The 60948-nt window shown below is 38.0% G+C and overlaps 5 protein-coding genes across 6 annotated transcripts; 2 read left to right on the forward strand and 3 right to left on the reverse strand.

Annotated features, from left to right (window-relative positions):
• Positions 1-8542: 8542 nt before the first annotated feature.
• Positions 8543-11961, reverse strand: LOC133850993 (uncharacterized). The gene is made up of 4 exons (XM_062287280.1): positions 10929-11961; positions 9245-9452; positions 9030-9159; positions 8543-8906 (listed from the first exon to the last, which is right to left on the reverse strand). Exons 1-4 carry the CDS (start codon positions 11831-11833, stop codon positions 8623-8625), a joined length of 1527 nt encoding a protein of 508 aa, XP_062143264.1. The 5' UTR covers positions 11834-11961; the 3' UTR covers positions 8543-8622.
• Positions 11962-17635: 5674 nt separating this feature from the next.
• On the forward strand, positions 17636-19955 carry LOC133851538 (methyl-CpG-binding domain-containing protein 4-like). Its single transcript, XM_062287979.1, has 2 exons — positions 17636-17732; positions 19158-19955. Exons 1-2 carry the CDS (start codon positions 17691-17693, stop codon positions 19656-19658), a joined length of 543 nt encoding a protein of 180 aa, XP_062143963.1. The 5' UTR covers positions 17636-17690; the 3' UTR covers positions 19659-19955.
• Positions 19956-20281: 326 nt separating this feature from the next.
• On the reverse strand, positions 20282-50418 carry LOC133851537 (piezo-type mechanosensitive ion channel homolog). The gene is made up of 21 exons (XM_062287977.1): positions 49951-50418; positions 49202-49282; positions 48520-48679; positions 48271-48428; positions 45055-45211; positions 44750-44936; positions 41437-41552; positions 39304-39388; positions 38173-38388; positions 37906-38083; positions 35701-35826; positions 35316-35489; positions 34916-35146; positions 32880-34430; positions 29927-32418; positions 28924-29319; positions 27431-27589; positions 22378-22887; positions 21418-21562; positions 21174-21318; positions 20282-20870 (listed from the first exon to the last, which is right to left on the reverse strand). Exons 1-21 carry the CDS (start codon positions 49997-49999, stop codon positions 20735-20737), a joined length of 7452 nt encoding a protein of 2483 aa, XP_062143961.1. The 5' UTR covers positions 50000-50418; the 3' UTR covers positions 20282-20734.
• Positions 50419-51435: 1017 nt separating this feature from the next.
• LOC133851725 (protein RESISTANCE TO PHYTOPHTHORA 1, chloroplastic) lies at positions 51436-53578 on the forward strand. Its single transcript, XM_062288278.1, has 4 exons — positions 51436-51750; positions 51850-52060; positions 52884-53053; positions 53144-53578. The coding sequence occupies exons 1-4, from the start codon at positions 51493-51495 to the stop codon at positions 53168-53170; spliced, it is 666 nt and encodes a 221-aa protein (XP_062144262.1). The 5' UTR covers positions 51436-51492; the 3' UTR covers positions 53171-53578.
• A 2998-nt stretch (positions 53579-56576) lies between these two features.
• On the reverse strand, positions 56577-60080 carry LOC133852040 (transcription termination factor MTERF4, chloroplastic). Of its 2 annotated transcripts, none has more exons than XM_062288708.1 (3): positions 59921-60080; positions 57522-59220; positions 56577-56874 (listed from the first exon to the last, which is right to left on the reverse strand). In XM_062288708.1, exon 2 carries the CDS (start codon positions 59190-59192, stop codon positions 57618-57620), a length of 1575 nt encoding a protein of 524 aa, XP_062144692.1. In that variant the 5' UTR covers positions 59193-59220; positions 59921-60080; the 3' UTR covers positions 56577-56874; positions 57522-57617. The 2 variants fall into 2 exon arrangements, with proteins under 2 accessions (XP_062144692.1, XP_062144693.1); XM_062288709.1 differs by lacking the exon at positions 59921-60080 and adding an exon at positions 59516-59873.
• Between the last annotated feature and the right edge of the window lie 868 nt (positions 60081-60948).

The raw sequence follows: 60948 nt of genomic DNA on the forward strand, positions 1-60948 counted from the left end.
GCGTGCTATCCTAGATGCAGTGGCGGGAAGAGCACCAGAGAAGACCATTATGATAGGAGAGACCAGTGGAACCAAGACTCCCGCGGGTCAGAAGGAAGGGGAGGTTGATGAAACAGTACCACCATCTACAACTTCTCTCATACCGAAGGTTTCAGAGGGCTTCATACCAACTGTTCCTGAGGGTGGGGGAATTAATCCTAGAAGTGTCAATTTAGACTTTCCCAAGTTTGATGGGGCAGATCCGAATAATTGGGTACTAAAAGCACAGCAATTCTTCGCTTATGGCCAGATTGCGGAAAACCAGAGAGTTCCCATTGCTTATTTCCACATGGAAGGCAAGGCACTGCAGTGGTATAATTGGCTGATGGAGTCCGGCTCGGTCAGAAGCTGGGAAGAGTTTGTGGTAGCCCTAAAGATCAGATTCGCGCCCTCGGCTTATGATGATCCAGCGGGGGCATTCACTAAGTTGCAGCAAACTTCCACTGTGGATGAATATCAATCCCAGTTTGAAGTTCTCTCCAACCGGATTCCTGGACTGTCAGAGGAGTTTCGGGTGAGTTCATTTGTTAGTGGGCTCAAAGAAGAGTTGAGAATTATGGTGTCCATGTTTAAACCTACTACCCTTCCAAACGCCTTTGGACTAGCAAGGTTACAGGAACAGGAGGTTTATAGGAGGAATCGCAACCCTAGAACCCAAAATTGGCCATCTACTTCTTCATACCCAAGATTACCACCCCCACCAAACCTTACTAAAACTACTAACCCCCATCCAACCCCCAACAGTTCCTATTTCAATAATCCCAACCGAAAACCAACCCTTCCAGTGAAAAGAATAACCTCTACCCAAATGCAAGAGAGGAGGGAAAAGGGGTTGTGTTATTATTGCGACGAAAAATACCAGCCTGGCCATAAGTGCAATAAACCCAGACTTTACGTGTTGGAAGGAATTGAATGGGAGGAGAAAGTGGAGCCCTTGGATGAAGGGTTGCTGGAGTCGCACGGTGAAGTGTCCCTAGAAGAGGAGGAGGTGGGTGAGTTGTTAGGCATTACTCTATATGCCTTGGCAGGAACTCCAACTCCTCGCACAATGCGAGTTATAGGAAAAGTAGGTCCCTTGGAGGTGGTGATCTTAATCGATACAGGGAGTACCCACAGTTTTGTGGACCCCAATGTGGCAAAAAGGGCAAAACTTCCAGTGAATCAAAAAGGGCATCTAACAGTCATGGTGGCTGATGGAGCCACCCTTCCTTGCCATGGACACTGTTCGGCAGTATCCATTTTCCTGCAAAGATGCACCTTTACAGCAACACTGCATCTTCTCCCTTTAGGTGGCTGTGATGTGGTTTTGGGGGTTGATTGGTTGAAAATGCTTGGTCCAGTTCTATGGGATTTCGGGTCCCTAACAATGAAATTCCCATATCAGAACCGAGAGGTGATCCTGCAGGGGCTATCTCCTGCCCCTGATTTGCTGGAAGCCAGGGAGAACATGCCAAAGGGGACCGGTGCAGATTGCAAGGGAGTTTGGGTACAATTGATGGAAGCTGCAGTGATGAAGACCAAACACCTGATGCACCCGGCCATCCAGGAGCTTCTAGAGGGATATCCAGAGGTTTTTCAGGAGCCTAAAGGGTTACCCCCATTCCGGAGTCATGACCACAGAATCCTTTTACAGGATGAATCAAAACCTACTTGTGTTAGGCCCTACCGATATCCTTACTACCAAAAAGAAGAAATTGAAAGATTGGTGCAGGAAATGCTGAGTTCAGGAGTTATTCGGCCAAGTCAAAGTCCCTATTCTTCTCCGGTGTTACTAGTGAGGAAAGCGGATGGAAGTTGGAGGATGTGTGTCGATTATAGGGCTCTCAATCGGGATACCATTAAAGATAAGTATCCTATTCCTAATATAGATGAATTGTTAGATGAGTTGTTTGGAGCTGTAATTTTTTCTAAGTTAGATCTTCGGTCCGGATTCCACCAAATTCGAATGAAACCGGAGGACATACACAAAACTGCTTTCCGCACGCATGAAGGGCACTACGAATTCCTAGTAATGCCCTTTGGACTAACCAATGCACCCTCTACCTTCCAAGGTTTAATGAATGAAGTGTTTAGGCCTTATTTAAGAAAATTTGTGTTAGTTTTCTTTGATGATATCCTAGTGTATAGCAGGAATCTAAAGGAACATCTTAAACATGTAAGGCTGGTCCTGGAAGCCCTAAAAGTCCACCACCTTTATGCTAAGGCATCTAAATGTACTTTTGGAAGTTTAGAAGTGGATTATTTAGGCCATGTCATTTCAGAAGAGGGAGTTAAAGCCGATCCTACTAAAATTGGGGCAATGAAAAGCTGGCCAAATCCTAGGTCCCCAAAAGCCCTAAGGGGATTCTTAGGCTTAACTGGATATTATAGGAAATTTGTTAAAGGGTACGGAGGAGTAGCAGCACCCTTAACCGCTCTATTGAAGAAAAATTCCTTTAATTGGAATGAAGGGGCTGAAGCAGCTTTTCAGCATCTTAAGGAGTTAATGTCTACCCCTCCCGTACTAGGCCTACCAGATTTTACCAAGCAGTTTATTATTGAGTGTGATGCCTCTGGGGCTGGAATAGGGGCAGTTTTAATGCAGAATGGGAGGCCTTTGGCTTATTTGAGCCAAGCATTGAAAGGAAAGAGCTTGTTCCTATCCACCTATGAAAAAGAACTATTATCCTTGGTCATGGCAGTTCGGAAATGGAGACACTATTTATTGGGACAGTCTTTTGTGGTACGAACCGATCAGCAAGCTCTAAAGTACCTATTGGAGCAAAGGGTTGGTACACCTGCCCAGCAAAAGTGGGTTTCTAAGCTCCTAGGGTACGACTTTATGGTGGAATACAAAAGGGGGAGGGAAAACAAAGCTGCAGATGCATTATCCAGGGTATCCAACAATGAGACTAATGCAGAAGAAGCAATGACAGCAGAGGAAACTAGCGGGAAGGCTAGGGCAGGGGAAGAAACAAATAGTGGGCATACATCAATTCCAATACACAGCAATGCAGATTTTATAGATCAATCAAATACAGTGCAGGAGTTAGAATTACATGCAATAAGCTCAATCAGGGCAGATTGGTTAGAGGAGCTTAAGAAGTCTTACCCGAGTGATGCAATGCTCCAACAACTACTACAGCAATTCCAGGAAGAATCTCTAGATCCAGCAAAGTACAGCATGCAGAATGGGATCCTCTTCTACAAAGGTAGACTCCACTTGGGCTCCTTAATTCCAGTTCAGCAACAAATCCTGCAACAGTTTCATAGTAGTCCGTTAGCTGGCCACTTGGGCAATCAAAAAACTTACTCAAAGGTAAAGAAGGAGTTCTATTGGCCTAAAATGAAGGGAGACATCCGCAAATACATCAGGGAGTGTGATGTTTGCCAGAGAAATAAGGTGGAGAATATCCACCCTGCAGGGCTGTTACAACCTCTTCCAATTCCATCCCAGATGTGGACTGAGGTTAGTATGGACTTTATTGAAGGGCTGCCAAATTCAGCGGGGAAGAATGTAATACTGGTGGTGATTGATCGGCTTAGCAAGTACGCACACTTTATTCCTCTTTCTCACCCTTACACAGCAAGTTCTGTGGCTCAACTATTTCTGGACCACATTTTTAAGCTTCATGGCTTACCCAAGACCATAGTTAGCGACAGGGACCGGGTCTTCACCAGCAATTTTTGGAAGGAGCTATTCCGATTGAGTGGCACTGAGCTCCTATTGAGCTCAGCTTACCACCCCCAAACTGATGGGCAAACGGAAATTATGAATAAGGGTTTAGAGGGATATCTTAGGAGTTTCACAGGTGATCGCCCTAAAGACTGGCTAAAGTGGCTTTCCCTGGCAGAATGGGCCTACAATTCTGCCGAGCATACTTCTACAAAACTTTCACCTTTTGAGGCAATCTACGGGTATCCTCCTCCTCGTATCCTACCATACGAACCTAACACCACCAGTGTTCAAGCAGTGGAAGAAACCCTAAAAAGTAGAGAGTTTATTCTCTCCTTAATTAGGGAAAATTTGGCGGATGCACAGTCACGGATGAAGATGTATGCTGATAGGCACCGTACCCACAGGGAATTTGCAATCGGAGATTGGGTCTATCTCCGTCTTCGCCCATATAGGCAATTATCGGTGTCACTAAGAAGAAACCTCAAGCTGTCTCCTAGGTATTACGGTCCTTTCCAAATCACTAGCCGAATCGGTCAAGTAGCTTACAAGCTCGATCTCCCCCAAAATTCTAAAATCTTTCCGGTGTTCCATGTTTCTCTCCTCAAGAAACATCTTGGAACCCGCATATCCCCACTTACTGCACTACCCATATTAACCCCCGAAGGAACCCTAGCTCCTGAACCAGAAAGGGTACTTACCAGAAGATTGGTGCGAAAGGGGAACCGAGCAGGGACGGAGGTTCTCGTCCAGTGGGCAGGAACGCTAGAAGAAGACGCCAATTGGGAGGATTTGGAGATTCTCCGGGAGCGATTTCCGGACCTTGTGGGCAAGGTCCTTTGATGGAGAAGGCTGTGTTATGTGTATTTCCCTAATACTCTTAGCCGAGGATGGGTGGTCTGCGCTCGGACAACTTGCTTGATACCAGGGATCAAGAAGCTAGATGAATGCCACGTCTTCTTCTAGGCAGCAGGCAGATGGGAGTGCACTCCAGCTGGGTCAGGGGCATTATTGTAATCAAGGGTGTTTATAAGGTTGTAATTGTCTTTTATATATCTGTATTGTAATTTGTAATTCCCTAATCCTACTCCGCATGATTCTAGAACATGCAACTGGGCTGTTATAGTCCAGTAGAGTAATGGGTAGTTTATGTTGCAGTTATTAGAAGTTGGGTAGTTGTGTGTTAGTGGGGAACAGCCCCACTAACTGTGCAGTTATGTTATTATCTTGTACAAAACAGACCTGGAGCAGAAATGAAAGACACGATTGGAAGTCTAACCATAGAGCCGTGTGCTTATGTGTGTGGAGGATTAGCCCCTCGAAGTGCTATATTACTATTATCAACTATTTAGGATCATAACAAATAGAAGGATTTTCTCCTACCGTCCTACGGAAGTCGGAAGCTATTTCTGACCGGCACTCCGAGCGGAGTCCGATTGACGTATGGCCTTTGACCCCTTTTGAACGATCATTTTCTTGAGAGTTTCGTGTCACAAATTATACTCTCATCTCGCATGCATGAACTGTTGATGGAGTTTGACGTGGCAACATCGGAGTCGTCACTTTGCCTGTGTGACTTGCAAGATAGCAAAGGTTCATTCGAAGGTTGACATGTGGAGCCTCCTTCAATAATCAAGTCAGTAAAAAGTCATGAGGGTGAAAAGAGAGATAGCGAGTGATCTCAAACCAGGTACCTCTTTTGTTTATAATACATATATTTATAGAGGGCTGCTACACTTGTACCCTACTTTTTTATATCCTGACGTGGTAATACCTACATCACATATATACATATTGGGTAAAAAAGAAGGCACAACGGGCGAAGAAAAAAGAGAGAAAAAAAAAAAAAACGAAAACAGGGGATCGGAAACCACACATTGGCCAGAAACCACCCAACTAGCCGTGGGAGTAGAGGCCGAAAACCACGTGTCCGGTAGGAACCCAAGCGTCCGCGTCGCAGCTCAGTTGAACCCGACCTGAGCGTCACTGGCCGAAAAGCCCCGCACTTCGAAAACTTGCCCACATGGGCCAAGCCGCCATAGAACCAGTTGTGGGAGGAGAGGCCGGAAACCATGCGTCCAACCGAAACCCATGCGTCTCCGTCGCAGCCCAGTTGAACCCGACCCGAGCGTCATCGGTCGGAAACCCGCCCACATGAGCCGACGTTAGGGTGTAAAATGTGGGTGTAAGTCTAATATTTTTCATATTTATAAGCCCATTTTCCTCGACTGACCTATGGAAAAAGCCTTGTGTTAATAATGACTTGTTATGGTCTTCTAACCTCCTGTCATGCATGGAGCTTCATGTTGACATCTGATATAATTTTTGACTTAATCTGATTGGGCTGATAAATACTGAAGATTCTAATAAATGTTGAGAATCTTGATTATTTCCGACCTTGCGGCACCGAGATCTACTACGTGTATTCGGTCTGTACCCAATTTAAAGATGGGTCTTGAGCGCGCATCTCGAGGACCCAATTCGGGGTTTCCTTCCTAGGAGATAATAATCCCTCCAATACGAACAATGATCAATGCACGCAAAACAAAGAAATCAGGGTTGCTAAAACAAAACCATGCTGGATCTTTTGTTTCGTTGATTAATTTCTTGGAAAAGTTTTTTCTAATTAGTTTTGGATTTGGGTTTGGTTGATCTGACCTCCACATTCAAGACCAAGATGCAATACAGTCTTTGATTGCATTTTCAAGCATGCATGAGCAGATGAGCTCCTCTTGAATAATGAGGTGTATATTTGAAAATAAAAAAGGTCGTTAGACCTATAATCATCTTATAATTTAATGACGTACACGAGTTAACATATAATTAAAGGGTGTTGAAATTTTTTGATAGGTCATATGCTGACCTATGTTAACAAAACTATAAAAAAGAAATTTTTAGATATAGTATTATGGTGGAATTTTATTTTTATTTTTTATTTTTTTTTATTATTATTATTCTAATTGAATGAGGAAAAGGGTTACAAAGGGTATTATCGTGGACTTATGACCATTGGAATTTTTCATTTCAATGGGCTACAAAAGACAAGGGAAGTTTGGGTCAGGCAGATCATATGCCATAATGCCAGTCTAGGTAGGCCTGTTACATCAAAAGCCCAGAGAAACAAGCATTTAAAGTTTCAACAGATGGTTTTAACTTACCAGAATCTGGGCCCTTCTATTTGGGATTCACAGAATCTCATATGGAATATGAAGCATATCCATACGAGCAAAAGTAGGGATGATAATTTTTTACACGATCTACGAATTTGATACGAACTTTACACAAAGTTAAGGGATTAAGCTTGAAGAATCTAACCCGTTTAATTAAATTGGTCGGGTTAAGATTGACCTATATAGTTTTATACTTATGTTTCGACACAACCCAAACCCGACACGCAATATGATGGCAGACAATTTTGGACATAGCCCACAAACTTAATACAAAATTAGAAAGTTCGGTTTGAAGGGTTTGACCTGTTTAATTAAATAGGTCAGATCCCATGTCTCGACATTCAAACACGAACGCCACCCCTAAGATTCAAAAGCATGATGCCTTGCTCTCTTGGTCTTTAATTGATTGCAAATACTATGTACGTCTTATTATTAATAAGGAACATCCTGCATGGTCGGAAACCAATGCTTGGCTGTGATCATTTGTTTGTTTCTCATTTACTATATTTCGAATTTATGGTTGAGGACCAACCGAACTGTTCATGAATAGTTTGAGTTATGTTAGTATAAATTCAACTTGAACTTGGTTCGTTTAATAAATGAGTCGAATTTGAATATTAATATTAGCTCGATTATTAGACAAGCCAAAATCGTATAAATTCGACTCGGCTCGACTTTGACTCCGAATAAAACCTATATAAACTCAATTGGACTCATTTGAACTCGTTTATATATATATATGACTGAATGATAGGACCTCAACATTTCCTAAACCCATGAGATTGAGGTAAAACACACTATGATCATAGAACCGGTCGGGGCTTGAGAGGCCGTAGTTTACCCTACGGCGAATGCCAGCTGTTCAAGTTTGTAATGTAATTTATACGATGTGATGCAAAGTTATAGGAGACCATTACATGTGCTCCATTGACGTCTATGACTCCGTCTCCATCAAGCGTGACATTTACGCAACTCCAGTTTGCAAGACTTAGACGATGTGAGGCTTCATTTACGCCATTTGGCATTTACCGTGGGTTCCTACTTTCTTGTAAAGTTTTGTCTTTGTCAAGAATTTATGTGCCGCTCATCCATGTGATGAGGTTCATTTTTCGGTGATGTTCTCTTTTGTCCAGATCTATTTCTTGATTTATTGATGTTGTTAGCTTTTAGCCTTATTTCCTCTCTCTATTCGATTGGTTTCTTGGAGTCGAGTTCGAGCCGAGTTTTAAACTTGGCTAGTTTTAGACGAACCGATTTGAACGGCCTTCCTATGTTTTTGTCTAGCCTAGTTCAAATAAACAATACTCGGCTTCACTCGACTCGATTACAAAGTGAACTGTACAAGAAGATCTTCTTCTATTAACGAATCTCACTATTAATTTGAGTGCCACCCATCCCTCCAATACACGCAAAAAAAAAAAGTCAAAGAGAGGTGGAGAAGTTACATTAACATATCTAATCCCATTATTAAACAAATCAATTAACTGAGATTAGCATGGAATTAACTTGCAAAGATGACATCCATTAACGTAAAAAGGAGAGTTCCCGCCTGCCGAGCAGACGTAAGCGCCCCTAGTGTGTGTATATATATATATATATGATGAAATTGTCAGTGATGGTCAACAGCCAAGTTTTAAACAGAGACGTTATCTCTATCCTTGTATCTATTCAAAACGCGTAAAAACAGTGTTAATTAAATTATTTACCAAGCACAGCAGAAGAAAATGTACCTCAAAAACTGGAAAAGAAAAGAAAAAATTATTTGTTTCTCTCTGTCAATGTGTGCTTCTTCCAAATACCTTTCGATGGAGAAGATTTTGTTGTTATCTTTACAACTTTCTGCTTTGGTTGTCGCCGCTTTCTAGTGACATTTTCTTCAGCAGTGCTAATTACTTTCACAATATCAACTTTCACTATGTGATGATCAGAAGTCCCTTTGGATGAAAAGACTGAATATGATCCAGGAACAAACTTGTACGCCGAATTTGGTGATACCAATACGTAATCTACCCGAGTTCCATACTTGCATGTTCCCTGCACACCTGCATATATCAAAGTATATGGTTATACGTAATGAGTTTTTAACTGTTATATGGCTGCTGTCATACAACTGAAATGATATGATCGTGAAAATCAATGTTTGGATTAGTGTTTAGAGCTTGTACTTTGGCCTTTGGCAATCATGACTACTGACTCGCATTCTCCTGCAAAGTCCTTAGCATCTGTATATTGTTTACTCTTCAAAAATCTCATCACTTCCACCTTTGGTGTTGGCTTTCCCATCTCTTCATAGTACTGCAAAACATGAATCCATTGATGAGATGAATGTAATATATAATGTAGTATCAGTGATAATTCAGAGAGTACATGCTGCATTTACATTTACGATGTCAGTCCATCTTTCTTGCGAGTAATCTGTTTCATCAAGTGAATTGAGACCCCCAGCTAAAATGTGAGGTTCATCACCAGACTGAATCATTGCATTTATCTGCTTCATCCGCCAGTTCTCATCAAGATGATCAAGGAGGGTGCAGTTGAAATTGACTTCCCCCATGTGGGGTACATCAATCGTGGCCTTTAGAACATTCCTGTCTCCAGAAAAACACAAAGGGAGTTACATAATGTAATCTTTCCTGTTTATTGTTGTTGTTTGTACAATTATCCAGTCATTCTCTTTTAGATATTCTTTTCTTTCTTTCTTTCTTTCTTTCTTTCTTGTTATTGCTGTTATTATTATTATTAATGTTTTGTGTATTGGGGATCTCAAGAATCAAGAACAAGGCCATGCCACTGCGGCACTGCCAACAGAAAGAAGATTCGAGGGCCTCCAAATATTATTATTTCAGTTTTTTAGGAGAAATAAAAACTGATGTATGACAACTTCAAAAATAAAATAAAAATAAAGACTAATCCATGACATTGATAACGGGTTCCATGAGTAGATACAAGTCTCTTTCTTTTTGTATTAATGCTTTTACCAAATAATAATAATAAAATAGAAATCTCCTGGAATGCTACATTTTAAAGGAATAAGAGGATGAGTCACCCTCGTAGTTCTCAATCATGCTAATAATTTAATAGCATAGCAAACCTACATTTCAGTTTTACCAATGCACTTCTTTCCTAACATGGATATTTTATTATTGTAACTGTGAGACTTCATTTTCTTTCAAGACAAACAAAGTCTAAGGCTGGAAAGGAGCCAAGGTGTTAGGCTTCTAGACTTTCAGTGATGTTGAGTCGCTGACAATCATTATAGATAGAGCCTAGAGGGTTTGTCATTGCCTGAACTTTTTTTTTCCCAAATAAATTTAGAGACATCATCAGATATTAAAGCATAGGGATTTGGTTTGATGCAATATATTTCTGATCCCAACTAATAGAAGAAATGCTAAAGCAATCACAAAAGCAAAGAAAACTCTCTAAATTTAGCATTCTATGGCATTTTTCTTCTACTTGTTTATGCAACTTCCTCTTCAATATTTGGCATGCTTTCCATCAATCAGAAATTCTATAGATTATCCCAACACAGGTTCAGCTTTCCATCCCTCTACTAAATGTTGGCAATAATTCAAGATATTGTCACAGTGATCTGGAACAATATTCGAAAGAACCCAGATGATAATATAGAAAAACCAAGAAATTTCGAATCCTGCATCGCTGTATGTAACAGGGATTCTAACAGAACCACTAATGTGTCAGATCTGTCTACATAAAATAAAATAGTTCTAGGAGTTTTAGGATAGCTATAGTTATACATTAAACATTAATTATCATCAAAAACCACAGATTCAATGATTCTTCTTCTTTTTCTTCTTCTTGTCAACGTTATAATCGCATAATTTTCAGAAATGAATACCTTGGTAAAATAAATTTTTGACTCTGAAAAGTCACATGAACAGTTATGGCAAAACAGAGAAAAAATGCACCGCTTTTATTTGTCAAGAATAAAAGGCAGCATCATTAATTTTCACAGTTATGGGCAAAACAGATAAAAAAACAGAGGGCTGATTAAAATTCCAAAATGGATTCCATGAAGATAGGGAAAGAAAATAAACTTTCACCTGAAATCAGAATCATCGTAGATCTTCTGAACTTTCCACCGCTTAATCGGCCACCTGGACAAGATGGCGTTGCCGTACTCTGGCGCCCAGCTCTCAGCAAACACATAATTCATCCCCAAAGCACCAGCCAAATCAGACAGAGGCTTCATGGCCTTCTCTTCCTCTGCCTTCACATCTTGCAGAGCCAATATATCAGCATCCAATTCTCTCAGAACTTCAAGAACAGTCCGACGACTCCTATAGCCCTCACCATTTACCGTACTTGCAAAGAAGCTCGCTGTGGATCTCAAAGGAGCTTTTCCTTTCAAAATTCTACTCATTGTACTACCTGAAGCGGCAGAAGAAGAAGAAGAAGAAGAAGAACCCTCCCTTTCATCAAAGCTCAATTGCCTATTCCTCAATAAAGAAATCTCGTTATCAGGCAAATTTATCGATACCCGTAACTTTGATTTCTCAAACTTTTGTTGCTTTGAAAGATTGTCCGTACCATTTATGGAACTGGGATGCAGGGGAGATTGCTTCAGAATGCTCTTCGGACGATCATTCGCCGACTTTGTTCGTAATTTTATCATGTCCATAGACCGCGTGCTCTTCATTGTATCTCCATTCTCGTCGCCAAAACTCGCCGTCTTCTCGGCCTCAGGAACTGCAGGTGCCATAGAAAACAGGGCCGCATTGAAAGTGGCTATCCGTATCGGTTTCTCCGACTTTAGATCACCCAATTCCCCATTCGGATGAACCGCGGCCGACCCATTAAGGCTCGTTTCGTTTTTCTCATCATATTGAGCTCTGGAGTTAGTTTTCCCGAACCTTTTGACGACAATTTTGGGCTTGGAACGGCGGTGAATGGGCCACCGGAGGCGGCAGTAGAGGCGGCGGAGGTTCATGTTGAGGAGTTTGAGCATATTTTTGGAGTAATGGGGTCGGAAGAGAATGGGTTCTAGGCCTTATCAGAGCATGAGAAATGTGGGGAGACGAAAGTTGCAGTCTTGACAACTCTCTGCCTCTGCTCTGTTTTTGTCGAAGTGTTTATCTTGTGAAGGTAAATATTATAAGGGAGTCGTAATTTTGATTAGGCCGTTAAAAATTATTATTATTTTTAATTTATTTTATTTAAAAAGCGGCTGACTTCAAAGATCCTTAAATTATATTTTACAAATATATTGATCTAATAAATAATTTTCACTGTAAATAGCTTTTGGTTTCCTTGAGGTCAGGGACTCAGGGAGAGGGAGAGGGAGAGGGAGAAATCTTCCAGGAAATGGGTTGGTGACACTTGGCAGTCAACTAGGGGTTGAATATAAGGTTGAATTTTTGTGTGGGACAGAGAGAGACGTCCTATGGCCAACTGCTCCGGATAGAGTAATGGTCTTTCTGTGGGTCCTTGTACGGTTTTTTCTTTTCTTTTCTAATTAATTAACAAAAAAAAAAATAATAATAATCGACAAAAAGAAGAAGACCCAACAACTCTCCAAGTCATGCATGCAAGTAGTATTCTTGTTTGGAAAGCCACGTCACCCGAAACACGGCGTATCCAACTCCCATGCAACTCTTGTGGAGCCCACAGCCATTAAATAAATAATTTTAAAAAATAAAATTAGGAAAAGATGCAGAGGGAGTTTCCTCTCATGAAATGAGAAATCCAGGGTTTGAGGTGGTGTGGGCTCCACCTCATCTCATCTTTTCAAGGGCCCCAGCATATCTATCAAAAAAATGGGTGTAAATTACCTGTAATGTTTATTAATTACATAATTGGTTCATGATGACCCACACGTCTTTAATTCTGACTTGTTAATTACTAATTAATATATATATATATATATTTATTAGCACACGAATAAAAGGTCAAATTTGGTTTAATTTGCTTATCTACAAGGATTCAGGTTTCAAGTTTTAAGTTTGATTAACCATTTTATCATAAAATAATAAGTTTTAATAAGCCTTTTAAAATTCATATATAGTAGTGGATAGGGGAGAAGCTCCGGATTTTGATTTCTAAAATCTTTTCAAATTTGAATTTGAAAATCATTGTATAGAACCGGATTCTTTTTTGGTTAATGAAGATTAATGATTAGATTACACTACATACAGGAACAAATTCCCATTCTAATTAATTTTTTTAATTAAATTTAGATGTTTAAGGGAAGAAAACACTCATATTACCAAAAAAATCTTGACATTTTCTACAATCAATAATGTGAGATTTTATTTTATTTTTTTTTAATTAAACACAATTTAAATACATTGCAATAAAGTATGCTTAATTAATTGCTTAATGACATTAATTCAAAGTGTAATGAAACTATTTTTTGAACTCGTGGTCAATTGCGTATCAGGTTGTGAATTTGCATGCTAGTGATGAAAGATGACTTGTTCCTAAACTTGAGTACGATGGATGTTGCCAAGAATAGTGTGTTTTTTTTTGTTCATTAACAACAACTTTTGGTCTATAAAAATCGCCGCTAAAGACCAAAATTATTGTAGTCATTATGTGGGTGAGAGGTCATGAATACTATTTTTTAGGGATGAAAATGTGGATGCGGTTATTAGCAATATTCATAATGCGGTTGTTACTATATGCAAGCTTAAATAAAGTAAGATTTTACTTATTATACAATTCATGATTATCAACCACAGAGAGTTATTGTCTCATAAAGTAATCGGGATTCGAATTGTCCAAAAAAAAAGGAAAAAAAATAAATGTAATGAGATATGACTTTGACATGATAGTGAAAAAAAAAAAAAACCTAAAGGTCTTAAACTTATCAAATTCAAAACGACGTTGTTTTAGTGGATATATATATAAAGGGAATGCGGATAATGAGTTTTGATAACTGTATCTGCATGTGCGGATGCGGGTGGTTATTTATCTGCCCGCGTTTTCACCCTCACTATATTCACTACAATTAGAAAAAGAAAAATAAGCATTCCTAATACGTTTTTATTTAAAATTCAATGAATATTTTCGTACTTAAAAGCCTAATAAGGTGAATAGAGAAAGCATAGCCAAAACATAAGCTTTTTGATTAAATCAATTGTAGACGCTATAAAATTTATCTAAATTGTCAAACTGGGGTGCAGCATGAAGATCTAATTATAACCGAAGCCCTATTATTGAGGAGGTTCGTAGGTATTAAATGGTCTTTGTCAGTGGAAGGTTGCTTATATTAGGCGTATTGTCAATGAGGCTGTTCATAGTCTTGCAAATGAGCTCTTTTTCTTTGTAAGGAACATGTTTTTTCTTGAGGAATTCTTTATGTGTTTTAATAGTTTTTGCCACGTAGAACATTATGATAAAGATTTTTTCCAATAATAAAAAATAAATATAAATTGGAATTCTTCTCCCATCTTATTACTTTTACCGTTAGTTTTTTTTTTTTAATTTTTTTTATTATCTACGGTTGGTAAGCCTTTGATACCCCTGCAATTGAAATCCAAGAGAGGGGTTTCTGAAATGGGCCATGGCCCGCCAGGGTTGCTTTTAGCCTGTACAAAAGCCAGCCAGACGATAGAAGTTGACTAAAAAAAGGTGTCCACTCAAAAAGTTAATATTAATTTAAGACAGATTAGGTAAATAAATATTTGTTATTTATGGGTGATTTAATATGTGGGTGTAGCTGGATTTGATGGATGAAGAGAGATGCCAAATAATCGTAGCAAAATGACAAGTGTTGTCCCCCCCCCCCCCCCCCCTTTGAATAAATTCTTGGGAGTTTCCTTTCCATAATCTTCTAACTCGTAAGAATCTCTTCAACACCCTCCTTGATGATAAGAGAGAGAGAGGAAAAGTGTGATGGAACGTGCAACTTTATAAAAGTTTTGGATTATTCATAATGAAAAATTAATGAGGTTTTAATGCTTAACAGAGGCCATTATGTCAATTGGCAATTTGGCATGGAAGATTTTAACTAACTTATTATTATTATTATTATTTATTTATTTTTTAAACAAAGATCTTCTGTATTTAGTGCCAAGAATCAGCAGAAATTGACCTTTCTACCTTTACAGAGAAAGGTCTAGAGATTATAAAATTCCCTAAAAAGTTGATTACAAATCATGATAGGAGGATGCTCCAGCCACATAACATCCAAACAATGAGAAACAAACTCATGAGTAAGACAATGAGCCACCCCATTAGCATCGGCCATCACGGTGATGGTGAGCAAAAGAAGATGATGTTACGATGGAGAATTGAGTATATTTTTAATGAGTTTTTGTTTCTTATGTTGTAAAAAAGTTTTAAGTAAAAAATTGTATTTTAGCTTTTTGATAAATAAGTGTTTCTGTAAAAGTTCAGAAAAAACTTTTTGAAAAGGAAATTCTTTCTAATTGTTTCGATAACATGTAACAATCAATCGAGAAATGTTATTACTAGGGGTACTAAATCTTTTATCAAGAGATGAGTGCCAAAATGATGTGGAACTTATTCATTGGTACCTGTTACATTTCTCTTGATTAATTATTTTGATCATTTCCAATAAATAAGCTATACTTCATTTTAGTACCTATCTTTTAGTAAAAGATTTAGTATCCTTATAATTTCTTCAATCTTAATAAGTAGTATTTTTCAAACACTTCAATATAAAAGAGCGGCCTAAATTTCGTAATTTAGAAAATTGTAAAGGATTCTAATCCGTTTGAGCCAATCCACAACACCCTTTATCTTTTTTCATTTTTTAAGTGGTAGAGAAATAAACAATTAATAGCGTCAAATAAGTTTAAGGACAGAAATTTCCTACAAACCAGTTTGTAATAAATTAATTAGATGTTCGGTTTGAAATGTGTCATGATTAAATTTGTTGTGTTCTTCATGACATGAGATTATCTTATGTATTGATGCTTAGAAATTAGAATCTATGATTTTATTTATTTTTCTAGCGTTAGGCCAACTCATGATAATGCATGTGCTTAGAATTCTGTAAAGTGAATTAACTTACTGTAAATTTCATGATTTTCAATGTCTCAAGAATAAAAATATCATTTATGGCATTCCTTATTTGACATAAATCATTAAGAGCATGAGAAAAGGCAGGTGGATCAAGTTTGGGCATCTGCTAATATATTCCCAACAAGCAGATGAAATTTATGTTCAAAACCCAGTCCAGTAAGAGTCTTTCTATGTCATTTTATGTCATGGACAACATAGGTCAACCTCAGACAATGAACACTTGCAAGAGAGAGTATGAAAAGGTTGGAGGCTTGTTGGGGATTTTGGGAAAAAAAACCTCCCATCCTTAAGTTAGCAAGAGTGATCGATTTGTAAATTCCTTAAAGAATGAAAGTCAGAGGAGAGTGTGGTAAGACTAATAATGTGTATGTATCTTAGTAGGTTGCATGCCTCCTCCTATGTGAAGAGTCTGTGAATGTATACTCGACTAGATGTCGTCTGTTGATAGGATATGGTCTTAGCCAGGCATGGCGTCAAATCTGTCTCTTACAAGGTGTGTCCTTGGTCATGTGTCGCCTGCTATGATGGAGTACAGCCCTGGCCGATTGTGGTGTCAAATTCCTTGCCTGCTATTAGGCTGCACTTGTTATCAGGTGTTGTGAAGGATTGTAGGTTAAAGAAAGTTGCATGGTTTCCCACCTAAATTAAATACAGAAATGTTTCTTGTATAACAGTTGCACAACTGTTATGTAAGAGACGAGAGATATGAATTGGGTCTCACGTGAGACCTATGTGGTAAGACTCATACTGTTGTGCAGGAATCATGTCTCAATTAAATAATGAGACAGCTTAAATAAAATAGTGGAGAGTTAACTATATCACTGTCCGATTATTATCTAAGCAGCCAACATGTTGGTTCTCATAGCCCATTGGGGCTCATGATTTGAGCCTGACCCTCCTAAGCTTGAGGCTTGTATTCTCAACTTCGGCCGGTCGAGTAAATATTCGGTATATCAAAAAGCTTTTTTAATGAAGAAGCATTAGAAATTTAGAATAAGTTAAGCATGGTGGGTATCCTTAGCAAACTGTCATTACCAAAATAATAATAATAATAATAGTTCTGTTAATTAAATTAATAACCTTATTAACGTGTCAAGCACACATGAAAAAACTAGTCAAGAATGCAGCAAAATAAAAGTAAGCTTAAGCTCTATTATAATTTTGTGTTTTTCTACAACGTTTGTAAATCAAAAAAACATTTTGCATAGAATAATGATGGAAATTATATTTTTATCGTACAATGCTGATGTTACAGTTCTAACTAACATTTGAACCAGTCATTGTTAAAAAAACAAAATCCAAATGTTGATTGGAATTGAGACATTGGCATTGTAAAATAATTATCAGATAAAAATATAATTTTTACATTTTTTAATTATATAATTATTAGATAAAAATATAATTTTTAATAATTCTCAATCGTATATCTAATGCTCGGGTGCTTATGCTTTCAGCACCATATTTATATTGTACTTCGTTAAGTTATAAACTTAATTATTAATGTTCAGCTTGCTAAATAAAAAAAAAAAAAATAACTTTTTAGTTTTTGTTGCAGCACTTTAATTACAATTATTGAAAATAAAAATAAATGAAGAAGAAGAAAAAACAAAAGCCAGTCTCCACGTGGCACCATCTTAAGCCACCTGACGCACGTTTGTGCTCCAGCGAGTGACATTATCCTTCCTCCTGGCCTACAAAGCCAAACATTATCTTTCTTTCTTTCTTTTATTTTTTTTGTTAAAAAAAGAAAGTAAAGCCGAACAGAGTCTAAGGGAAGAGATAGAGAGAGAGAGAGAGAGAGACGGAATGAAAGTATGAAACCCAAAAGCCAGGGAACTCCAAAAACCCCATCCAAGGTGAGTTTCAAAGATTAATGTTTCTCAATCCCAAATTTAATCTATATTCGTAATAGTTGTAGAGATACGTCTGGTTGGTTGCTGAGAAAATTAGGAAAAAAAGTTCTGATTTTTAATTTTATTATTATTATTATTATTTTCTTTCTGGTGTTAGGTGTTTGATTATTTGGGGCCTGAGGAAAGAGAAATTTCTATTCAGCTGAGCTTATTAGGACGATTTTCAGCTCAGTTGAATCGAGTTAATCACCTTTCGTAAACCGAAACAGATATAATAAATACTTGTTTGATTATTAGCGTGGACTGTTACTGGGTATTGGCCCCTCAGTCGTTTAGTTATTTGCTTGTGCTGATAGGAGTTTGCGGCACCTTTGAATCTTGCAATGCGATAGTTATATTTCTACCAAACAATTGGAAGATGTAGCTCATTACATTTCACAATGATGAATTTAAATCTGAAAAAAAAAACAGTATATGGATTTTGTTATCTGGGTGATTATATATAAGGGTGTTTAGCAATGAGTTTAATTGGTGGGATTTTTTTTTGGAGTTTATTATCGATAGGTAATGAAGAACGTAGTGTTCATTTTGATCTGTTGATGGTGATGAAGAAAAATCAGATTAGAAACAATTGTACAACTTAATTTTTAGTTAAAAATAATTATCAGTCTCTTAGCTTAGTAGTGACTTGGGATTTTTGCTGAAGTATCAACGTGGTGATAAATGCTTGAATTTCCCCATAAAGAAAGAGTTGCTTTGGCACTATCGGCGGGTGAAAGCATATTACATGCATTGTTACTTCTTCCTCTTTGGATGACTCATTATATGCAACCGGCTTGTGTTTTATTATTATTCCTTTTACATAAATTTGGACTAGATTTGCATGAGTCTTCATGAATGCTTATTACAGCAAAAGGCTGTGGGGAGGTGCAGTTTGTGATCCATGGATTTCTAATTGAGAAACTGTATCTAACCTCCATGGCTAGGCTGGGCTCTTTGGACTTCAAAAACTTTGCAAAAACTGAAACATTTGAGCAGCTAAAGGAGGTGAACTGAGAATTTGGATATTTCTTTTAACCAGAACTAGCATGAGTATCTCTGAATGCTCTTTGGTTTGTTTGGCGTTAAAGTTAGTGATTTGCGACCTTTGTCTTTTGTGTTAACTTGGTAGGAGAAGCAAAAAGGGGAAAAAGAAAATGACATGTTTGTAGCGCATACTTTTTTCAGTAGTTTATGTTTTGCGGTAAATGATGCAAATCCTCCTGTTGATGATCTTTTCATTTTACTAATTGAAATGGGTAGAAGAAATACAAAAATGGGAGGTCCTTATTTATATATAATTGGACTGAATCAACGGGTTAAGTAGTGCATGTTGTTTCTTCAAGGCATTTTGCTGCATGCTGATATGCTTTTGGATTTTCATGACAGAAATCAGGGCAAACACAATCGGTTAGTCTATATGCTGCACAATGTGAAAATTGCTTTAAATGGAGGCTGATTGATACACAAGAAGAGTTTGAAGAGATTAGAAGTAAATTGATTGAGGAACCGTTTTATTGCAACAGAAAACCTGATGTTTCGTGTGAGGATCCTGCTGATATTGAGTATGATGCCACTCGAACTTGGGTCATTGACAAGCCTAACATCCCGAAGACCCCAGCAGGTTTTAAGAGAAAATTGGTGCTGAGAAAAGATTTCTCTAAATTGGATTCTTACTGTACTACACCCACAGGGAAAACATACCGAACCCGCAACGAGATTGCAATGTTTATTAAAAAATATCCAGAGTACAAAGATGTGTCTCCTTCAGATTTCGATTTTGGTACCCCAAAGGTGATGGAAGACACCATTCCTGAGTATGTTTGGAGAAAGCCTTCTCCAAATGGTAGTAGTAAGAAAAGAGTTAGAACACCAGATGATGATGTTTGAGTTGTTATCACTAGTAACTGCGGGCCAGACATTTTCTGGAGCATCCCTTCCCAAAAGCCTCTGTATTTGAGATTAATCTGGTGACGATTCTTTTTAGCTTTAAGCATGTAGTTTGTTGGCGCATGCCAATTAATATGATGTGTGGTGCAATTAGAGAAGAAATATATACCTTGAAGTTGTAGCATGTATCTTGCAAGATTAATCTGGTGAGGATGTTGTTGGGTTAAAATTGGCTTTATGCATGTAATTTGTTGGATAAATGCCTATTTATATGATGTAGTATGAATTCCTAGACAATTATTGTCTTGAAAATATTGAGTTTTTCCCTCGAGTTGCTTTGCTAATGTCCATCCATTTTCTGCAGGCCAAAAATTGTTTTCCAAGTTGCAAGAAATTGCCAGTAATTCATTTAATGAGATCCCAAAGGGTAAAAATGTTTACTCTCTTTTTCTCTTAAAGATGTCATCCTAGGATGACTTGCAAAGAAGCCAGAGAAACTTGTGTTGTCCATGGGTGTGAGAACATCGAGAACGTTCAACCACCATTTTTTTTTCCCATCTTAGAGATTTGATATGGTCATATGATAATCCATCCACCAAATTTTAACGCAGTGACAAGAAAGCTCCATGAAAAATTGATGACCCACTTTGATGAGAGAGAGAGAGAGAGAGCTTGAAGTATTTTTTTTTTTTTTTTTCCCTAATAAGTAGTATGGCTCTATCTGATTTTGTTGAATAGAATTCCAGATGCTATCCCCTCCCAATACCCTTAACAGATGTTAGCACAAATACATGGGAAATTTAGGCCACAAGATGCCCGAATGCCTGTATGATAAACATCTAGAATTCAGTAACCAAAATTAAAGGAGATCAGAGGTCCTCTGGAAGGTTACAATGGCCAGAGAGCTTTCTCAGGACCGCAAGAGAAACAATCATAATTGGTTGTATCCCTACCACCACTATAACTGAATGCTAGTATCTTCTTCTGCTATACCTGGGTGTTAGTCAAACCTAATGTCAGCATTAACCCTGAGAAGTTGTTGGGAATGGAACTGAAGGCAGCCTTTGCATTGGATTCTAGTCAGTTTTGGTGTACTCAAGCAGCATGTGTGGTGACCTATAAATCTTCACCAGCGTCCAGTAAAGTACCTCTTCTACACCAAGCTCACCCTCTGCTCTTGCAGCATATATATCCTCACATATGGCTATCAACCTACATCAGAAGAAATTGAAAATAGGCTTACTACAAAGCAGTCAGACGATACTTCTCCCACCTCTGCCCTATCCATCTTTTGTGGATAAAAGGGATTAAGAAGAGGGAGGGGGGGAAAACTGACAAAATCCCAACTTGAAAGAAAGCATAAGAACATCACGAAAGCAAATCACTATCATTTTTTCATCTGCCAATAATGAAATTGAACTTTCTGGCAGATAAAAGGGAACCCAAATTCATCATCAAAGTGAGGCATTGTTATTTGGAGAATGGTGCATAAGAATATAGGCCCAACTGCTTTACCTATCGCAGGAAGGAAGGTTCTCATATGGGATTCTCATTCTTAAGTCAGAGCATTGAAGTCTGATAAAACGGCCAACAGCAAGAACAAAGGTTATGTACAGCCCCCATATGCTGAACTTGCTGAGAGTGTCACCAATAATACCTTCTGAAACAGTATTGCAGTATTAATAATACATCCATAAAAGAAAAAAATGAAAAAAAATAAAAATAAATAAATAAAACCGACATCTATAAACGAACTTACGAGGCGGTGTTTCCTCAGATATTATGATAGCCATGGGTCCTGTCAAACCTCCACATCCAGTAACATCGGAGGAATTGACATCATGGAAGGACCACCATTCATTATCCACACGATTTATAACAAGATCCGCACTAACAGAAGTTTCCTGTAAATTGTTCGCGTTTTAGTTGTCTTGCTAAATATCTGTCTGTTTTCAAGGTATGAAATAACAGTATGTGTGATTATTTAAAAGGACAGAGAAACTGAGGCCCTGACCCAACAGCCACCCTGCACTGAACAGAAACTTCGAAGGAAATTCCTATAAAGTTGGACAATAATATAATTAAATTTGGAAGTCTAACCAAAAGACTCACATTTCATCTTAAAATCCTAATAAAAGCCATGGTTGAGATGGTCTTGTTCTTTGTGGGTTTTTACTACAACGGTGGATATTAGCAATTGAGATGTGTTATTTGCATATCACCTTAGTTTACGGACCCACATGCATGGGTCGCATACCCAATGTGTCTTGGTGTACATCAAGTGTACACCATAGTGATGCACAAGAATCATTAGCCTTAGAAATTTTACGAAACAAGGGAGGAGGAGAAGCAAAAATGGCTAACAAGTACGGAAAGGCCCAAAACAAAAGTACGGGCATTTGATTATGGAGAAGAGAGAGTGGAGTATTATTTAAAAATGATAAAATAATTAAATGAAAGAGAAACTCTTAGATCATTCAAAAGATTTTACCACTATAGTTACAGATTAACAGTTATTACATATGCAAATATTCCTTGAGAATGACACTTATTATTAGCAACATGGGTATAACTTACCATTACAGACTGTTATAACATCATATGACCCAACAACTGATGTATAAACCAAGGCCATTAAACACACACACACAGAGACATACGCAGAGCAAGGAATTCAGAAAAAGAAAAAGAAAAGCCTTAAAAATTAGGTGTGGCATACCTCTTGTTCTAAAGGTCTGATTTCACCAGAACCAGTAACACGGAAGTATCTTGGATATGCATTATATATCCTAAAGCTGTTGGTAGAGCCATTGAGAACTTTTTGAACATCTGATTTTTGCGGAAGATCTGGAAGATCAATAGATCTTTCATATTTCACAACTTCCTTGCCCTTTGGCCTGTCCCTGGTAAGTACCCAAGTAAAAATAATATCCATGTCCATCCCCAAGTCAAGGGACTGAATGAATCTCATCTGAACCACGTTAGGGACAAGCCACAATATACTGGCATCAGCTTGGCAGCATATCAATTGGATGTCATTCTCATTATATGTGTCCAAAACACCTTGGGGATCAAGATTAACATCAGCATTGAGCTTATCCCATCGGAGTCTTTCACAAAGAGTAGTTTGGTACAAGGTCAACCTTCCACTCACTGTTTTAATATCAACCTGAACATTGGCATCTTTAACGGGGTTGGCAATGTTTGTTGGATTACCACTGCTATACATCTGCAAGAAGAAAATGAAAAGAGCAAGCACAATTAGAATACATGGTGATGAAGAAAGCATCATGCTTACCCCTTATTGACACTATATTCAAGACAATGCAATGACTCTTTGAGGGAAAAACTCCCTTGTAATTTACCAGGGCCTATAAGATGATTGCTTCTGCTTAACTTAATATAAATGGACAGTTAAAGGAAGCTAGCAGATGGATGTACTCTGATCTTCTCTAAGGATCTGCACTCTACCCTTAGACAGGAAAATTGAGTAGTTTCCATCGATGGGAGAATTTGTAGATACAAAGGAATTCTAAGGGTTCATGCACTTCCAGGGTCTTCTCTAGTGTTTAAGCCACATTCTCTATGATTTTTCCCCCCTCTAATCGTTTTTTCTTTTTTTCTTTTATTTACTTATTAAGTTTCCTCCTCTTTGTAAAGTCGAAATTTGTTCCCACCCACCCCCTCCTTTCCCCTTTCTCTCCCCGAGAGAGAGGGTCAGACTAATGGAAGCGGTACAGGCACTTCTAAAAGGGATTCCTTTGGCAAAAAAAAAAAAAAATGCTCGTCTTGGATACTTCATTCAGAACATGGTACTCCTTTGGCGAGTCCCACACACATCCTGGTTACTTTGATAAATATAATAATTTGAAGCACATGGCAGACATGCATCCATTCGAGCAAGATCCTCTTTGTGTTAGTCTTGATTGTTTTATGAGTTCGGATATAGAATGTAATTGTAGAAATAAAAAAGCAATATAATAAATGCTTTTTTATTTTATTTTTTATAAGTAATTTAATCTCATTGAAAAGTGCAGATTAAAAGTATTCTGAAATTGAAGTGTCATAAAGAATATCAAGTAGGGTATTGACATAATTATTATATATATACTAAAGAAAAAAAGATTATCATCTTTTGCATTTTACTTTTTAAATTTAGTCTTATTGAAAGTGTAAGGCACCCTTAAGTACATTAGAAGTATACAAAAGAAAACACCTAACTAGGAATAGAAAAACGAACAAGAAAATCAGCAAGCTAATCAACAGTGGAGACAAAAAAGCCACCGTCCAAGAATACAGCGTATGAAAAAATGAAGCTAAAATATCCTCCATGGAAATCTTCAAATCCTTGAAACACCTAAGATTTATTTCCTTCCAAATACACCAAAAATGCAGATTGGCACCATCTTCCAAATCCCAGCACTCCTCGGCCTTCCAGACTTTTACCAAAAAGGAAAACAAGTCGATAACTCTTCTAAGCATAACCCAAGACATACCAAAACGATTAAAAATGTTATGTCACAGAACGGAAGCCATATCACAGTGAAGAAGGAGATGGTCCACAGATTCTCCATTTTTCTTGCACAAGCAACATCTGTCCACAATGATGAAATGCCTCTTCCTGAGATTGTCTACGGTAAAGATCTTGCCCAAGGCTGCCGACCACGCAAAAAAAGCCGCCCCCAAGGGAGCCTGAATCCGCCACACACTCTTCTAAGAGAAGCGTCTACCTTCAGAGCCAACCAAGGAGTTGAAGAAGGATTTGACCTTGAACAATCATTTCTTGGAAGAGACCCACCAGAGCCTATCTGCACGATCTCTACTCACAATGGCTAAGTGAAACACCTGGAAGAAGGAAGCAAAGACACCCACTTCCCAATCACGCGCCTCTTTAACAACACTCACGTTCCATTGAGTAGAACCGCCTAAAACCTCCATATTATCCAAAACTGAGGCATCCTTCACCCGAGCAATACCAAAGAGCAGGAAAATTTCCTTTAAAACTGTATCCCCGCATCACAGACCGTGCCAAAATTTTGTCCTAACCTCATCCCCCACCTTAAATTTAGCAAAACTAGAAAAGTCTCCCACCCTTTCCTGATATTCTTACACAATCCCACTCCAAAGGCACCTACATGCTCAAGGGAGCACCACCTGCCCCACAAACTGCCAAACTTGGAATCTACCACAACTCTCCACCAAGCATCTCTCTTAATTCCAAACTGCCATAACCATTTACCTGACAAAGCGCAGTTGAATATCAACAAGTTCCTAATACTCAGCTCCCCTTTTGAAATTGGAGTACAAACCTTCGACCAACTCACCAAGTGATATTTAAACTCTTCACCAATCCCACCTCATAGAAAATCCCGTTGTAACTTTTCAATGCGAGCAGCAACAGTCCCCGCGATAGGGAAAATGTAGGTAAATTGGTGAGGATACTCTTGATAAGGGTAACTCTACCACCCTTGGAGAGATATAATCTTTTCCAACTAGCCAGACGATGCTCTATCTTATCGATTACCCCGTCTCGAATATGAGTGGACTTATAGGACGCCCCCAAAGGAAGACCAAGATACTTCACTGGCAAAGAAGCAACCCCACACCCTAGTATGCCGGCTAACCTTCCCAAATGATCTACATTCCCCACAGGAATTAAATTTGACTTAGCCAAACTAACTTTCAAGCCCGAAGCAGCTTCAAACAGCAGGAAGAGACTCCGCAAGTAACGCAATTGAGCAGAATGAGCACTACAGAAAATCAGAGTATCATCGGCAAACAGAAGATGTGAAAAAATAGCATTACAAACTTTGAAACCTTCCAACAAACCCCCACTGACCGCAACATAAATCATACGGCTCAAAGCGTCCATCACAAACACAAATAATAGGGGTGACAGAGGATCCCCTTACCTCAGTCCTCGGGAACTACTGAAAAAAAATTAGGAGAGCCATTGACTAACACCGAAAACCGCATAGAAGAAATGCAATAAGAAGAATTGGAAAGTGGTCTGAATAGAGGTGGGGAAGCCTCTTTTGAGAAACCACAGGAAACCGAGCTTCCCAATCTGGGGAGACTAGAAAATGATCAATCCTAGACCATACAGGAGGATCAAGAGTGAGCGACCAAGTAAAATAGCCCCTAGCGAGAGGAAAATCCATGAGACCTTGATTAGAGATAAAATCATAGAAGTCTCTCATAGCAGACATACTACCCTCACCAGATCTTTCACTAGGGAACCGAGTTACATTGAAATCACCCCCTATACACCACGACATGTTCCACCAACTGAGAATCCCCGCTAGCTCATCCCAAAGCAATCTCCTATTGATACCAGAATTCAGACCGAAAACACCTGCAAAGGCCTAGACAAATCGATCCGATACATTCCTGAAGGAGACTGCGAGAGTGAACTCCCCCAAACACACATCTACTTTCTCCACCACCATTTTATCCCACATGATCAAGATGCGCCCTGAGGTCCCATTGGAATCTAAACAGCACCAATCCACATGATTGCAACCCCTTAAGCTATGCACAAAATCACTCAACATACCATGAACCTTGGTTTCTTGGAAGCAAATAATATCCACCTTCCAATCTCTGAGCAAGTTACTAATCCTTAGGTGTTTGCTCTTCTTGTTCAGCCCCCTCACATTCCAGGATAGAATCCTAGGTTTCACGACACAATTGGATGACCCCTCGCCTTCCTTTTACCACGGCTTGAGAATGAGCCTCTAGCATCGCAGTTAACAGAACTCTCCAAATTCTTAACCTCCCTTTTGCCCTTCGTGTCACCACTCGACAGGGCTCCCATCTCTTCATTACGACGTTCCTCTTCAAGAAAAGTCAAAAGGGCCAACAATTGCAGCTTATGACCCACATACGAGATCCCTACAATGGGATAAATCTCATTCGCACACTGAATAACCCAGTTAGAGTACCCTGAAAGACCCCCCGAGATTGGAGAATAGGTATTGAGAGGAGGCACCCTACCCATACCAGTTTCTCCTTCCATCTCAGCCGCGTCACATAAATCCTCCCCACTTTCTACCACTTCTATAGGCTGATCACCCTCCTGAAACACCACCAAATCTGAACACCCGAAAGGCTGGCTGTTGGAAATCCCAGCATCAACCCTAGCCTGCGAAGATGAGAATGCTGAAGGTGATTCATCGGCAACCCCAAGCCAATCAACCCAGAGACAGCCGGATCCACTACAAAATTCCCTCGCCAAACAAAAGACCCATCTTAAACAAATTTGGTGTTCTTAATAGTTCCACCCATCTAATATATCCAGCAATACAGATTCGGAAGCAATTTGGGGCAGACGTCAAAAATGTTATTGAGCCCAATCAAGATCTTAAGCACAAGTAATTAGCTTTCTGCATTTTCTTTCAGTATTCATTAATGATGGGTAATCAAAAAATCATATAAACTCAACCTATGAACAGAATAAAGAGTCATACAATCAGGGATCTCTGTAAGACGCTTATGATTAGGATTTCCAAGCATATTAAAGCTTTGAGGTACTAAAACTTTTTATTATCAATGAAATCTTTCCAGAAGAGTTTCTAAAATTCAGTATCTTTTTAAGGGATTCCTCCCAAAGCTCATATGCACTTCTTTATTTTTTTAATCTCAACATCATTAGTAATTAAGACCGTTAACTGCTGTATGAAAAATCCTGCCATCTATGAATCTTCCAAACAGAAGTTTAGGACACATTTAATATTATTCAGCTACTAGCTTCTGCTTTTGAAGTTGCTTACCAGCATAGGAGCCCAGATAACACAGATTAATATGAAGAACAGACATATCCCATTGCAACATTTGGTCATTTTTGTTTGCCTCTCTCCTTGTTTGTGCTTAGCTCTATTCAAGACTGCATCACATTTGACAAGGAACAAGCTTGCATGTATGTCCTCCAACTAAGAAGAAAGCCATCCTTTAGTTTCAGATATAAGCTATTACTAGAAAAAATATACCCAACAAAATAGTTGAATAACAAAGGACAGGTATGCAGATTACATATGACAAAGCTACAGTATGTAGACTTATACGGCATTGTTCATGAACTCACCAAGACATTTAATCATGTCAAATACAGAATATTATCGATTATCAAGTTATAAAAATTTTTACTGCCAAAGAGATCTAACCACATAATCTCACATAAATAATCAATTTTCACGCAATTCATGACATCATGGAATCGCAAAGTAGCACAATTTTAAAATGGATTATGCTCAATACCAATTGCAGTAGATGTCATGATAACGACCTTTAGATCACTTCCAAGAATTCAACGACATGTCTGTTTTTGGGAGTTTAGGATGTTTTGGGGGTGTTTTTTTTTTTTTGGGTTGGGGTGAAGGGGGGAAGATGGCTCAAAAGTCATCGAGGATGGTCTTGCCACAGCCAACAAAGACCACTAAAAGCCCTAATGTTGAGTTAATAGATTGGATTTGGAGGTACAAAGGCCAAAAAAGGTGGCAGGAGAGGATTTTATAGATGCAGCTGCACGAAGAAGATGCCTCTCACAAACAACCGATATAACAATCAACACAATCAACATGGGTTTCATTAAGGGGTTCTTTTTTTCTTTGTTTGTTTTTTTTTTTTTTTTTTTTTTTTTTTTTTTAAATTTTTGGGTTGTTGCTTTTGGGCATAGTTTGCCTTGAAGAGAGTGATCGACCCCAATTTATTGATGAGGACCTATACCCAGCCGCAATCTAATTAGGATTTAGACTTAACTGAATTTAGTTAAGTTTTTTTGGTCATAGTCATGTTAAATTATCCAAATGTGATCCAATGAAAGTTTGTTAACAACCATTCAATTTGACACCAGCGGAATATGTAATACTTCACAAGAAACATAAGGAGAAACATCCAAGGAGAGATGCAAGGAGCATAGAGTAGATAACAAAGCTAAACCACTCTCCATCTTCCGCATCTAGCAAGATATCTCCCATGACATTTGAAGCAATCACATGATATTTTGCCATAGGCATTCCACTTGCTAAAAGAGTTGGCTTGATTTCATGGTTCTAATCTTCCAATAAATTTTAATACACTAACAGAATTCCACATTTCTTTCCATTTTTTTTTTGGTCCTCTCTACAATGATGATAATGTTAATGACAAATAACAACGATAATGATGATAAAAGACTAATTGTAATATTATACAAAAGGTAATAATCAATGGTACTATAATTCCAAAGGTTAGGGGAATGCTAAGGATATGTGTTTCAAGAACTCACCTTCAGCCAGTCATACATGGTCAAAGATGTTGCTGTGCACGACCAGTCAAGTACACATCGCAATTCATATAAGAAGGGCAGAGCACGATAAAGTCTATAGCCTAAGTAATTAATTCGTGAAACTTCACTGGTCAAGAACTGCCGATACAAGGTGCTTTTGTGAGGAATCCCATATCGAATTTGTATAGCCTGCAGAGCTAAGGAAGTGGCTTTAGCAAGATATATAGCACGAAGTGCTAACCCTACACCATGTTGTTGGGAAGGCTCCATGTGCCAAGCATACTCTGTAACTGAATACGTGAAGAGGATGAGGTTGAAAAGGTAGAAAACAACTTTTCCCGTTGCGAAGGAACAGAGGTAAATTATGCGATCAAGCACGATCAAGAAAAAGATAATCTGCAGGGAATACACATTCAACCTAGTTAGGAAGCTAACATGCATATCCCAGCCATATTACCCATAAAAAATGCCAAGAACTAATTATTCATCAAACATACTCCCAAGTAAACAAAATAGCAAGGGATCCCTAAATTTATTTATCTTTTTCAAAAGTAAAATTCATTAGCGCTGGGGGGGGGGGGGGGGGTGGTGGGGGGTTGGGGGGGCATCGCCCTAGTAAATAGGATGTATACAGAGGTATTCAAAAGAAAAGAAGAAAGATCCCCAATTATATTTTAAAATCCTATAACAAATAGATTATTTGGGTCACAGAATTAGAAATGGAGGATATTCAAACTCTCTTTCTTTTATAAATGACATGAGTTAATCAAGTCAGAAAGCTGACAAAGTTTGGGATAAGAATTTTCCAGTTGACAAAATTTAAAACTTAGTTTTTTTGGTTTTAATGCTTCTTGTCACATTTCTATAAATGAGTCAAAGTGATATGGACATCAGTTGACACAAACGACTTCAAATTTGTAACTCTACTGTCTTTTTCAAAAAGTTGATTTCAATATTTAAAGCAATGGTAGAACAACAAAAGAAACAATATCACTAGACTTACCATTAAGATAAATACAAACTCTTTCGGAAACTGATCCTCAAGCTGATACACATCGAGAAATTCGCTATTATTCTTTATGACTGATTGGTAGAAAATAGCAACTAGAAAAAATACAGTCAAATCTGCACCAAATATGTAGGCATACAGATCGACTTCTCTTTTGCCTCCTCCAATTACAGAGAGTATAGGGTAAGGGAATCCCATTTCTTCCAGAAACCCAGCATACTGTGCTTTAAGAATCTCCTTTGCCACATCAGTTGCTGGAGTAAGTGACTTGTACCATTCTGCTGAAGCACACTCCATTAAGGGGGATGCATATACTACCTCAAAAACAACCAACGCCATATTTGGGGTTTCTTGGCTTCTTTCAATGCTTTGAACATGAACCCTACTAGCAAAAGGGCAGAGGTTAGGGTTTTTTTCTTTGCATCTTTCATTATGGACAATTCTTAGCAATTGGTTTATTCCAGACTCAATCTTCTCTGGTTGAATCCCATCCTCTGGCCAGGATTTGACATCCATAGACACCTGAACAAAGTAAGGAGGAGATTCTGCTCCCTGTGTCAATGATTTCAAGTACCTAAAAAAGCTTCTGATTATCAATTTTACCGTATTTGTAATCAGCTGTAGCAGCCCCAATGTGCTCTCAAGCGAGCTATATTTCACAAGAACCTCTTTTCTATAGAGAGCATTCTTCTTAAAGAAATTGAAGTCTGTAGAAGACATCAATTCACCATCTTTTGCAGTTATAGAGCTCTGTATGAGGGTAAATAAGTAGACAAGAAAAAGAGGTAAAGTACTGACAACAAACGACGACATGATTTTATGAGCAGGGAATCCCAACTCACGGAGTAGGTCTGAGTCAATACTTAACCCACAGTGCTGGATGATAATTTGGTAAAGATACTGAAGCAAAATATAAACTTCTGTGTAGATTAGCATGATAATCCAGAAGATGTAACTTGGGCCGGTACTTGCACATAGAGCATACAAGAATAGAGCTGCAAGATACACCATAGAAAGCAAACTGAAGTTCCACAAGAAGACAAAAGCAAAGCAACAATAACACACAACATCATTATTGGATCGCATTTGGGACCATATGTGACGAAAGATCCTTCCTAACTGCAGACTTGCAGCATCAGAACTTTGATCAGACTGCAGAGAAGATGACCGCTCCATACATATGTACGCTGCTTTTTGGCTCTCCATCTCATCATATACTCCATTCTCCGCAAACAAGTTCTCTTTCATATCTGAATCTTCTTGTCCTATGTTCAAGAAACTCACAAGGTTGTTGACTGCCTGATTTCCAATAGATTGTACTTGGGAAACACCATCACCTATCATCTGTACTGCAGATATTAATAGGTTTTCCTTTGCCTGGCCTTTGTCTTTCTCTTTCTTGTCTAAATCGGAAAATGCATTCTCAGAAACATCCAATTCAACTTCAGTGATCTCACAATAAGGAGAACCCACTGAATGCTTTGTAGACTCAGCTGCTGATGGACTTTCTGCATTCATACTAGGAGGAGATTCGTGCAATTCAAAAGGAAATAGTGAATCCTCTCTGATAATCTGCTCTTGTTTCCTGAGAACTGGTTCTTTATCAGGGGTCCCAGCATCATTATTTGAAGCAATAGAAGTACTCCTCCTCCTTAGGCCTTCACCGCGAGGAGAAGTGACATTGCAAGCAGTTGACTCCACGCTGTGAAGCTGGATTTGCAAGTTGAGCATCTCAGATTTCATCTTCTCCACTTGCAAGTTACGCTGGCGCTTCTTCTCTTCAGATTCACGAATATGCTGTAATTGAGCAGTTTTCCATGCAGCTTTCTTTTCTTGCTCATGCACAATGGCACCAATTTGCTCTGCTTCAAGATATCGAGACACATGATCAAACTCTTGGGAGGAAAACATATATGACTGAAGTGCCACCAGCATAAATATGATAATTTCAACTAGTGCAGATCTTGCAGTAATCCGGAATCCATAGTCATATTTATAAAATCCAATCATTTCATAAATGTAATCCACTGTCTCACACTTCCCAGCACTAAATTCCCCCACAAAAGGAGATTGATAGGCAAGAGAAAGAACAATAAGAACAAAGTTGTATATGCGCAAGAACTTGAATATCTTGTTCTTCTTTTTTAGTATTTCAAGTCTCATTCGAAAGAAAACCAGTGCGAAAGCAAGATAGCCAAGGTGCAGAATGTCATACTCGAGGGTTCCAGTAATTAAAATCAATGCAAGCACAAGATCCAATAGATGGCAATAGCAGTAAAGCCTAAGGTAGTCAAGAAATGTCCACATGCTTTTAGTTTCAAAAGATAGATCTCTCCAAACAAATGTGTTTTTACGTTGAGATATCATCTGGCGATATGTTGATGACCCTGAGAAACTGGACAAGCGATCAGCACGAAGTTTGAAACAAGCAAGCATGAAGACAACAAAGTAGCTGATAAGCATTCGAGGATCATCGACAATTAGTCCTGCAGAAAATGTTAACAGATCAAGATTGATGGCTTAAAGTGCAAATAGATACCAAGAGATGAAAATGGAAAACAAAAGAAATTTAAAATCATAAAAGATCTTCACAAAATCATTTGAAATGGCTCAGGACTTGGTCCAAGCATTCAGCCAAATTGAAGGAACCAATAAAATGGTTGCAGTTTGATGGAAGAAAAAACTCTTAAAGCTCTTCAAAATCCATATCAAACATCTATAATGAGTTTCTTTCAGATGCAGAAAAAGGTACAAAAAAAGAAGAAACACTATTCTTACAGACAGCAAGAAGATTAGAAGTTAGCCAGGAGACTGAATAGCTAGAGCATCTGAATATTTAGGCATTCTCAGAAGAGAATTTATTCACTATGCCAAAATATTTCATTGATGCACAAATAAGATAAATAGCCAACTAATCAGCAACTATAACGTGCCAAGAAAGTAATACCTAACCAACAGTTCTTGCAATATTGGAAATTTAGAGTTGAGCTTCTCCAGCAGTCATGGCAGTGTGCATCACTCTCACTTGGAATATGTTGGTTCAAAGGCCACGTGTTCTTCCAAATGGCAAAGTACTCAAGAATAAGAATAGAAGCAAACAAGAACACTAATATGGACCACAATTTACGAATAAAGTGCCGATCCAGAAGGATGCAAGCAGCAAGCAGTGCAATATATAGCATAGAGATGGTGTTCAACAAAGCAAAGCTGGCAAGAAGCAAGGCAATCATATTTATCTCAAGACCAAAGAGATTAAACAAATTCTCCATCCAAAACTTCAAATATATTTTTAAGAGAGTCTTCTGTGTTTCAAATCTCTCCTTTCTCAATGCAACAATTCTCTTCTTGTTCCACTTATGACTCTCCCTGGTGATTCCCCAGATATAGCCAAATGAATATTTTCTAGCACTACCACCCTCAGAGCCTCCTGCTTTAGAGGATACGGGATTAGATGCTTGAGACAGACCGGAGGTGAAATGTGGCCATGAGTTGCTTTTCACCCCCTCTCGTTTTACAGACAGTGCACCAGAATCTGATAACTGCTTATTGTCCTCATTAGAAAGGGAAACACCAACTGAGACATCCTCTTCCGAAACAAACAAGGGACAAGGCTCTTCCCACTTTCCTTCGTTTAGAATAAGACTTGGCATTTTCTCCAACCAACGGAAGACATTGTATTGAAGAGTACATGCAGCAATCACCAGAACTTTTCCCCTCAAGCCTGATTCTATTCCCCAAAAGCCCTGCTTAAATACAGAGAAACCTAAAAAAAGGGATAGATAGGAGTGTTTCTGTCCAGGAAACATCCCTCCCTGTTCACCCCACATCTGAAAGAGATATTCAGCTGCCACTAGAAATCCAGTGTAAACTAAAAACAATTTGGATGGGACCCGGGAATGTTTAGGTAAAGTTGAACAGATGACAAGGCCAAGTAGATACAAAAAACCAAGTGCACTAATTGGGAATAAAGATGCATAGAACAAAGCAATAAACAAGATCTTCTGGCTGTGCCAAATAAGAAAACGTTTGAAAAGCCCAAGTGCTCCAGAGTCCAGTCGATCCGAATCATCTGACCTGTTATACTTACTCTGCCTCCTCTCATAGCTATAAAGTTGCATCACAATCAAGACTGCCAGAGATTCCCAAACATTTTCCAACGATGAAGCTTCTGAGTTATAGCCCAAATAAAAATAGAGATCTATCAACCTGGAAAGCCAAAGCTCAAATTTGGAGAAACTGCTCAAGCTATAGATAAAGATAAACACCATGATTGAATATACTTTTAATGGAAACCATAGCTGCCTTTTCGTCCTCTCAACAAGTTGTCTTCCAATTATCCAAACAAGGAGAAGGAATGTGTACCCAAATGATATATGATTGGGTCTCACCAGGTACACCGTGAGGAGAATAGTTATGAAAGCAATGTAGGTTCCACATGATCTATACATGGATAGAATTTTCTGCCCAATTGCACTGAGGAATGATGCTATCCTTCTCTCTGGAAAAAGATAAAACATGAGCGCATAACACTGAAAAAGAAATGACAGCAACAGTACTAGCAGTCGTATTAATAATTTCCTAGACCCAGCTGTCCACAGAAAATGGATTTAGATATTGCTGTCTTTTAAAACTACATCGAATATGCAACTGATCATAGTTCTCCCATAATCTCATCCAAGAATGTGAATCTGCAATCTCATAGAAGGTTGACATCAGGCTGAGAGCTGTCCCTAAAATGATCTCAAAAATTGATTGATCATACTTTAATTCATACACCCAACAGAAAATAGTTGGGACAAGGCTTATTGGATCCGATCCTGGTTAATCTTACTTTTTCTAGACCATCACCATAATCAATTGACACATCCAAAAGAATGCAATTATCAAATAATTACTTGACCTGTATATCACTAAAAACATCTAAGAGCATCTATGTTGAAAAGTCATTCCACAAAAAGATTAAGCCAAGAAAAAAAATTGTACCATAAGAAGGATTATCATGACTGTATTTGGTAGTTGAGGAATAAACAGACAGCAGAACCGATTTGTTCAGACCAGCTTTCAAGATGCTAAATCCAATTGGGAGGCTTGGGGTGTGCTGCAAAATTGCTGAGAATGAAAATAGCATCTCAAAACCATGGTTATGAATTGCACAGAAGCAAGCAAGCAAAGCTACTTCCAAGAAATCCCAGGAACTATCATATTCAAGCAGACCTGCATCAATTCACATAAAAATGGAATGCTTAATTTTTGTTTTTGCTCCAATACTGAAATTCGACATAATTGTACCATAACTAAAACTACAATACAGAAAATAAATTGACTACAACCATGTCCACTTGAAAGAACAACTCAAAATGAACCAGTTAAAACAAATGCGTACCTAACTGTGATAGAACTTCCATACTAAAAGAGCCTTTTCGCTCCAAAGTATTAGAAATCAAATCAATCTGAAGAATGTACAATAGTGCAAAGTGAGCCTCACATAAAAGAATCATAGACTGGCGGATCTTTCTGCTGATGTTGTGGCTCAAAAGATATATCAGAAAGAATATCACTGAAAAACAGATCGAACATAACATATATCAGCAAACTGCCACAACCACAAACACATGCCATATCAATCCACTTTTATGCAGTTAAGATTGACAAACCAAAGGCATTATGCTATAACTCAATTTCATTAATAAAATAATAAAACTGATTCCTTATGAAAAAAAAAAAGAATTAGTAAAGCATTCAATTAATAATGAGTTGAGAAAACATACTATATACAGCATGGATGAAACCAGGTTTCATGGCAATGAGGAGTATCAGTGCCAGCATTATAGCCCGAGAGCTTTTGCGCAGTCCCCATGCAATTGTGGCAACAATCAATACCTTGGTCTCTTCCTCTATAGCAATTAAAGAATATGAAGACAAAATCAGATCGATGGAAGTGAAGTATAATCCATATACAGAATATAAGCGTAACAAGTCTCTTAACAAAACTGGATAAAGAATACAGAATTGAAACATTCCAGAAAAGAAAAAAAAGGATGCCATAATAATAATAAAAAAAAAAAAAAATAAAAAAAAATAAAAAAAAAAAAACCTGAAGAACTGAAGTACCTCTTTACAAATAAGTCAGGAACCATGAGAAATCAAGCGACACAGCAGCATGCAAGACAACTAAATTTATCATCAGAATGACATCAGCATCACATAAATTATCATCCCCATGGTTTCATATAAGCTCTAAAAAGCTACTATGGGAAAGGTTGCAAGACTAAAATCTGCAAATGCTTGTCATGTCATTGTCGGGGCAACATAATAAACTTTGGTTATTAACAATGGCATCTTTAAAAAGAGCCTAATAATTGGGGGAGATTTACTCTTGCAAATGTATAGAACAAAAAGGGTACATAGATTTGCACCTACTTCCATGGATATTTAATTAGAATATTAAATCTACCATTTTCTGCTTAAGTTTTTGGGATGAGTGATGATTTAACATGATATCGAAGCCAAGGTCTTAAATTCGAACCTTCACTCTATAGTTTATCCCCATTTCAGTTAAATATTTCACGTGCTAAGCCTCACTTATTGAGAGGAAGTTTGAGCCCATACATAGGGGGAATGTTAGAATATTAATTAAATGATTAAATTCACAATTTCTTATTAAATTAAGCTTTGGGTATGAGTAGTGATTTAAAAGTATATAAGTAATGATGCCCAGGAAAGAGTGAGTAAAAATTCAAGACATAAGGGTGCAAATCTGATCTTCCAAAGTCCTGAAAAACAAAACTCGCAAAATTGACACCACAAATAACAATATGAGAAACCAATGACAGGATATCTGTAAAGCAATATAGCAAAACAAGTGGAGCAACATCACACTACGAGAAGCCAAAGACTTCACCTACAAAGACTGATATGATTGCGCGGGAGAAGATTTTCAGCGGGAGAAGATGATTGCGCGCCAAAAGTCTAAAGGAAAAAGGGAGCTACTAAATTTGCATAGCTCCATCAATTATGGTGATGCTAAAGTTCCTTCTAGGAGTAGGAAAGGCAAGGCACACATGATGTAGGTTTGTGTGCTTTGGTGGGTGGGTGGTGGGTTGTTTTGTTCTTAGTTGGTTTCTTCTGTAGTTTGTTTTGGGGTTTTTCTTCGTTTTGAGGGGTTCGGGTTTTGTTGGTTCTATTGGGTTTTAGTGGGTTAGCTTTGGTTGTTCCTGTGTACTTAGAGGCGCCTTACGCTTTCTTTAATAAAGTATTCTTACTTATCAAAAAAAAGACTGATATGGTTCAGGTTGAAAGCCTTCACCTACAAAGACTGATATGGTTCAAGTTGAAAGCAGTGAAAGGACAAGGCAGACTGATACAGATATGGGTTGAGAAGGTCTAGGAAAGCTCAATGGACCAGCTATGTGTTTGATATGGCCTAAGAGACAGATGATGGAAAAACAAGATTTGCGTATCCAACCCCAAATGATTAGGAACAGATTTAGAGACATATCAAGCTAACAAGCAAAAAGAAAACAGAAGTATTCGATCCATTTTTAAGTATTTAATTTAACACAAAAAAACAGTATGAAGCAAGTGCACTATTAATGATTCAGTCAACTAATGTCAGTTCTTTTTTTCTTTTCTTTTTTTCTTGCTTTTAATAAGAATTTTATTATTTTTGAAGGAATCACAAAACTTCCCATCTCTTCCAAATAAACCCCAGACCCATGTAACGCACCCCCACCATATAGATCAGTTAAATCTGACTTTTGCCAAGGGTGTGGCCCCAAGGAGTTGTTTGCACCCAAAAGGATTAGGACCTTAGAATTGATGGTTATGCCACCAAAGTCCAAGGCCTTCACTACATGAGCCAACCCCTTGGGGTTTATAAATCAGAGAAACACATGCTACACTACAAACCTTCCCACAAGTTTGTGAAACACAAGCTACATTACAAACCTCCTGACAACATTGGATTTAATTACCTTCCACTGTAGAGTTCTCAGTTGAAGATCGCCCATGTTCATCAGACAAGCAAAGGAAAACGGAATTGTTCACTAGATTACCCAAGGCCACTAAAATTCCAAGACAAAATTGTGCAAGCAGATAGAACCCAGGTATGGGATAATGCCACAACCCGACCATCTCCCAAATTTCCATGTCCTGTATATGCATTCCAGCAACAACTTTCAACCATTTGACACTATCTTAGAACAATAAGCAGAAAAATTCATCCCAAAAGAGAGGACTACCTTTCCAAGTTTCCAATTCAAGAAAGCGAATGTTACATTGAAAATGTATGTGCTAACAGCCCACAAGAGAATGAAGACAAGAAGCAGCCCATTCAACCGGTGCAAACGGAATAAGGAAGGGAAGGCATACACGATGTAGCCAACATATGCAAGTAATCCAAATGCACATAAACTCGCAAAATGGGAACTCCAGAAGGAAAGAGCAAACAAGGAGACCTGTCAAAATTACCACCGCAAGTTTGTATATAAACCATTTGATATAACTAGGCTCAAATGCTTGTAGAACTTAATAAGCTGACATTGCACCTTGAAGTGAGAGCATAAGAAATTAAAGAAAGTTATATACTTCCCCACCTACTAGTATAGATGGTGGCAGGTTGGGTGCTGACAGCTTTGGGCCCAAAACATTTTTTTTATTGGTAAGTTACATACACACTCGGTGGGGTTTGAACTAACAACCTCATGCTCCACCCTGTTTTTACAGCTGGAGGAGGCACCAATAGCAAGAGCTTATTGGCAGCTTTGGGCCTAAAACGGCACAGTACTCATCCCGTTCAATAGGAAGTAACCAAATACAAACCCACAAAGATTCAGATTCAAGTAATCAAAGCATTTAAAGAATAGAATATCAACACAAAATCATAAAAATAATTGCGAAACATGAAACCAATTCGATTCAGGAGAATTCAAAATATCTCTATCAAGATAGAATGGGTCAATGTGAATTTCCATGTAAAATGTTTGCAAATATTTTCTCTCCATTACATAAGCAGAAATTTTTTTCTCTCCCTACATACAGATATCTGCATTGTGTTTGTAACTATAACTATTTCTACTATGAGAAATAGTAGGATAATCATATCCTGCTTATTAGATAGAAAAGGTAAGATTAAAAGATGACTTGCATAAGTGGAAAGTCTACATTGTGTTTCAAACTAAAGAGATAGCAAATACCTAAGTGTTGGCTTCCTGGAACAGGACTCACAACTGCATTATTATTTATTCAAAACTACTATGGATAAAGTCAGCATCTAGTGCCATGCTCATTAGGCATCATAAAAGTCATTAGTTGGGAGAAACAAAGACTAAGCTTAGAAAGCAGTTCACTTCACATTGTTCACGAATATATACCGGGAAACCATACGTGAAAAAGTTGATACTAAATGTCCGGAACACTGCTCCCCTCAATAAAACATTGGTATGCTTTACACCAGATCTGCACATTATTGAAACAATCCTGTAAGCTTGTAAGCATCAGATCCTTGTATGCAATTAAGATATTCCCCAACAGAGAGTAACAGAAGAAGGCTCTCATTCAGCAAACTGACATCAAATCCAGAAAAAGAACTTTTCAACATGATAAATGATGGAAATGCAATACATCAGCACAAATAAGCGGGGGGGAAAAAAATCTTGTTAGAAAAACAAAATGATCCAGGTAAATAGCAGTAAGGCTCTTGACGAGGGTTGTCAGCCTTTCCTTCGGCGTGGCTTTCTTCTCCCAAAGGGCACGGCTCCTTCTCCTTCAGAGGTGGGCGAGTCTTCCGGGGCAGCTTTTGTTGACGATTCTTCGCAGGGAGGTGGTCTTGAAAAGCTTGGTGGTTCTCCAGGGACAGCTATTGATCTTGGCCTCTGTTTTCAAACTTTGGGAGTTTCTCACGAGGGGAATGGGAAGGCCTTTTTAGACTTCATGGCTCTAATTGATACGGAGCATCGTCTAGAGGCTCCAGTCCCCACTCCTAAGTTTAAAGGGTGTCGTGAAGTGAAGAACCTAGAGTGCACCATTAATTATGATGCTAGGGGTTTTGGTTCTAGCCGGGGCAAGGCAAGAGGGCCTCTGATGTAATGTTTTAGTCTCTGGGTTTTGTGGGCTGGTTTTGTAGGGGACTTTGGGTTTCCTTTTGTTTTTGGGTTTTTCAGGTGTTTTTCCTCTCTCCTCTTGCTCTCCTGTTTTGGTTTTCTCTTTGTATACTTCTTGTTATGCTTAGGGGCGCTTTTTATAAAATTCTCTAATTACTTATAAAAAAAAAAAAATAGCAGTAAGTTTCCATCAATGGAACAAGTTCCTTCAACCTTTGGTACAATGCATTGGTTGGTCTTAGGTACCCAATACCATATCTATGGATATTAGACTATAGAGCTCATGACAAAGGGATTCAAAATTTTAAAGAGTAAAGCTAGTCAAATTCTTATTTATGCACCAGAAAAGCTTTATCATTAAAGAAAAATTTGAGAAAGGTTTAACATAAAATTGAGAAGGCTAACTAAGTTTCCCTGAATTATCTATGCAGCACTTGATCGACATTGAGGGAACTGGGAAAGAGGTGATCTGATCAATTCATGGACTTCTTTTGCAATCTCTCATCAATGAAACTCTTACAACTTACCTTCAACTTTCAGGGACCTAGGCAAGGAAATTTCTTCCCCACACCTCCTAAAAAGATGGTATGGCCAAGAAGTTAGTCATGATGGTGAAGGGAGGATTCCCCCTAGCTCCTCTTCACAGATAAATTGCAAGAGCAACCCTCAGATTGTCAAAAAAAGGGGACACAATTTTCACACTCCTACATGCAACATCCCTAAAATAAGTACCAATTGGTAGATTTGATGTTGAGGCAGCACAGGGGGCAGTTTTTTTCTAGAATAAGTAAATATAATTTTAGTGAAAAATCAGAGGGAGTAAACCTAGGCATACAGGCTGTATAGGAAAGTATTCTCTCTAAATAACAATTTAAAAATACAGTGAATCCAAAATATCCACTATAGTTGATGGAACTACTTCCATCTAACAACATCCAAAAAGTAGGGAACCGACGAAAGCAGACTTATCAAGTGCAAGCTCCTGCCCCTCAATAGTCTGCCAATTTCTTTCCCTCCATATAGCTCACATGAGACACAAAGCCACCACATTCCAAACTTTGTTCTTGTGAATTAGGTTTCCTTCACCAACATTGAAGCAAAGCAAACACTGACTTGGGCAGAATTTAACCACACCAAATACCACAAAGATGAAGACCCATAACTCCATAGCAACTTAGCAATGACCGCACAGAGGGAAGTTATGATAAAGTTTCTATGTCAGATCAGCTAGCTGCTACAGTAGGAATAAAAGAACAAACCCAATGGAAGACAAAAGGTCAAATGCATCAGAGCTCAAAGTGTGAATTAGTTTAATGTTGTAATGATTATCTTGTGAGAACTGGACAAATCAATGCAAGGAGATGGCTTGATGTTAACCAGATATAAATTTTCCAAGTTTATTACCTTGATTCACGAATGAAAAATGAATGCTTTGAGGGAAGAAGTTGCTCAGTCAAGCTACTTTCTCTCGTGGACATAATATAATCCATTTCCTCCAGATCACATTTAACACAAGATAGCTGCATCAGAGGAAATAAATATGTAAAAAAGAAACAAACATGATACAAAAGGCCACGAGGAGAAAAATGCAAAAAATAAATAAATAAATAAATAAGAAGGATAAAGAAAACAACATAAACATATATGCAGATCCGGAATGGAAACATTCATTGGAATATTATCTTTACAAGACATGTGCATGATTGGGAGGTGGAAGTGGTCTCTAGTTTCTTTGAGTTGCTGTATTCTCAAAGAGAAAGGCATGGAGGAGAGGATAAAATTTGTTAGATTCCTTCTAAAAGGAAATTATTTGAAGTTAAGTCTTACTATTAGGTATTATCTACTCCGACAAGGTCCTTTTTTTCTTGGAAGAGTATTTGAAAAGTTAAAGATCCCTCGATAGTGGCATTCTTTGTGTGGAAAATAGCTTTAGGAAAATCTTAACTATGGATAATTTACAAAGAGGAATGTTATTGTGATGAAGTGACGATGTATGTGTAAGAAATGTGGGGAGTCTATTAATCATCTTCTCCTTCATTGTGAGGTTGCAACAGAATTGTGGGTACGCTTTTTCAGTTGTTTGGTGTTGCTTGGGTTATGCCTCAAAAGGTGAGTGAGTTGTTGGTAAGTTGGAGGGGGCAATTGGAAAACCTTAATGCTTTGAAAATATGAAGGTTGGCTCCTTTGTGTTTAATGTGGTGTTTTTGGAGAGAACGGGAAGCAAGGAGCTTCGAAGATCATGATAATGGATTGTTAGAGATAAAGAAAATGATATTACAATCCCTTTATACATAGAAAGTGGCATGGAATAGTTTGCTTCTTTTTAATTTTTCTGAGTTTTTGAAATTTTGTTCTTCGTTTTCTATAGTTTAAAGGTTCTCTTGGATACTTCGCTCCTAACAAATTTGCCATCCATCTTCTGAATAGATACCTTACTATGAGGGCACCTCACGGATCTAAGTGACAGCTCTCCTTTTATTCCACACATTTAAAAAGACCACCTAAGCACATTCCCCACAAAAGCATATATGGATATATGCTGGCTCATGTACAATGATTTGGCTTAAAATCTGATATGATACACTGGTCTACTCGAGTCAAAGTTCAACTCTCTCTATCCCATTACCGTCATTGTCCATTTTACTTTCAATAACAGAGCTGACCATAAAGAATCACATCTTGACTTCAAGTATTTGTAAAGTACACCCCAACATGCCAATGGGTACAGCCTCCTTGTTCAGGCCTCAAAAGAATCAAACATAGAGACTTCATAACTAGCAGATATAGGTTCCCAAATGATAACTTGGAGATTAGTTCTGTAAAGCAATCCTACAAGCAGCATCTCTTGCACCTGAAGATACAGTACCTTTTAGCAAAACCACCAAACTAAATAACTCAAGTAAAATTCTCAGGGTCTTGACCAGTTCGAGGAGCTGTCTGGGCTAAACAACTCAAGTATGTTTAGTGAACCTATAGATGAGACCCTACAGAACCCGTAAACTCCCAATTTAGGACCTGATTTAAGAAGACTGGAATTTTTTGGCAACATCCCAAATTATGACTAAACCGTCAACTAAAGCTTCATAAGCTCATGCTTGGTCATAAAATATCAACTAAGATCTAGAAAAGCTCCCATGTATTGTGCAATAATAGGCAAAGAAGAATGATCATACTTGACCTAGTCAGATAAGAACAAATGATTTGAAAACTAATTATCTGAAATGCCATGCAGGGAGCTATTCACATCACCCTACCCCATTGCCAAGTATTAGTCACCTCCTTTTGAACAGTAAGATACTTGAAATCCTTCAATTGCTTCTATTCTCAGTGAACATGGTTTCCACAAGTCTTGCAACTCAAGTGTCACTTACCAAACACCAACTCAAGTGTCACTCATTGGGCATTCAAATACATATGCATATCAATAATCTGACTGATATCCATCAACCCCTGTAAAGCATAGTAGTCTAGTAAAATGCCACCCATTATACTATCAATTGGCATTCAGTCAAAGAAGTAGGAGGTATAGGAGCCACCTTGAAGATCCAATAATGGTCCACTTGGATGATTTATCATACTAGTAGATATCATCTAGAAATTTCTAGTAGAACGAGAGCTTATACTAAAAATTCTTGCTCATAAAGACTTGCGTTTTCTTGATAGATTATGGGGATCCTTGATGACATAAAGGCTGTTGAGAAAAATATTGATCACTTGTTTTGCTCATCAATATGAAACCCATTTTTTTACCAATGGGGCAGAACGTTGATATTTTTTGAATTTAGTATGTAAATAATCAATTGTGGAGGAGAGGCTGCAAGCCAGCAAGCAACTATGCCTCTTAGTTAAACCAGAGCAGATAATTCCATGGTTGACCACAAAAGCTTGCTTGCATATTTCTAAAGCCAAATAAATGTTCTTCAAGAAATCTTACTAAGGTACTTAAAACGCCAAAGAAATGCTCTTCCAACCAATTTTATAATACAAGTTGCTTTAGTTAAAAACTTCCACTTTAATTCATTGCAACCATCAGGATTCATCAAAATGCTCTTTGGTATCCTTGTATTACGGTAGGACCTTTATATATATTGAGAGAGAGAACTGCTTTAGATAAACTACCATGACCTAAACTGTCAAAAGCTTTGCAACTAAAAAATCCAGCTTTGCAAGAACAAAAGAAAAGACCAACAAGACCTTACATGACACAATCCAAACTATAACTGAAAATTTACTAAAAAAGTAACCAATCTTCCCTAATAGAGAAAGATGGTCCACATCATATACGCTTTGCTGAAGTGGTCATCACTCTTGATATCTTTTAGATATCTATAAACTATTAATTCATGTATCCAAAAGAATTACAGAGGATCTCAAAATGTTAAGCTGAATCTAGATCAAACAATTTAAAATCTCAGGGCAACACCAAATCCCAGTTGACGCCAAAATAGTACTTGAAGACTCTATGTACAAGAGGAAATAAAAATGAAACCCATGTATCAACAATATGGACGAAGATCTGATCTGTTTTACAAAATATGTATCTGGTGAAAATCTACATCCAGAAAGATTTTAAGGCAATACATAGGAGAGAGTAAAACATAATGAACCTGCAAAACCTAAATTGCAGAGAAGTCGAAATTAATAAATGCTACTATGAGTATTCTGCTGCTAATTTTAACGGAGTTGAATAGCAAAGAGTTGGAAAACAGATGCATACCATGATATAGAAAAGTATAAGAGAAAAGCAAGAACAAATTTCAGGCCACTCAGAATTTGCAGATACTTTAAACAGACCAATGAAATCAGCTATCCATTGAAATGTATTTGGGAACTCTACAGGGAGCTGATACACATAAAGCAGAACAATGTTGAAGCCTGCATAGAGCTGAAGAGGCCTCCACCACCTTCAAGACCATATGTACAAATATAAGCCACAAAAGGGACAAGCAACTGAGAGAGAGAGAGAGAGAGAGAGAGTAACACTATTGGCCAGTAAACATTAAAGATTCATAAGGAAAGAACCTGAAAAGCCCTAGAAAATTGCTCGTTAAAGACCAATCCACAAGACCAACACAGCTTCCAATAAAAAAAGGTAGAGAAACCCATGAGGGATGACTAATTCCCACGACCAGCTGAATGGCAGGCAACAGCAAACAGGAAGCAACCCTAAGACGAGAACCTAGCTTATTCCAAAACAAAAAAGAATTCTAAATTAATTCTTAAATAAAAATTTGAAATTTATTTTACTCATACAAAAGAGGAAAATCAAGACAATACAATGTCATTCAATTTAGAAGGCAATGATCATATACATAAATAAATATGGAATACGCACACACATGAAGCAACCGATTATGAACCATTATGCATTTTCTTTTAACACTTTGCAACATCAGTAGTGCCTAGAAAAGGAAAAGGCACAACATGGATCAAGCCAAGCTCATATTACAGATATTAGATTCAAAATCAATTCATGAGCGACTAAAATTTCACTGATGCTAGCATTCATATTGCCAATCCCATATTTTGTAAATATGATATCAATCAAGCAGCCAAAGAAACAGCCCTCCACAGAATAGAACCCTACTGCTTTTATCTCGGCGCATGGTCAAAAGTTCTCCTATTTGTTGGGAATGCAACTCAAATCAATAATACAGATAGGGCATATAAATATACAAAAGGTAAGGTTATTTTATATTTCCATATCTAAGTTTCTAAATATAAGTGGCTTGATCTTTAAATGCAAATCCCCTATTGAATACAACTACAAAAGTGAACTGAAAGAGTGGTTAAAAAAACTCCCTAATAAAAAGAGAGGAAAGAAATTCAAGAATATATCCAAGATTTCTCTGTCCAAATCCACACAATTTCTGCCTTCTTAATACCTTTAAACTCTTTTAAATATATGACACTTTCACAAAGAAGTGATGAAAAATATTTTAAACACAAATCCTAAAGGCAAAGGAGTGTTCTAGAAATTCTGGGATTCAGTTCATAAGCCTGCTGCATGGCTTGTCCTGTCCATGCAACTGATTCAAGCAAATAAGTGTCAAGATTTCATTAGAATTTCCAGATACCACCACCAAAATAGACAAAAAGATTCTGTAAATCCCCACATGTCAAGTCTAAACTCATAATTATAGTGGGGGAACCCTCGTTTACATTTGGATTTACAGATGTCTACACCCCCCCCGCGCCCAATATATTCCCCAAGGAAACGTCTTCACAGTTTCATAGTCCTTAGAGTCATCAAAGCCAACATGTAAAACACAAGTAGATAATATACTGAAAGACTCAAAAGATTACTCATTATCAAGATGACTCTTTGTCTTCCAACAAAAACTAATCACTATGATAAACTTTCCACTTTCCAGTGTCCTCTAAAAACACCAGGTCCAAGATCTGGAAATTGAAACCGTTGGGAATAATCCTACTTCAAGTCGAATTGGGGTAGTAGTTCCAATCCGGCTCCAATAAGTATTCCTTGAAGAATCTGGTCAACAGTCCAACTCCCAGTTGAATGGGGATAGAACTCTCAGACCAAATCAAACTCTAGGCATTCCTAGTTTAAGTGGGAGTAGTCAATCTAATTCAAATTTGACTCAACCTCTTTGCTACCTCAGGTATAAACGACAAACTTAATATTTTATGCATAGAGCATACTTTTCTCTCATAAGCTAATTTAGGCATCGGAGCGAGACCGCCGGAAGAGTCTCTTAGTTTTAGTTGTTTTGCAGTGATCATGGGAGCGTGAAGAACATCAAAGAACATGCAATTCACACCGTACCGAAAACTGTACCAATAGAAACTATGAAAGAGAAACAAGAATTGAATACCACCAGATAAAAAGGAATGATGTCAAATAATCAATTTAGCCAACAGACTCCTCAAGCAACCCTTGGAGGTTCATCCCAAGAGATATCTGCCAAATCAAATAGGAGAGGAAGCAAGATTCTTCAAGACACAGCCAACCCCATATGATAAGGTAGTCAAAGGGGAAAAGGATAAGTAAAAGTTTACCTTTTCCTTTGGCCTTGAAGCATGCCCATCATTTTTAATTGAAGAAATCCTGAACAACTAGAATTAAATGACCCTACGCAATATTGTTTGTGTTCACACCATCTCTCTCCTATCCTTTACTTTTTAAATCTCATGCATAATTAGAATTGTGGAACCTTCCACCTAGTGTACAAACTATTTTTGTCCAATTAAGTCCACTTCAAGGCCATAATGTCCAATAAATTACAGGCCATCATGTGTTCTCCTACAATATCACCCACTTTCTTAAAGTTTGTCCCTTGCAACAACACGTGCAACTTCATCCTTCAAGGCATTCACTAGTGATAGCACACATGACCAAACCCCCACAGCTTATGTCTTCCCAAACTTCTCCACTTCAAGGTGCCTCCAGCTACTCACAGCTGGTTTCATTTTTTTTTTTATAAGTAAAATATATTGAAAAGGCGCAAAGGGGCGCAACCCATAGTACACAGGTGGTTTCATTTTAATACCGAATCTTACTTGTCATGCCACTAATTCACAATCAGATATTCCCCGCGTCAGCTGCACACATTTTATGGCCATATTTCTTGACTGTTGAATATCTTATGACATCAAGCATGGCTAGTAACATAGCAGTTAAAATATTTTCATTTTGTCTTCTCAAAAAAGAGAGAAGAAAATCCATTTCCACCACCACTTCAATCACCCAAAATGATTTAAACGAGAAAGCAAAACTAATTGCTCTTGTGTGTGTTAAAAGTCTCACATTACCAAGGTATGCCTGGGTTGTGGGCTTTATAAGCCTTGAGCAAATATCTTCCATTAAGGTGCCTTTTGTGGAAGAGTAAGGCTTAATGGACTTTATCATGGTATCAGAGCTTCAAGGCCTTGGACAATGTTGGGTTTTCCCTCCCATTATACAAGTGTTTGAACAATAGTGTCACATGTGAGGGGGCGTGTTAAAAGTCCTATATTGTCAATGTATGCCTGGGTTGTGGGCTTTATAAGCCTTGAGCAAACCTTTTCACTTAAGGTACCTTTTGTGGAATAGTAAAGCTCAATGGACTTTATCAGTGTGCAAATCATGTTCAACTTACAAAAATACATTTCTTTTTCAGAAATCAGACACCACAAATTTGCAATCAAAATGCAAAAGGATTGATAGAGGATTAAAAACAAAATTGAAGAACAAGCAACCTGTACAAAATATAGGGCGGTAATGAACTACTTACAAACCTAAATGTTCAACAACTGAACAGAAATTCCCCCAACAAGAAGCCTGCCATGGAACCGAACCAAATCTATTTCCGTATATATCAACTAAAGCAACAGAAACCGCTAGTAGTTGTACAATCAAGAAATAAACTACAGAGGGAGATTTCCAGGTATGAACTCTGCATAAGCATACAACAAAGGGCAAACTATCAGTTTTAAAGAAGAAATTAAGAAATAAAAAATTTTAAAATAAAAAAGATCAATTCTTACATCATGAATCCAATCAGTTTTGCCCACCAAGCTTCAGCTATACTCCATTTATTTCCCTCAACAGCCCATACAACAAGAAACGTTACTTGAGAAAGAATGACAAGCAAGGAAAAGATGATAATAGGCCATAGTAACAAAAACCGCCTTCGGAAACGAAACCCTACCAAAAAATGTATTAGTGGCATTAGAAGAACAATAATAATAGCATAATGCACTGAATTATAGCATTCAATGTAACAGAGACCAGCATTGCGGAGCCAAAGCTAAGCAATTGAATAAAGATTGCTTCATCAGGGGACTCTCTTGTTTTTCAACCAATAATGCAAGAAATCAAATAGCTATAGCATGTTTAAGAGGAAACTAATCAATGACTTGGTACAAATAAAAGCACAACTAGCAAAGATATTTTATGGAAATGCCACTCTCTTGTATCCATTGCATATTTCCTTATATTCCTTCTCCAGAAATGTAACCTCTATTATATCTTTCCTGATCATTCCAGTTCCTTGCTGACAAAAGCTCCTCCAAACCCACCCTCAACACCCGACCGAGAAAAAGAATCCAAATGATAAACATCATACAAGCATAATTGCACATGGCATTAAAACTATGCAATAACAATAATAGTATAGAACTCCGCCAGCTAAACTGCATAAAGCTATCAAATTGCACATGGCATTACCTATTTTTGATGCATTAAATTGAACAAGAAGGAAAGCTATCAAATCAAGTAGAGAGATCAGACTCCAGTTGATTACAGCAGCTGCAATAAAAAAGGGGGAAAATGTGTCAAATCAATACATTACTTCAGGTGAAGCAACCATATGTACGTGTTCTATTCACTGAAAAAGCACTGAAATTATGACAAAAGCAACTCGCTGATGAAGCTAAGTAAGAAATTTACTAATTTATACAAATGTGTGTCTGTACGTGCAAGCTTTCTGTCTACAGCACCTTCTGCTAAAGAAGGCAATATTGTTCTTCGCTCTAAGACTATGAGATGACAATGCAAACTAGTTCCATATATAAATTTCAAAAATGGTAAGAGATAATGGCAACTTATATTTGATACAAATATGGCACAGATATATTTCATTTAAACTGCCATGGAAAAATCAAAAGGGGATCATTCAAACTGCTGTAGAAAACACAACAAATAAGTACCAAAGGTTACAATCTAATTACTGTTATATACTTAAATATTTTGCATTGCAATTCAATTATATCATCTAGTTCAATTCAAGAACAAAGTAGTAATAGGACCATGCAGCTCCCTAGCTCCAAATGATCTTCCTATCACAATTAAGCAGCTAAAAAGCAAAAAATAGTAATCATAATAAAACTAAAAATAAAATAATACAACAATAATACGAATAAACAAAAGTAAATTAAAATATATATATATCCTACAAGAACGATTGCAAAGCATACCTGTTAGGAGCAGCAGAGGCAATACAAACCCACCAAGAAAGTTCGCCATACGAGCCTCTTTCTGCCAATATGATCACTTCAATGTCATCACCTTTTCATCGAAATTGACAATTCCGTTTATGGGTTTTCAATATGAACGAAAAAGTCGAAAACCCATTTCCGGAAAACTCCAAATTTTCCCAAAAATTACCAATTTGAAACCACAGATGTCGATTCACTTCTCTGTTTCAGGAACGACATCAAACAATGAAATGAACAGAATTTAGTTGGCAGGGTTATCCAAAATTACGTTAAAAATCAATAATTGTATCAAACGGACGTTAAATAGTTAATCTCTAATTAAGGAAATCAATGTCTGTAACTACTAGTCCAAACTGAAAGTCGCAGATAGGATAATATGATATCAAGCTTGGACGCGGGTTACAGAGAGTCAGAGACGGGCAAAAATGGCGTAAAAGGCTTTGGGAAAAATAAGGTTACGTTTGGGGCCTTTGGGCCAATGGGAATACTTGACTTTCCCATTGGAGAAAGAATTGCACTTTCGGTGGGAGGGTATGATGGTCAAATAAATATAACGTCCGTTGGATTGGTCCAATGTGATTGGTCTCATGGTGGTGTGTGATCCGTGTGGAGTAAGGTAAAAGACTAAAAGGCCTTTTTGTTTTTCTTTTCTGAACAATCAATTGGTCCGAGCATTATTTAGCTTGCAGTTTTAATGAAGAATTCAAATTAATGACAATTTCAATCCATTCATTTAAATTTCTTATTGTTTATGTGGCTATATTTAATTATGAAATTTAAGTATTAAAATAATTACAATAATAATGGTAATTTATATATATTAACACATAAAACGACTTCATTTTGATGTTTAACGCCAAAATAGTGTCATTTAAGATAGGGTCTCAGATAACTGCAACTTACTGAACAAAATATTCTTGATCTTTTTTAAATTTTTTTTAAAAAAAAGCCAAAAAACTGGCCTAACACTTAAAATAGGCTCAATCTAGTAAAAGTAGTTAGCGGTGTAGTTATAGGTTAAATAACCGCTAACCGTCTAAGGCGATCACAAAGACGATTATTAAATTTCACTAACCTCTTTAAGCGGTTACGGTTAGTGATTTTAACAAATAATAACTAATCGTAACCGTCTTTTTACTCCTAATTGTTACGGTTAATGTTTTTAGAGAGCTTAAGAGGGCGGAAATCTAACATGTTTGGGTGAAATTCATTTTTCAAATATGGTTTTTTAGAATTCAAATTCTATTAAAATTTTATCCAACTTCTTTTAATTTTATCTCAAGTTTTTCATACCATCCAAACATAATTAAAAAAAACAAATTTTTTCGATACTCGTAATTTTTCAACCAAACGAACAATTAACTCTGTTATACAAATTTAGAGAAATTTGAAGTTGGCAGAACGCTGCCGTTTTGTTGCCTTCCTCAACTGCCATACGTTCCTCTTATCTCTCTCTCTCTCTCTCTCTCTCTCTCCTCAAAAACCCAAGAAGAAGTAATTGAGAAGAGCGTCGTTAACAAGATGAACACGCTGATCCCGACGTCTCTCTGCAACACCCAGATTTCAAGGTTCCGTTTTACCGCTCCAAAAATCCTCAGAAACAGCTTTCCCCATGCTCACTCACGCGCCAAAAGCTTCAAAATACACGCGACTACTCCCAGTGAAATAGATACACAGACGGCAGAGGAAGAAAGAGTACAAGCAGAATCCACTGAAGCATTCAAGGCCTCCAGCACTCCATCCACTGCTCCTGCTGAGCTTGACAAAGACCTCAAAAAGGTTGGTCCAGGTTTCATTTGTATGTTTGAATTCTTGAAATATTACTTGTTTTACCATTAAATCATTATTCTAATTACTTGTTTTACATTTCCACGACAGGTCGTTCAGAAGACTGCTGCAACCTTTGCTCCAAGGGCTTCCACGGCTTCCAAAAATCCTGCTGTGCCTGGAAGTGCCCTGTATACAGTTTTTGAGGTTCAAGGCTATGCTTCAATGTTGTTGGGTGGAGCTCTGTCGTTTAATCTCATATTCCCATCAAACGAACCGGACATATGGCGATTAATGGGAATGTGGTCCATTTGGATGTTCAGTAAGTATGCCCCCACAAATTTCAATCTCACATTTTTGTTTAACATATTAACAAAACGTTCAAATTCGATTTCACAATGTGTTCCATAAAACACGTTTGGTTTCTCTTTAGTGTTTACATGTTTAAGATTCTATATAAAATTAGGTTTGATGAAGCAGCATTTAGGTCCGTTTGGATTTCTGATTTAAAAATTGCATTTTTTAAAACAAAGTTAAGCATTTAGTAAAATTGCAGTTTGACCTTTAAAATCATAGTTTAGCCTTTAAATTTTGCCTGCGATTTGGAAAGATTTTTTTTTTTGGCGTTTTCAAATCGCAATATTTTGAAATCGCACTTTCAAACAATATATTTTCTGTGATGTTTAAAATCGTACTTTTAGTTTGTAAAATTGCTGTGTCAAACGGACTCTTAAGAACCAATTGTTAATAAAATCACCTTGCTCAATTCTTTTTTAGGATACAAAGTAACCAAGTTAGTAAACGTAGTATTAGAAAATTAACTAAATGATTAAATCAACCATTTTCTATGGGTTTAAGCTTTTTGGATGAATGATGATTTAACATAATATCATAGCTGAGGTCTTGAATTCGAACTTTAACCCCAACAGTTTATTTCCCATTTTCAGTTAAAATAGTTCATGTGTTGTGTTGTTTGATCCCACAAGTGAGGGGAGAAATAAGTAGTGATTTAACCGCCTAGCAAAAATTATAGTTATGTTTGTCATATCTTGAAATGTTTGAAGATTTGAATAAATTCACCTCTGGCTTACACTAGACAATTATTTCAGTTTGTGTAAAATTGAATTCTACCATATCATTTGCAGCAATTCCTTCACTCCGGGCCCGAGACTGCTCGAAGAATGAGAAAGAAGCTCTCAACTATCTCTTTCTCCTCGTCCCATTAATCAATGTTATAATCCCATTCTTCTGGAAGTCCTTTGCAGTTGTCTGGTCTGCAGATACTATAGCCTTCTTTGGAATGTATGCATGGAAGGTAAGCTTTATTTCTTCAGAGATGTTGAATTTGGCATTCCCTTAAGATAGTTTGTGTTTTTCTCTACTGAAATATTTTCTTTTTCTTTAGTTTGGGTGGCTACAGAGAACAGATTAGGAATTCAATTTGATGGCTGTCTTCAATTGGATTGATAAAATCTCACCACCTACATATGATTCTCAAATTTATAACTCGCGATGCATGTCTGACAAGAAATTTCTAAAACCCCATTGTTGCTCAACTTACTACCAAGATGAAGATGATTTTGTGAATCAGCAGGCCATCAGCAGGCCATAGGGCTTGCCCCCACCGAGGCAAAACAGAGACACCTTCCTTTCCTTCTAATTATGTAATGAATATACCGACAGAAAATATTGTCATGCTTTTCTTGTTCTCCTCTGTTTCTGTTCGTGTTTGGGATGTGTTGTCTTGGGATGGATACATGTATAGGGTTCAAAGCTTATTTTGGAGGAATTAATCCAAAATATATGTATATGGTGAGTCCTGAACTACTGTTTTTTTTTTTCTTCGCAAGTGTGTATGCTGTAACAAAGCAATGCTGTTGCAGCTGCCTGATATTCATTATACTAATGCTAATACTACTAACAGGGAGAATAATATTAATGAATAAATAATATTGAGAAAGCAAGACTGAATTGGATAATCGTAAGTTGTAGGTTTCAAAACAGCTCTCTCAGGGTTTTAAACTTTTCTCTCTCCGTCAAAAAGCTTCAGCAGGAGGGAAGAACTCCTCCCCTCTCTTACTCCTCTTCCTTTTCTCATCATGCTTTCCCTCTCTTTGGCTAGTTCTTTTCTCTAGCTTTCTCAACCTCTTATGAGGCCTTCTCTAATCTCTTCCAAAAATCCCAAACTCAGCCCATTCACGACGCCCTATCGCTTTCCTCGAGCCGCTGGGACGCCTCCTCGTTTGGATCTGTCATGGGTCTTAGTTTTGGCTTCTTTCATGCTCAAATTGCCTCCCTCCGGCAGCCCTGCCAACCAATGTGCCTCTCCACCGTTGTCTCCGGCCTCCCCGCCTCTCGCTCAACTTGCTAGATCTCACGCGCCTCCACGTCCCTGCCTCCTCCACTTCTGGTGTTGCTGTTTTCTGGGCTTGGAGTTGTTTTGCTACTTATTATTCTGTTTTTCTATTTTGTGTTGTCGTTTACTATGTGTTGTTGCTTTCGGCTTAAACCCAAACCGATTGGGCTTTAGACTCTTTCTTATCCTACTTGGTTTCCTTGAAAACTGGTCTAGATCTGAGTCGTTATGGATTATCTTACTCCCAATGGTTACCCATCATAGTGTGCCGCAACTTTCATTGACTGCATTCGCAAGTTACTTTCACATTTCTGGTTTCTTTTTAATTCCTGAAGGTGTCTGTTGTCTATGTAGACTGTGTTTTTCAGTTATTAAGCTTGTTTTGATTTTTCTATTTCTTGTATTTGCTATTATCCTTTGTAATTTCTTTGACAGTACTTAGAGAGAGAGAGAGAGAGAGAGATTGTTTTAAAAAAAGAGGAACAGAAATCATGTTGATAATGCTGGCAAAAACAGTATCTATCATATAGAGGCAGGGGTGGCAACGTATAGTAAGACTGCTCGAAGAATGAGCAATTCCTTGGCAGTGTTTGGATTTCTGGCAGAAGAGGGGGAGGGGTGGAGTAATGGTTGTTGTACACATTTTGCACACAACTCCTTTGTAAAAAAAGAATGCTTAACACACTTTGTGTACAACAAGCATTACTCGGGAGGGATGGCACCCCTGGACCAAAGTCGTGGTAGCAGTTGGGATATTTGTAAGAGCAGAGACGAAACAAAGATGGAAGATGTAGAAGATAAATAAATGGCTTTCTGGTATTGTTAAGTGTTGACCACGGTAGTTGCGGCTATTCTAACCCGAACAAGATCCTTTCATTACAAATGAAATGGAAATGAATTATTTTATGATCCAAATTAGATTTCATAGCATTTAACGATGTATATATTACCTATGGTACCATGTTATTTAAAAAAAAATTAAATGATGTAGCACTAGTACACCTTTAGATGCTATTAACTCTAATATGGACCATAAATTAATTAATTGAAATGGAGAGAATCCTACTCCATTCTGATCTTGCACTGGCTGTGTTGTTTGTGGTTATTACAGTAACTTGGTAGTAATAATCGTAGCTTTATCAGCAAAATGCAAACAAGCACGTAGGCATCGCAGGTACAAAGAGTTCAAAAAATAAAATAAAGGGTTAAATACCCTAGAGGTACCTGAGTTTTACGTGATTTTAAATTTAGTACCTCAGTTTTGTTTTGTATTATAGGTGGTACCTGAATTAAGGGTAAAAACCCATTTGGTACCTCTGTTAGATTTTCCGTCCGAATTTTAACGGCTCGCCACGTGTCAATCGCTGAGGTTGACACGTGGCACTACATAAAAGAAAAATTAAAAATTAAAAATTGAAATCTTTAGAAAATGATTAAAAATAATAAAATTTTAAAAAAGAAAATTAAAAAAAGAAAAAAGAAGAGGGGTGGCTGAGCCACCCCCTTGGCCGGTCTGGCCAGTCTGGGGTGGCTGAACCACCCCCTATGGGGTGGTTCGGCCACCCCACAGTTGAAAAAAAAAAAAAAAAAAAAAAAAAATTTTGAAGGGTTTTGGCCCTAGGGGGTGGCCGAACCACCCCCTAGGGCCAAAACACATCAAAAAAAAATTGAGGGTTTGCCCTTGGGGGTGGCCGAACCACCCTCTAGGGCCACGGGGGTGGTTCGGCCACCCCCATACAGGCCGGCCTGGGGTGGCCCTAGGGGGTGGTTCGGCCACCCCCAAGGGCCAAAACCCATCCAAAAAGAAATTGAGGGTTTGCCCTTGGGGTGGCCGAACCACCCCCATGGGCCACGGGGGTGGTTCGGCCACCCCAGTCCGGCCTGTATGGGGGTGGCCGAACCACCCCCGTGGCCCTAGAGGGTGGTTCGGCCACCCCCAAGGGCAAACCCTCAAAATTTTTTTGAAGGGTTTTGGCCCTAGGGGGTGGTTCGGCCACCCCCTAGGCCAAAACCCTTCAAAAAAAAATTTTTTTTTTTTTTTTTTCAACTGTGGGGTGGCCGAACCACCTATGGGGTGGTTCGGCCACCCCAGACCGGCCAAGGGGGTGGCTGGGCCACCTCCTTGGCCAAAATGGGGGTGGCCGGCCACCCCCATGGTGGCCAAGGGGGGTGGCTCAGCCACCCCTCTTCTTTTTTCTTTTTTTAATTTTCTTTTTTAAAATTTTATTATTTTTAATAATTTTCTAAAGATTTCAATTTTTAATTTTTAATTTTTTTTTATGTAGTGCCACGTGTCAACCTCAGCGGTTAACACGTGGCGAGCCGTTAAAATTCGGACGGAAAATCTAACAGAGGTATCAAATGGGTTTTTACCCTTAATTCAGGTACCACCTATGATACAAAACAATACTGAAGTACTAAATTTAAAATCACGTAAAACTCAGGTACCTCTAGGGTATTTAACCCTAAAATAAAACAACAGTTCTTTCAATTAATTTCTGAAAGCATTAGATTCATTGAAATTCAGAACTGACACAGAAATTCTAACAGAAACAAGGGATCAGAAGTTGCAAGATGTTTCTCTATATGTACAACATAGTAGCTAACCTCTAAAAGGACCTTCGTTCTAAAGGGGGATACACATCATACTAGTAAAGAAAAGCACGAAGACAACAGATGTAGCATTCATTGTATTACGGTATCCACCCATCAGGATCCTTCAGCTTTCCAAACAAAACCCCAAATGCCATCATAAGCAGCAAGGCTCCGTCTGCATCTGGCTGAAAAGCAAGAATAAATCTGGTCAGTACACAATCTTGTGTGTGTGTGTGTGTGTATGTGAGAGAGAGAGAGAGAGAGAGAGAGAGAAGCAAGTTGCTAAGAACTGAAAAGGAAAGAAAGACTGCTATAATTGGCTAATGGAGATCCTTTCAAACTCATTGTAGCCTCATTAAATCTTTATTCAACTTCTAAATTATATATTGCCCTCTCTCCCCAAAAAAAGGAAGGACATGTTTTGACCAAGATAAAGCCTTTGCCATATATTAATTTTCCCTTTGAAGAACCAACTGATTGTGTTTTCATATCTTCTTAACTCTGGACTGTCCACTCCCTATCTGTCCTCCTACTCTGTCACTTAATCTGCAAACCTAACCTTAATTAGCTTGCTTTCTTTTTGAGTATCCCTAAATTTGATGTAGAGCAACGCAGCCCATATCTTCAGTTCTTGGATATTGAAAGTTTACTATATCAATTATGCTTTCCCAGGTGCTCTACATGAACGGTTTCTGATGACATTTAGACTTGACAATAGCCTTAAGAAGGAACCTAAAAAGAAAATGTAAGCACCGGACTCTTATCCATTATATGTAAACACTCGAAACAATAAATTAAAAAAAATAGAAATACTTATAGTAAAGAAGTTTACCATTTCAAGATTGCATTTAAACGGTCAGCACAAAGATCCAGTTTGTGAAAACAAGATTTTCCACATCACACCATTGGCTGAAGCTGAAACCTGATTCTACACATAGTCATCGTCACTGTCCTCATCGTAATCAGAAGTTGACTCATCACTCCTTGGTTCCATTAGTGTATTCATGTCAAATGATGGTTCTGTTTCCATCTCCTCCATGTCAATAGTGTCGTAGCTCATCCGTTCCTCAAACTTCTCATCAGAGCAATTAAGAAGCCATGCAAGAGAACATTTTAACCCCTTCTTTGCAACCATCCTGTGTCTCGGTTTTATGGTGGACTCCAGACCATAAGTAAAGAATGCAGGGAACATAACCAAGTCATCCAAAGGCCTTTTCATCTCCATTTGAAAGTAATCAAAGTTAAGTTTCATGATGTTGAGATTCAAAGCAAGCAGTTGGGGACAGTCCACCACCATCTTTCTCATTTGTTGCAAGGAGAATCCACAATTCTTTAGAAAATCCACATGCCTTCTCGCAGGTGTACTACTGAGACTAACAACTTGTGGCATCTTCTCAACAACTCTGCCGAAATCCTCAGGACCAACATCAATAATCGAATTTAGCAAACTCTGTTGACTGACAAGCTTCGGCTTCAAGTCAAGTCCTATAATCTCAGGATACTGTGCTACTACAGAAGGAAGTAATGTTTCTCTAACATTAAACTCTAAAAGGGAGTTGACATTTGGTTTTACCCTCTCCTCCAACCCAAACCCTAGGATATGGGGCTGCTTCTCTATCAGTCTAGCCACAGCTAATCTTGGTATGCCCAAGCTTTCCAGATACTCCACGAAAGGTTTGATCACCCTGCCTACTCGCATGCCTAAAATATCAGGGTATCTAGTTAAAACCCCACCAATTTCTCTTCTTGCAACCCCAATTCCAACCAGATAGGCCACCGATGTGCTCATGGTCCCCTCAAGCTTGAATCCCAATACTTCTGGATATCTCTCAAGAACTCGAGGAATATCATTTGGCTTGATATCCATCCCTTGAAGATATGCGACCACTGGAGCAAGGTCAACAACAACACTAGCATGGAGAACTTGTGGGTATCTTCTCAAGAACTCAGTAAAAGTGGATTTCCTAACACCCAATTTTCCAAGATAATCAAGAACAGGAACCATATTTTTCTTTACACTGCAGCCAAGAACAAGAGGATAGTTGTTAATGTCTTCAACTGTAAGCCCTAATTTGTGAAGAAAATCAACACGTTCCCTCATAACCTCAGCTGTCACAGGAAGCTCCAACCCGTCAAGCTCATCAGGAACAATACCAATTCCTCGCAAGAACTCGTAAACCCTGGCACGATTTGCAATTCTCTCATTTTTCATTTCCGATAAACTAGGACGACTATACAGGGATGAGGAACCTCCTTGTTTCCGACCCAAATGGGTGGCACCTGGCTTGGACACTGATGAATCCACAGAACTAGATGCAAATGTTCTATCAGCAACAGAGTACTGAAATCTTGTAATCAACCCTATTCTTCTCTCGTGGTTACCTGGTACCTTAAGAGTTGATAAAGAAGTTAACTTGGGTTTGAGGAGAGAAAGGGCAGGTAACTCTGAATGTACAAGCAAAAATCCAGGTTTTGTAATGCCAGCATAGCTTCTGATCGTCATATTTCAAAAGTTTGTAATACCAGTGAATCTGCACAGAGACAATTTATAATCAAAGTTTAAAACTTTTGCTCTTCATGTACAAAATAAGTTATAACAAAGTGATAGTGGTAATTACTAGGATCAGATAAAACCACAGAAACAAAAAAGAACAGATACGAAAACTAACTCCTTACTTTTTTCTTCTTTTTTTTTTTTCTTTTTGTTTTTTGAAAGGAAATAGAATCTTGCAGTATGATGGTAAAAATGGTAGCAGAGAAGTTGTGTATAGAATGCCTAAAAACTGCTAATTCTAAGAGCTCAAAACCATTATCTATTACACGGACCAATTCTAAGAGTCGTCAAAGCATGAAATCAATCTGCCTGAGCTTCTGAGCCAGTTCCACTTCTAGTTTTTGCCACAGCCTAACCTAATCAAGTTGTAATAAGGATTCATGCTTCCTTAATTGTCGATTTATGAACCCAAGCAATGGAATCAAAGCGAACCACACAATAAACACAAGAGCTCAACCAAAATCAATTTGGTTAGGAACCAACATCCCCCACCCTCGATGAAGTAACATCACAGTGAAAAGACAAGAAATGGAGAACCCAATCCAACGAAGCCATATAGCAGCGTTCATCTTTATCTTCATTTTCTCAGCACCAAACAATTCGCTGGCAGAATATCATTAGCTAAAACCCTTAATTTCCGAAATAGCAAAGAATAAGATAAAGAAAGAAGGGGTAACCTGTCGGTGAAATTCTTCGGAGTTAGCGGTCTCCGGAGGATAACCCGAGCTTTGGAGCCAGAGGTGAAGCTCAGGTTCAGAGAAAGGGTAAGGTTTATTGGTTCGGAAAACAAGAATACTCCGAGTCGGTCTGCATTTTAACCCTTCGTGTTGCTTCTATTTCCAAACAAGGAACCGTCGTCGTTTTGCCTTCCCAAATTCCACAATGCCGTTAACTTTATTTTGGAGTAATTTGCGGAGGATATTCTTAAATTAGACTTTAAACTCTCTAAATTTGGTTGGAGATGATTTCTTTAATTCAGTTTATATATATATATATATATATATATATATATATATAGGGCTAGTAAAATGGGTTCACGTGTTAGGTTCGGGTCAACCCGTTAAGGGCCAATTCTAACATGATCCATTTAACTAAAAGGGTCAGACCATTTGATTCTAACACGATTCACATAAATAACGAGTTGACACGACAATACCTGTTTGATTTGTTTATTAAACGGGTCATGTTGGGTAGGGGTGTGAAAAACTCGCAATCCCCGCCCCGCAGATGACCGGGTTTTCGGTTTTTTTTACGGGTTAGGATCTTAATTTAAGAAATCCATGCGGGGAGGGGTGGGTTTAGTGTTTTAAAAAAACGGGGTCCCCGCCCAGCACGGAAGGGGAAAAAAAAAAAAAAAAAGAGAAGAAAACCTAATTAGCATTCAGCCCTAGCGCCCTTCACTTTTTTTTTGCCCTCACTGCGTCGCACACACACGCTACACAGACTAACAATGCACACCCCTACCCTTCAGTCCTTCACTCTTCAGCAATCAACGCCGCTTCTTTGTTCTTCATCATCGATTCACCATCCAACATTTCAACCTTCTTCAATCTTCACCTCTTCATCTTCTTCAATCTTCAACCAAAGACCTTGCTTTCTTCATTTTTCTAGCACTCCTTTTCGGTCCCCCTTTAAAATGGGGTCACAAAAGAGATGCTTCATGCTTTCACTTTGCTTTGTTAAAACCCATTGAAAAATAGAAAGA

This window comes from Alnus glutinosa, chromosome 12 (genome assembly GCF_958979055.1).
Source record: "Alnus glutinosa chromosome 12, dhAlnGlut1.1, whole genome shotgun sequence".
NCBI classification, from domain to species: Eukaryota; Viridiplantae; Streptophyta; class Magnoliopsida; order Fagales; family Betulaceae; genus Alnus; species Alnus glutinosa.

What these genes read in the sequence shown, in the direction of transcription:
- LOC133850993 (XM_062287280.1), bottom strand. Translation starts at nt 11,833, where the DNA reads ATGCTCAAACTCCTCAACATGAACCTCCGCCGCCTCTACTGCCGCCTC. An exon ending in GATGGACTGACATCGTAAAT is followed by an intron (nt 9,160 to 9,244) that starts GTAAATGCAGCA and finishes CATGTTTTGCAG; the next exon opens with TACTATGAAGAGATGGGAAA. An exon ending in CATGATTGCCAAAGGCCAAA is followed by an intron (nt 8,907 to 9,029) that starts GTACAAGCTCTA and finishes TGATATATGCAG; the next exon opens with GTGTGCAGGGAACATGCAAG.
- LOC133851538 (XM_062287979.1), top strand. Translation starts at nt 17,691, where the DNA reads ATGAAACCCAAAAGCCAGGGAACTCCAAAAACCCCATCCAAG. An exon ending in CTCCAAAAACCCCATCCAAG is followed by an intron (nt 17,733 to 19,157) that starts GTGAGTTTCAAA and finishes TTTTCATGACAG; the next exon opens with AAATCAGGGCAAACACAATC.
- LOC133851537 (XM_062287977.1), bottom strand. Translation starts at nt 49,999, where the DNA reads ATGGCGAACTTTCTTGGTGGGTTTGTATTGCCTCTGCTGCTCCTAACA. An exon ending in TTTTCACGTATGGTTTCCCG is followed by an intron (nt 38,389 to 39,303) that starts GTATATATTCGT and finishes TAATTTTGACAG; the next exon opens with GTCTCCTTGTTTGCTCTTTC. An exon ending in AACCTTCCTTCCTGCGATAG is followed by an intron (nt 20,871 to 21,173) that starts GTAAAGCAGTTG and finishes CTTCTGATGTAG; the next exon opens with GTTGATAGCCATATGTGAGG.
- LOC133851725 (XM_062288278.1), top strand. Translation starts at nt 51,493, where the DNA reads ATGAACACGCTGATCCCGACGTCTCTCTGCAACACCCAGATTTCAAGG. An exon ending in TTGACAAAGACCTCAAAAAG is followed by an intron (nt 51,751 to 51,849) that starts GTTGGTCCAGGT and finishes TTTCCACGACAG; the next exon opens with GTCGTTCAGAAGACTGCTGC. An exon ending in GTGGTCCATTTGGATGTTCA is followed by an intron (nt 52,061 to 52,883) that starts GTAAGTATGCCC and finishes TATCATTTGCAG; the next exon opens with CAATTCCTTCACTCCGGGCC.
- LOC133852040 (XM_062288708.1), bottom strand. Translation starts at nt 59,192, where the DNA reads ATGACGATCAGAAGCTATGCTGGCATTACAAAACCTGGATTTTTGCTT.